This window comes from Calidris pugnax, unplaced genomic scaffold, assembly GCF_001431845.1.
Source record: "Calidris pugnax isolate Ruff unplaced genomic scaffold, ASM143184v1 scaffold268, whole genome shotgun sequence".
Classification (NCBI taxonomy): domain Eukaryota; kingdom Metazoa; phylum Chordata; class Aves; order Charadriiformes; family Scolopacidae; genus Calidris; species Calidris pugnax.
The window spans coordinates 225,360-288,962 of NW_015090983.1; the positions used below are offsets into that span (position 1 = coordinate 225,360).

General features: G+C 43.1%; 1 protein-coding gene across 1 annotated transcript; it reads left to right on the forward strand.

The window, feature by feature from the left end:
• The first annotated feature begins 38,937 nt into the window (after positions 1 to 38,937).
• Positions 38,938 to 50,092, forward strand: LIN7C (lin-7 homolog C (C. elegans)). Its single transcript, XM_014953784.1, has 5 exons — positions 38,938 to 39,001; positions 45,476 to 45,594; positions 46,718 to 46,789; positions 47,142 to 47,351; positions 49,888 to 50,092. Exons 1-5 carry the CDS (start codon positions 38,965 to 38,967, stop codon positions 50,041 to 50,043), a joined length of 594 nt encoding a protein of 197 aa, XP_014809270.1. The 5' UTR covers positions 38,938 to 38,964; the 3' UTR covers positions 50,044 to 50,092.
• Positions 50,093 to 63,603: the final 13,511 nt, after the last annotated feature.

Sequence of the window (63,603 nt, forward strand, 5' to 3'; positions counted from 1 at the left end):
TTTTATACTGACCTTCTTTAAAATCCTATATCATCAAACCCAGACAAGCTACCCCGAGCCCAGAAAGTGTGCAAGGGATGTCTCTGCTACCCATATGGATGCTGAGCTCCACCAGCATCCCACAGCTGGGTGATGGGGTGGCATCCACCTGTGTCAGGCTGGCGTGGGTGTCCTGTGGACCTTCCTGAGCCTTAGCCCAGATTGCCCCAAATGCCATGACCCCCCCACAGATGGGCATCCCACCACAGATCTTGAACTTTCTGCCTCCCATTCCACCTCTACACAGGGAGAGGCAAAACGCCCCCAACGCACTGCGTCCTCGGCAGCACAGCTGCAGGATGGGGTGGCTGCTGCAAGTAAATTCATCCCCTTTGGGGACGTTCATCCCCTTGCTCAGCTGTTGGGACCAAAGACCCGTCGAGCAGCCCCACATGGTGCTGGGGCTGGTGGGGAGGCAGGCAGGAGGGCAGCAGGGAAGAGGGGCTTCGGCACCTGCGAGCCAAATGGCTGTGGGAGAGGTTTGGCATCCAATCCAGAAGGTTAGGCACTAATTGCAGCTCAAAGGATGAAAATTAGTGTCTCGCTTGGAGACACTTGGGAGCAGCCAGCGGGAAGTCGTGCTCCCCATGAAGCGCTGCAGAGGCTGGCAGATCTCTGCGTGGTGGTTTTGGCATCAGGGAAGTTTTAGTTGTCCATCCTTCTGAAGTCTCGGGGTGGGGGTGGGGTGGGAAGAAATCAGAATGATATTTTGGAGAACTCTTCCCTTTCTAGTGGCTACCAAATGTTTCGAAGCCATTTGCGGCTTGGCTTCCCTGCAGGGAGAGACTCCTATGAGTTCAGATAACTGGTGCTGTGGTGTCTGCCTGGGTAGATGGAAATGGACTCTGTTGAACATGTATATTTGAAGGGAAAAAAAAAAAGGAGAGAGAGAAAAGCCTTTCTGCCAAAGCTGTGACTGCTGTGAGTAGTAACTATGGAGTTGCAAGAATTTATATTCAAAATACAACTTTTGAGCCGCAGAGATAAAACCCTGCCTCCTCTCCTCGCCCGGCAGGCACACTAATCCCTCTTCAGGGGCCAGCTTGGTCTACAGGGCAGCAAACCTCCTGTTATTCCTAGTGTTAATAGATCTATTATAGACATAACAAGCATACCTGGGAGAAGAATTTGGGTCATTGACACCATTTGGCTCGGGAAGTATTGCAGGGTTTGACTAAACATTGATGTGATTAGAAAAAGTGTTTCTTTCAACTGGTACCATCTACTACCACCATACTTCTGACCTACAGTTTTCTTTCTTTTGAGACAAGCAATATATTATGCCAAAACCTTTTTTTTAGTTTTAAAAAAACATTTACGAAGACTTCAGCACGTCACTGGACGCAAAACCCTATCTTTTCTATAAATACATATTGTGAAATATCTATTCACTGATGTTAAAATACCTACAATATAAATATTTTGTAATATAAATATAACTTTATATTAAATAACTAAACAACACCCATGACAGACTGTGTGAGTCACTAGTGCAGATATATGCTGTATCGATCGCCGATGCAAAGGTTCACTTTGTAGGCTGATTTTATTTATCAGGACACACGCACCGCTCCAAAACTGGAAATACTCCTACCCACAGAGTATTTAAAGGATGTTCAAAATAAAATCCCCCTCTGCAAGTATAAAACTCTGTCAAAGACTTCAGACTCCTCAAGTACACTTCAGGCTTGAAATGATGGAAAATATGGGTTCCAGACTTTTCTTTTTTTTTTTTTTGGCCTGGTAAATAACTGTTGTGACATCTCCTGGTGAGGTCCCAGGGTCAGGAACCCCTGCACAGAGCTGGGCACGGCAAACCAGCTCTTGTGCTTGGTATTTGGCTGGGTCCAGCTCAGCTGGGATCCAGCACGTCCTAATGAACCTGGGTCATCAGGGACTTGGAAAAACACCCGTCCTTTTTAATACTAGTGGATAATTAACTAGGGCAGCTTTGTGATCGTACCATCATTGGTCTCATCCCCTCGGCCCTGCTTCCCTCCTGTTGTTTCTCAAGCTCCTTGCTCGGAGGAGAACCCAGGGGGAGGACAGGCTTTCTTCATGGCCAAGGCCACTGCACAAACCTGGCCTCAGGGATTGGCCATCTCCAGGCAAAGCTGCTCTCCTGCCCCACTGAGAGATTTCTGGAGAGCCCATCCCCATGGATGAAGCAGCAGTGGGACAGCCCACAAGACATTCCGGGTGGGTGGCTGTGCAAGTTGGTGCTTCACCAAGGGGGTAAGACCTCTTAACAGCTTCCCAAGGAAGGAAAAAAAATCAGGATAAAGCCATTTCTGGTGGAGGGGATGGGATTTGTCCCAGGAAGGGAGTAGCTTCAGGGATTTCTGCAGCCTGGGAAGTGGATGGGAAGTCACCTTCCTGGCTTCTCACAGCCTGGGGGAGACGAGACTGAGATGCGACATGTGGAGGTGACTAGATGGAGCAACTGGAAAGAAAAGCCAGAGAAACCAAACCCCAGGGTAAAAGCTGGCAGCTGGGTGAGTGCGTTTGCAGGAAGGAGAAAAAGAACCGGGGGTGATGCAGCCAGCCCCGGGGGGAGGGAAACCAACCCTCGAAATTTGGCATTGAGCTGCGGGCCGGGGAAGGCTGCCGAGTGCAGAGGGTTAGGGAGAGGCTGGAGGGACCGGGGGGGACTGGGAGGCCAAACGCAGAGGCCAGGAGCTTGCCGTGGGGATTGGGACGTGAGCAGCCTCCGCTCGGGGCTTGTTCGTGCTTGCGCGCTTTCGGTGCCTGAGACGGAGCAGCCTGGCTAATGAGCAGATGTTTTCTCTGTGTGGCTGTTACGACATCCTTTAGGGTTCCTGCTAGAGATGTGTAACCAGTCCCTCCCCACCCACGCGCCGGCTCTGAATGCAAGCCGTGAGACACAGTTGTGCAACAGCGCTCGCTTCACGCCGCTTCTGACAGCCCCGGTTAGGTACAGGAACTGCCAGCTTTAAAAAGGAAAATAAATCCTGCTACGGCCATAAATGACGTTTCTGACCTTCTAAGCTACCCTACCCAGAAACCCCAATTTGGGGGGTTCCCATGTGCCAGCCACCTGCGCTGCTGGCGTGGCAGTTTCTTCTTACCTGGCTCTGGTGCTGCTTCGTCGGGGTCACCCTGACCCACACTGAGAACAGGACACACGGGGTACCACAGCTGTGGGTCCATCCATCTCCTCCAAACCGACCTGCTGTTCGCCATCACAGAGCAGCCAGCCCAGGGATGGGGGATGCTGAGGGTGTGAAAAACCATCAGGGGTAGTGTAGAGTGCTGGAGCGTGTCCAGAGGAGAGCCACCAAGCTGGTGAGGGGTCTGGTGAGGCGTCTAGAGGGTCTGTCTAGAGCTGGTGAGGGGTCTAGAGAACAAGTCCTACAAGGAGAGGCTGAGGGAACTGGGCATGTTTAGTTTGGAGAAGAGGAGGCTGAGGGGAGACCTCATTGCCCTCTACAATTACCTGAAAGGAGGGTGTAGAGAGGTGGGGGTTGGCCTCTTCTCCCAAGGGAATGATGACAGGAGCAGAGGAAATGGTCTGAAGTTGCGGCAGGGGAGGTTTAGATTAGATATTGGGAAGAATTCCTTTACTGAGAGGGTGGTCAGGCACTGGAACAGCCTGCCCAGGGAGGTGGTGGAGTCACCATCCCTGGAGATATTGAAGAAACGTGTCGACGTGGCTCTTCAGGCATGCTCTAGTGCCCGGGCTTGTTGGTTTGTGTCTATTTGTGGGGTTTTTTAGTGTGGGGTTTTTTGTTGTTGTTGTTTTTGGGGGGGCTTTTTGTGGTTGGACTCAATCTCAAAGGTCCCTTCCAACCATGAAGATTCTGCAAAGATTCTGTGAGTAACCACTGAAATGCTACTCGTGTAAACCACCAGTGCTTGCTGCTGACACGAGCGCTGCGCTGGGATATCAAAAACTTTTCAGAGGAAAACCCCCAGCCGTCTTCATGCACCTCGTCAATGCAGCAATCAATTAAAACCACTGACAGAGTTGTTTATGCCACATCCAGCTGTAAAGCAAAAAAGCAACCCTGTGGGTTTTAGGTAGTGCATACTGTAATTGATCACTTAATTATAACCTACCTGAGGCATAAGTCTGGTATCTTCCATTTTTCTGGAAAAGTCTTGTTCAGTTTCTCATTTATCACCTGAGAATTAACGTCTTGCACAGACACCACAGAGGGTGAAAGAGTAAGTATTGCTTTGGTGCTAAAAACGTTTTCATGCAAATGGAACAAATAATAATAAGTGCTTGTTTGTTTTTCCTAATGGATTAGCTGGCCTTTTAAAAGAGATTACTTTTCTTCACTAATCTCATTTTATTTAAATATGCAGTTGTGTGCTTTTCATATTTCGCTCTCTGCGTTTGAATGGTATTTCTGAACCTCCCTAATTGCTGTCGTTATTTATGCCTGAGCAGGGTGAGGAGTAAAACTCTGCTTTGATTTAAGCAGATGTGTTTGCATATCGCCTAGGTTACCATTTGCACGGAAGGGAAAAAGATCACAGCCACGGCATCCTCCGTCTTTCCTGGCTGAACCACAGCCTGTGGAAAACACTGAATGCCAAAGAGATGATCGATAAATCACAATGCTCTTCCTTGTTTGAGCAATCTATCCCAGAGAATCTTAAATTGCAGTTATTTTCAGGATACCGCTGCGACGTCTGCGGGTGTTTTATGGTTGGGTAAACTCAGCACAGAGCGTTTAAGGGATTCGCTCAACATCTCACAGCAAAGCAGTGGTAGAATCACCATATCATCTTTCCTTGGAAAGAAAATGAGGAAACCCTTCCACCTCCCTTCTCTGCGTCGCAATGAGGAAACATAGAGTTTTCAAGGGCAGGGCCTGGTTTTGGGTGCGGATGCGCTTGGCAAGGTGGTCGCCATGGGGTGAAGGCAGCGCAGGCAGCCTGGCTGGGGCCGAGCCCTCTGGGGCCACCACTTTGGGGTAGAGGGCAAGGGTAGCACTGCCGGGGGATCTGCCAGTTCCCCACCAGTAGCCATCCACCTTCTCTTCTTCCACTCTCCTTGTATTTGCCCTGTTTGAAGTCCCCGGGGGAGCAGGCGGCCTTGGGGTGGAGAGGGACCATGGGGAGGGTGACACGTGGACAATGTGCGTACGTTCTCCTGCCGGGGAAGCTTTTCTCCCGATGCCAAATTGTGTGATTTCCATCACGCAAAACGTTCAACAAAGATTATCCTCTATGCAAAGCAGCACTATCCTGTTTGCAGAGCTTGCCTCCGCTGCGGTGGCCGCTGACATTACCTTTCAAGCAGCTTGAAGTTCAAATGAGAAACACGTTCTCTTGGGGATGGGGTGGGGGAGGACCGAGGCTCAGCAAGGCGGTGACGAGGGCGAGGAGGGAAGCCAGCCTCTTCTAGCAAGCCTACAGCTTTGCCCAAAACCTTGGGATTAAAAGGCTATCGGGTGCATAAATAAGACTGTTGCAGTTAAATTAATCCTAGCTGAATAGGGTTTAATCTCTTCCGCGCTATTAAAGGGTGTTAAAGTCTAGCTATGTAACGACACCTGGAGATGGACGTCCCAAAGAGTGGCTGCTCAGGTAAAGGAGGGATGACTGAACTGTTTTCCCCCACTCTGTGTACAGCAGTGTGTTTTCCCATGCAGCTACACTGTCTGTAGTGCTCGTGGTTACAGATGCCCAAAGCGTAGAGCTGAAGCTCTATTATTTTATTTTATTTTTTTACCCGTAGGTGCTCAGGTACCTCTCATTTGCTGTAGGAGCCTTTGGAAATGACATTTTCTCTCTAGCCATCAGGGCTGGAAACCTTTATTCCACTAATAAAAGCTGAGATTTTCACATAATAACATGATTCTGGTAACTAGAGCTTTAAGAAAAAGGTCAGATAATGTGACACATGCAATAAAAGCTCAAGATTTGACAAAGCCGTATTTAGTGTAGCTCCCAGCTGAATGAGGAATTGCCATTATGCACTCGGTTTAAAGTACACTTACATTTATTCCAGGAAAGCTCTAATGCAACCTTTTCCTATTAGCTAAATAAAAGATTAAGTTAATGCTGCCACTTCTTTTAAAATTTACTGAAAGTATTGGGGGTGGGGGGGGGGGAAAGGAAGAGGTGAAGACTTTTGTAGATGAGTCGCTGTAGAAATACGCAAAGTTGGTAAAACCTTGCTTGGCGTCATTCATTAATATTCATAGTCGTTTTCACTAATTACTGTCTGGAGCAACACTTCCTCATTTTCCTTTTTTACCTTTTTGGTCATTTCACGGAATTTCTGGTGTCGTTTCATTAGTCAGCATGCGTGGGTCTCTCTTCTGGAAAGCAGGGGCAGGAGAAAGAGTTTTAGGGCACATAGTGCTCGGAGGCAGTGACGAGGGGTCATGGGGGTGTCTGCAAGCAGATGCTTTTGTTTAGATGAGTCGCTGTAGAAATACGCAAAGTTGGTAAAACCTTGCTTGGCGTCATTCATTAATATTCATAGTCGTTTTCACTAATTACTGTCTGGAGCAACACTTCCTCATTTTCCTTTTTTACCTTTTTGGTCATTTCACGGAATTTCTGGTGTCGTTTCATTAGTCAGCATGCGTGGGTCTCTCTTCTGGAAAGCAGGGGCAGGAGAAAGAGTTTTAGGGCACATAGTGCTCGGAGGCAGTGACGAGGAGTTCAAATGGGGGTGTCTGCAAGCAGATGCTTTTGTTCTTTATCCTACCAGGGGGTTGGTACCGATGCAAGGCTCTTGTGGGAATTAAGCGTCCTCCCTCCTTTCACATGGAACAATTGCTTTATGTGGGACACCTGGTATCAGGTTTTATCTTCCCAGTACTTCCAGCACAAGCATGTAAAAAGCCTACCTACTACCAATACAGATTTGGGAAAGGAACTTACCTTTTCTTTCCCTCACAGCCCAGCTCAGATTAGGAGAAGAATTTTTCCATACTTTCTAATGGCTGGCAGGCTTTTGTGACCACAGCATAGAGCATGCAGGGGACATATGGGTTAAAATTACAAAGAAATAATATCTATGTATTTATCGGATTTTTTTTTTTAGCTAAACCATGTTCTTTGCCCCAAAAGACTTTGTAAGGGTACCTATGATTCTTTCTTTAAAGAAACAGATTCCACCACGTGCTTGTTCTGAAAAAAGCAGAGGAATATGTCAAAATTGGTCCAAAATAAGATGTGCAAATAACATTCAATATTGTAAATGGGAACATGAAACAATTCGTGGTCAAATTTGTATATTTATATTCGTAAAGATTCTTTCAGAAAGGATGTTTTATTCCATTTTCCCTTATTTCACAGCTGAACAAGAAGATTTTATTGCTTCTCATATACCCATGCATGCTTTTTACCAGCACTGCTGAGGTACAAAGTGGTTTCACATATTCTTGCTGCTGTTTACCAAAATGTCTTTAAATTGTTGAATCCGGTCCTGTATTAGCCTTTTACCATGGGCTTCATTGGGTAGGCATGGCACGGGTATGGTTCATAGCCCTGCTCCTTCCTTTTCACTTGTTAATTAATCAGTTTCATACCATTGATCAAATTCTGATGGCTAATGACTGTTTTCCTGTATTCTGAAAGTACACAAAGAAACGTTGCTGTAAAGGTCTGGCTTTCAGGGAAGGAGTGATTACTGGCTCCAGCAAGCATCTAGAGTAGAGTAGCATCTACTGGAAATTAAATGAAATGACAGCTCAGAAATAAAAAGTACAATAAAACCTTGGCAGTAGAGAGGAAGTGGCTGCTTCCACTCCTCGGATGCAAACTTTCTGCAGCCCATGGGACAATGCGATTAGAGAGGACCAACCTGGATAAGTCCACGTAGTCAGGCTGTCTGGCATATTCCTCAGTTAGTTTTTTGAGGTTCCCAAGTGGAGGAGAAGCCCTCACAGTAGACAAGTCAGTGCCTGGTCCCAGCTGTCCCATCCTCTCTTCAGACCAGTGTCCCAAAAGCATCCATGGGAGAGAAAGGGATGCTGGCACAGCCCCCGCCACTGCTCCCCACTTCTCTCCCTACATTGTCCTACAGCTGGGGATTGGCACCCTCCTCTCCCAGAGCAAGGCTTTGACCAAAGATCCTCTACAGGAAAGGAGGAGGGGTTTTGCTGGAGTTGGAAGTGAAATGCTTCAGGATTTTGGCCTAGGAATTCTTTATGGGACTTACGCCCCGGAGGGAAGGAGCACCCAGCTCCTCTGTTAGCATCACTTCACGTAGGTAGCTCGAACTGTGCATCTGGAGTGAAAGGGGAAAGGTACTTTCACTAAGTGGGCTGCCATTGATTTTCATATGTTCATAGGTATTAGAGAGGAAAAAGACCTATTAAATCATCTAGTCAGTATAATCAGTGCAGAACTATTCCCTGCTGGACATTTACTGGTGGTTTGTCAACTCTAGTTCAGGAAATTGAGTTGTAGTGTTCAATATAATGGATTCTAAATTTCCATTTAATATCAGTTTTCTTTGGTTTCTGCTTTTACATTAATGCATTGATGTGCTTTATATTGATTGACTTTTCTTAGTGTAATGAGAACAAAATGCCACTTATCATTTAAGTCATTTAACTCAAACTAGCAAGCTATCAAGCTAGCTCCTCCCAGGGGAAAATCGTAATGGCTATAGCAGAGAGCCATGTCAATACACAAGTGTTGGTAAGATAGATAATTCTACAAATGTTTTAATTTATTTCAAAACAATGGCAGAGAGTTATACAGCTGAATATACCATCAAAAACTACTCAAACAATGAATTAAATCCTCAGCACAAATCTTGCCAGTCTTACTCGTCTCCCAGCTTCCTAGCAGTTTCATACATCTTACGTGCTCAGCTGCCTTTGCAAAAAATAGAGGCAATTCTTCAAAATCATGTGAAACAAGGCAAATGGAGCATTAACCTTTGAGCCAAATCCCTACTTGGTTATGACTGCTATGCCACGGAGATCTGCTTGAGAAAAACTGAAGGAAGGAGAGTAGACCCATTGCTTTTCCTCCCCTCGACTAATAAAACCTGATGCTGCTAGTAGTGGATTATTCATAAATTTGAACATTGCAGCAGACCTAGCATGAGAATGGGTGACAGAAGTAGGTTTTGATCCTTAAAAATAGGTTGCTGAAAAGACGCTGTGAATTACTGTCATATATGTCCTTAGCTAAAATGAAAAATATCATACCCCTCTAGCACCAGCCTCTTATAAACACGTTCTGATTTTTAACACCCCAAGTGTTCTGCAAAATGCTGCCAAACTGCTAGCCCCTGGAAGAGAGCTCTGGGCTTAAACATCTGCAGAGTGCAGATGCAGTGCAGGGTGAAGCGTAACCTAAAACTGCCGGAAAGCAATTAAAATCCTACCCTTCTTAGTAACACATCACTGGAATTATTTATAGTGTTAATTTTTAATAGTGGGTAACAGCCTACCCTATGCGTTGGGGAAGAAATGATCAAACTGAAGACGTTGTACTCCTGTCACGCATTCCTTGTGCCAGATTTTTATGAACTTTTAATAAATTTGGGGTAAGGAAATAAGGTAGACGATACAAAATTTTCCCTCTGCAGAGTGATGCTGCTGTCTTTAATTATGAATTCATGGGAAGGTATGAGGAGAAAAAGACATACAGATCCTTTCTTCTCTTTCCTGTGTTGTCTACTGTCATATTTACCATATTGCGGTGGTCTACATCTTGCCTAGAACGTGCAATTACTGTCAGGATTTCAGTTTTCACGTAGTATGTCTCTGAGCTGTTCCAATCCAGCCTGAAAATTAAAAGCCTTACGACCACTTCTGACTAGCAACAGATCTGTTCTCATTCCCTGCCAAAAAAAGTTAATTACAAACAAACTACTTCAAGAGAATCTGAAGTGCACTTAGACCAAGCAGACTGCTGTCGGTGATTCTCTGCAGAAGGTGAAGAATCGGAAAATTTCCCATGACTTCAGGCTGTTTCCCTGGAAAGGTGTCAAAGACTGAACCAAGAAGAAAGTTGTTGGGAGCGTAGTTAAGTCACACTCCTCATTTCCAGAACTAATTATACTACTTACATATGGCTGCCCTCCAAGGAAAACAAATCTATCCATGCTTTTTCTCCATCCATCTTACTTCATTCCAGAAGCTGCTTTTTGATTCATCCTCCACGATCTGATAAACAAATTTGTAAGGCAACATAAGGGCAGCCAGGCTGAAGGTCCCTGCAGCCCAATAGCCCACCTTCAGCAATGGCATGAGCAGGCTACGGAGATGTAAGAACACAGCAAGTAAATATCATCCTTCCCCTAAAGGTTTCCTTGAAAATGACTTTTTGCAGTTGAGGGAACTTCTTGAGTTGATATGTGCCAAGACTCCTGTTGGCCCCACAGACCGTGCATCTTCGGGCAGGGCATTCAGTGAAGAATGGTGTCTGTGTACCTTTTTCAGCTCTGGTCCTTCCTGGATCCCTTCAATTCTTCCCAGTGCTTGTAGTGGAAGGTGTGTTGTGAACATTTGACCCAGCTCTGCTCCCTCTGGTTTATCTCCTCAGTTACCATCTATCTAGATGGGAGAGTCTTACCCTACCAGCTTGTTCCTCAGAGGGAAGTTTTTGATATGTGGTCATACTCGTTGCCCCTTTTTGGCTTTTTTTTTTTTTTTACAGTTCTGCTGTAGCTTTTTGAGACCAGAGCTGCATAAGTACTGAGCACATCCACTCCATACTAACAGAGAAAGCTTATAGTAGCAACATTCACCTCAGAACTGAGATAAAACATGATTTTTCACTTCCTATTCTTTGTAAAGTGGAAACACCAGACACAAAACCAGAAGCAGCAGCTGGAGCTGTGTGCAGCCCCCCACAGCCGAGAAGCAATCATAACATGTAGTCTTGCCCATCCACCCGCTGGGCTCCTTCTTAAAATAGAAAGGATTTTCTGCTCCCATTTTCCTGCTCTTCATCCCCATTCCTGTTAAGAAGCTTTCTCACATCTTTGTCCCAATTTTGGGGTAAGAAACCTTTTATTTTTTTCCCCTTCATTTTTGGTCTAACTTAATTCATATTCAGATTATCTCTCTTGTTTTTCTTGTTATGGGTTTTTCTTTGGCTTACAGATATTTTGCATGTCCCCTCTTAGCTATACGTCGGCTAAGGCACATGAAACAGACTCTTCTACCTACTGCTTAGGATGAACCAATCCTCCTGGGACAGTTCAAAATAAATCACTAAAGCCAAGGTTCTCTCTACTAATCACGGTATCTTTGCCTTAAGCAACTCTCCTATAGGTACAGTTTACCCTCCTTTAATCAAACAGAAACCTTTAGTACCCAACTATTAATTGATACAAAATTTCAAACAAATATAAGAAGAGCTTAAACTAAACTAATTAAGTCCCCGAGCCCCTTCATGTCATGTGGGCCTGGAAGCCTTTCCCAAAACATCTAGTTTCACTTTGTGTGGTGGTGATGAATCCTTCAGCTGTGGTTGTGGTATGGATTTGATGAGAGTTACTTCAGCTGTTATATTTATTACCACCAGTGGATCGGACCCTACTGTGTGACATTATTACATGAGAAATGCAATAGCTCTGAGAGATGCAATCACTCATTTATCTATTTTATTTTCTGGTGAGTCTGTCTTAGGGGAATCAGGATGTATCTTGGAAAAACTCATTGCGAAGAAATATATTCCTATTTTGTTCCAGTTTTTTCCTCTTTGGATACGGGTCCTCCTGTTTGACTTGACTTGTCCTATATGTGTGCCACATCTATAATGTCTCAGTATTGTTTCTTACTGTGCCAAAGCTTCTTAATCTGTTGCCTTTTGTCAGGCTGGGATGTTGAATGCAGCTCTGGTTTTCATTCTGCTAGATGGTCAAATCCTTAGGAAGTAAGTGTGTCTGCAGTCTTGGAAGTGCTTATAAAGTGTGTGCAACTTGCAGCTTTGTTTCTGAGGATCTTTCCTTGCAGATATGTCAAGCGCTGTTTTTCTAACGGCAGTAACATCGGTTTTAGCCATGACAATCTTCTCAAAAGGTGATATTGAACTTTTTACACCCATGAGCGAAACCTGAAGTTGCCTTTTCTGAATATACTTGCATTTCATATTTTTAGTACCCAAAATCTGCTGCCTTGTGGTTGAGGTGCTGCTGTTCCTCCAGTAGTCTTCTTGAACCTGTCTGTGAGGAAACTGAATTCTACCTGTGATGAGAGATGGTCAGAGGGTGTCAGGGGTGGGGCTTGATCAGTTAATTTAATAGAAAATAATTAACTTATTATTAAGATTTGCACCACATGAAAAATAGCCATCATTTCCTGGTGTCTGTGGTTTGCTACCTTAGGTCCACGTTCACTGTAGCAAGGAAGGTTTGTACCATGTTCTTGTCCCATGGGGTAAGCCCTTCACCACCACCATCTACTCCACTAGTTCAGGGCTTCCTCCAGGCTAGCCAACTTCCTACAGATTTCAGAGCTTAAGTGTTTATTGCACCTCCACACTTAGCCAGGGCATGCTGTGACCCATGGCCATGCAGGAGGTACGTCACTCTGCTCACAGACTCATTTTCATAGACAATTCTCCCTCTTCTGGCCACAGAATCACATGGGGTTGGAAGGGACCTCCGGAGATCATCTAGTCCAGCCCCCCCTGCCAAAGCAGGTCCACCCAGAGCAGGTTGCACAGGAACGTGTCCAGGCAGGTTTGAAAGTCTCCAGGGACAGAGACTCCACCGCCTCTCTGGGCAGCCTATTCCAGGTCTCTGCCACCCTCAAAGTATAGAAGTTCCTCCTCACGTTTAGGTGGAACTTCTTATATTCAAGTTTGTGCCCATTTCCTGGCCATGGCATGGCATCTTTGGTACTGGAAGAAATTTGTTGCTTCTGATGGCTGCTAGGTCGAATGGCATTTATTATACTGTACTGATGCTCTCTGTGAAGCAACCTCCGAGGTGCAAATCCTACAGCTGTGCCTTGCATAAACTACAGGTGAAGCCCTTGGCTGGTGGAACATAACAGGAAAAATAAACAGAGACAACTTCCAAGCTGAAAACCTTAACCACCTCAGGAAAATCCAATAAGTGTTTATGCTCTTTCCTTTTAAGCAATTCAATCTGCTTATTTTAAAACCAGAGTTAGTATGGACACGTCCTGTAGAGCCATAAATCAGAGCGGTCTGTCCCTTTGCCAGTACAAGATGGATGCCTGCTCCGTGTTAATGACTATTCAAACTGTACTCCGGCTCCGAAGAGCAGCCTTGAAGTGCGGGGCTGTCAAGCGCAGCGCTGAGGGTGTCTCATCTGGTTCTCTTCATCCCACGGAGGGGGAATACACCAGCACCTGCCTCGGCCGTCTGGCCCCGGAGAGGCTCCCAGCCCGCTCCGGCATGGCTCCACCGCTTCTTCACTCAACACCTCTCGTCAAGCATCTGCTCCTTACTCGCCCAGTAACTATTCCTCAGTGCTTTCCCTCCAATTATCTCCATTTCCTGGATCCCGTATGATTGCTCACATAAATGATACTTTCATTATGTGGATAGCCGGGGCAAGTAGAGCCACCAGGCTGGTGAGGGCTCTAGAGAAGAAGTCATACGAGGAGAGGCTGAGGGAACTGGGCATGTTTAGTTGGGAGAAGAGGAGGCTGAGGGGAGACCTCATTGCCCTCTACAACTACCTGAAAGGAGGGTGTAGAGAGGTGGGGGTTGGTCTCTTCTCCCAAGTGAATAATGACAGGAGCAGAGGAAATGGGCTGCAGTTGCGGCAGGGGGGGGTTAGATTAGATATTGGGAAGAATTCCTTTACTGAGAGGGTGGTCAGGCACTGGAACAGCCTGCCCAGGGAGGTGGTGGAGTCACCATCTCTGGAAGTATTTAAGAAACGTGTCGACGTGGCTCTTCAGGGCATGCTCTAGTGCCCGAGATTGTTGGTTTGTCTCTGTGGGTGGGTGTGGTGTGCGGTGGTTTTGGGGGTTTTTTGTTTTTTGGGTTTTTTTTTTTTGTGGTTGGACTCAGTGGTCTCAAAGGTCCCTTCCAACAATGAATATTCTGTGATTCTGTAATTTCTGCATCTCCCCCATGTAACTGGTGTGCCCCCCTCCACCCGCATGGAAGGTTTCTGATGGGGTTTTATTGCTGGGGAGCTGCTGGAGGACGGTGAGAGCCGAGGTAGAAGGAGCACAGGAGTCCAACCATCTTCTCCCAAAACTGAGCCTTTACCTAAACGCCAGGTATGAGCTAAACTTTTCCCAGGGCTGTGAGAGTTCCCTGATAAGATCCTGCGTAACGCGCTGGATAACGATGCGGGGCGGGCTCGTTCCTCGCCTCACGGAATGAAATCAGTGGAGGTTTCACAACGTATAAAATAACAGAGAAAATACGCCAGGGGAATGGTGCTTAGTCACTGGGTATTAAGCAACGCAGGGCAAGACAAACAAGGATTACAGAACTCTTTGGGGATGCCACGTCAAGTAGCCATTTGGAGGCAAGTGGGAGCCCTCGCCTGACACACACAGGCATCTGTCGCTCCGGCCCAGGGCAGAGAGGCAAGAAAAGAGAGTTGCCCAAAGCCAAACTGGCTAAATGTGCCTCAGCAGGGTCTTGGTGCTCACCTGGGGCAGGCTATGGGAAAAGACTAGAGAAGTTTATCTTAACACGGAGCTAGAAATGCAGGTGGCTATTCCAGTAAATCCTCATTTTATTTTTGACTGTACTTTCTTAAAGACGTTATGTCTTCTCTTGAGTAAAAAAATTAATATCACGCTGATTTCCACCAATGCGGACATTAGATGATCTCTAGAGGTCCCTTCCAACTCTGACAATTCCATGATTCCGTGATTTGTGTGGGGTTATTAAACCTGATAATGGATGCCTTACTGTGAAATTTCAGCTCAGGTATTTAAACAAAATCTTTAGTATACCTTCAGGTAGATATTTTGGTTTTTTTATATTCCCTTCTGAAATATTAATATATACAAGCATGAACTGAGGATGTCTTTATCAGAAAACACTAAATGGGGTTTTTTAAACCTGATAATGGATGCTTTATTGCTAAATTTCAGCTCAGGTATTTAAACATAATCTCTAGTATACCTTCAGGTAGATATTTGGGTTTTTTTATATTCTCTTCTGAATTATTAATATATACAAGCATGAACAGAGGATGTCTTTATCAGAAAACACTAAATGCTAAAGGTATATGGTAATTAACTTGTGCCTAAAGAACCTGTTGCATAAAACTAAAATTATAGCAGCCAGAATTGCTTCAAAGTTTATTTTATTACATAAATATGCATCACCAGATCCTGACTTTTTACTCCTGTGGACAGAATTAGTCAAAATTTTAGCTAATATTTTTTACCTGTGGTTTTGGAATACCATAACGTTAGAGATGCTAGAAACAAAAGAGAGTCCTTAGTCGCCACAGAAGCCAGGCAGCAAAGAGGCTTGGGGGGAAAAAAAAGCATATTCTGAGAAACTGCAAGTGTGAGACTTGCTAACTGTCAGGCTTACGTGGAGAAAAGCACCGAGAAAGCTTCTGAAAATAAATCTGAGACAATTATAGTACAGATTTCTTCCACCTCACCCAGCCAGGCTCTGGGCTGCGTAAATAGCAATCAGAAGTGATGCCAAAATGGCCAAGGGGTCACCACCTCCCCTGCCCAAGCAACCGGCGTGCGGTGGGAGGGAAGAAGGCTCAGCATAGCAAGCTGAACAAGCTTCTCAGCAAGCTCAGCGTACTGCTCCTTCCTTACCTGTAAAATAATCACTTTTTTTAAAGCCCACAGCAATGAACACCTGACACTTTCTTAGAATGGCTTGGTCTTTTTGCCCCAATTTAACCCATTGGCTTTTTACCAGTGCCCCATACATAACTCAGGTTCTTTCTCTGCTTTGTTTTGGGTTTGTACCTTCACACACAGCTGGTCTATTTTAATTCATTGCCTTACTGAATTTATTTTTCCTTTAAAAGAGAAATATTTTGGAACACACTTTGGTAGGTGTGCCACTTCAATCTAGCCAGAAATGGTAGATCAACCTTTTCATGTAAATAAGAAAAGAACAAGTGTGTTATTGACCAAATTTGGACTGGGCTTCTTAGAAATGTGTTTACCACTGAATAAGTTGCTAGACTCCAGCAAGAATTTCTAGTCAAAACAAGAGGTAGGAGAAAGAGGGGAAAAGATGGAGCAGTTCCAGAACATGCAATATCCTCCTGATTACTTTATTCACCTGGAAAGACGTAGCTTAGGATCCCAATTTGGAACTAGAACTGGGTAGGGGCTGTAGATATTTATATGATTTCTGTAACTGACTATATACTTTTTCTCTGAATTAAGCTATTTCATTTTGCATACATACATCAATGTACATTGAGCCAGACTGAAAATTGCTGTTATTTTCACAAAAAAAAAAAAAAAAAAGAAATAAATCTGTGATTTTCACAGTTGGTTTTGACCTGTGCTGCAAATTACAAAAAGGCAATTGATAGTAGAAAAGCCTTAGAAACTACACTAGCCCCATGGCTAGTGCTGATTCAGATGTGGCACACATGAGTTTGACTCCCTGATTTGCACTCACATTAGCCACAAAATTCCTGGATATTCGGGAGTCTCCTCCTCTCATTCTGGCTTATCGTTAAAAATGTTAAGCGTCTTGGTTTCATCTTGACGCAAATGAAACCAAGTGGCAAGCCTTTGTTTGTTTGTTTTTATTTAAATTAAATACCAATTTCTCCGACACTTCTAAACGCATCAGGCTCTTGCTGGAGTGCCAGAGACAGAGTCTGGTTTTTCTGGTTTTTCCTCTTCTAGAAAATCCTTTACACTTGAAGGACCACAAACCTTTTAATCCTTCTCTTCATGTATGAAATGACTTATGTAATTTTTAATAAAAGCATGGCTAATAGAAATCCATGTAAAACTGCCCGGACTTGTGCCTGGTAGCTTGGACTGGGACTTCTCGTGGTTCTCAGCTACCAACCCATTTTATAAGTGAGGAGGTGTAGCTCGGACTCTGGGCTCTGGTAGGGTGTTCTTGGCCGTTCTCTCAGCAGAAGGGATTTGTCCTGGTTGTTTTGGGAAACAAAAGGACACAAAACAAGATAAAGTCTATCACTGAGTATTTTGGAGCTGAGCCAGGCTCCATACTGCCCTACCACATGCTGGCGGGTTGGTAAATCCAGCCACTGATGGACACTTACCCCTTCCAGATTGATCCATCATCCACCCCATAATAAACCTGTGTTGTTAATGCATATGAATGCCCTTTCGCTTCAAGGACATCATAGAATAACTTTCTTAGGATGATGACTTTGAGGGTCATTACACTTGCAGAGATGGGACATATCACCGTATTAAAGCTTCCTCTAAGTTTTAACGATAGAAGTATGTGTTCACTTTAAAAAGTATGTTCTCACTATGAGAACAAAGATAATACAATAAATCTCACCATTACAATTACGCTAATTATTAAAATTTCTTTCCTCTTCCAGCTAACTCACCTTTTCCTTTTTTCTTAAGCCAGAATTTCCACAGCATCAAGATACCTGAGCCAAAACCCAAAGTACAATACTACCAAACAGTACTGAAATCTTTTTACTTAACCTTCTCCTTCTGAAGAGTTCTCCTCGGGAGGAGAAATGCTTTTGAGAGCGGTCTCTCTGGGCACTGCAAGCAACCTGCAGAAAAGCAGGACTTCTCACATCCACTCCACTGGAGTCCCTGTGAGCTTCCGAGGTACTTTCTGTTTATGTTGTGCTTGTCAGAAAGCAAGATTTTGTCTTTCTGAGATTTCCACCTGGAAAATAGAGGGAAAACTCAATGGATAAATAAAATAGGTCTGCATTAAAAGATTCTTGCCAATTTGGCACGATGGTTCATTGGCCAGGTTGTGACGGGTTGTATTATAAAACAAGACAAAGTGAATGAGTCTGGATACGGATTGAATGCTGTAATTTAAAAACTGCTTGTGTTCTAAAAATCTATGCGGCGCTTTAATAGCACGAATTATCTTTAATGATGCCATTCCTTTCGCTGTGGAGAAATACTAGCAGCAATTCGACAAGCTTAGCTGGCCTCAGATTTTAGTCTTCTCTGGATTTCTTGTGTGGCTCAGTGCAAAATCATTTTTTATTTCTTGCTAATCAGAAATGGCAGGGCGTGGAGAAGAGGCGGCGTGTTTGCGCTCCAGAGGAGGGGAGCTGGCTGTACTCCTTTTGAACCACCATAAATTACTAGGAGCACAGGAAAGAGATGAAAGGTACTTATAGTTCTCCCTGCAAAGCTGAGAAATGGTTTTGTTGTATTTTTATTTTATTTTTATATTAGGGGCCCTAGACTTGTCACCACAAAACTCACAGCACCTGAGTAGTGGGGATAAAGCCTGAATCTCATCAGGGTTTCTACAGATAAATTCAAGTTTTCTATATGTGTGTGTGCTAATGCAATCTTAAGGACATCTTCAGGTCCAAGATCCATTCGGGATTCCAGATCAGTTAATCTGCTGGTTTTGGGGGGTTTTTTTGGTGCATTTTTATTTTCCTTTATGTTTTTAAATGAAAGCATTTTACTACCACTTGCCTCCTGACTTTTAAGTGTATATACTCAGTGTACAAAGACTTTTTAGGTGTTTTCATAAACTTTACTTTCTGTGTGAGCTAAAGCCAGACAACATGACAAGCTTGAGAGATAAATCCACATAGATCTTTCTGAAGAATATAAAATTAATTCCAATGTACTCATGTTTCGAGATCAACTTAAAGAGAGAGTAGAGACTACTTTTAAAAGGGTATTTATAACCCTTGGTTTATTGGTTTATATTGGTTTATATTGATAAGAGCATATGGAGAAATAAGAATTGTCAGACTCTTTAAATAGTCACATAATTTGCCATAGATGGTTGCACTGTACTCTGTAGAGTACAGCTAGGATTAGGTAAATCTACAACGAGACTGAGCAACCTCATGTCCATCTCCTTGCAGACAGCTCTGCCCTGATGGGAGTTTGCATTGCTGCTCTGCCATATACTTTGATGTAGTCAAGCTGAACTACTTGCGGACGAAGATAATTCCTGGTTGTTGGAAAGCTGCTAGAAGAGCTTTCTCAGAGGAAGTGATAGAAACTTGCTGGAGAACACTGGGATTGAATGTTGTCGGGGCAGCATAAGAGGCTCTAAAATCATAAAACGTAGGCTTTAAATGCAGACACCGGTCCCGAGGAGCTACCTGTTCAAGGCTTATGCAGCTTAAAAAGCAGGTGTGTTCTACTGAAAATAAACAGTACAAGGCAGAACATGGACTTACGTCTTCTGAGGAGAACAATTAGACAGTTATCTTGCAAGGAGAAAGGGAAACTGTGAGTAGAAGTAAGGCTGGTGTTTACAAGCCTTGGAGGTATTAGCTCTGAGGCCTTTTGTCAGGAAGGTAAGAAGCCAAGGGGTTAGCCTGCAACAAGCTGTCTTTCAGAAGTCTGATGGGGCTCTGGAAAGTGCTTACACTGAGCTAAAGGACACCCCTGCCTTACCATGGGAGAGGTTTCTCTCCCGAGTCACATCTAGCACCTGGGGGAGAGGGGCACAAAATACAGAAAATGAACCAATCTTCCTTCTAGAGGCAAGGTTTGAGGTGGGGGTTTTTGCCTCTTTCAGCTGCAAAGCTTCTTCAGAATCAGGTTTCTTTAATGGCAGGAAGCCTGTTGATAATCCCTAACTTTGCTACTGGTTAATCTACATCTATTTGTTGTCATCTCCCTCTGTTGCCCTCCCTCCATCCCCAGCATATATTCCCTGATCTACCTAAGGAAAGTAATCCCCTGTTCTTCTCACCCCTCCTTGTAAGGTGGCTCTCCCTTCCCCTAATCATCAGAGCAGCCTTTTCCCTGTCTGTTACAAATCACTGGTTTTAATGTGTTTGACGGGAGCAAGACAGTAGAGATTTTTTATTATTATTTTTATTTTTTAACAAAGATTGGAGGAATCTATTTTCCTTGCTGTTACGGGAACTTGTGTCTCAACTTCTGGTGTTAGAATCTGATTTTGAAGCTTTTTCATGCCGGGACTCTTCAAATGGGTGCTCCCCAGAAGGCCAGGGATGTCATGCAGAAATATTTTCACTGAATTGCAAGGCTAAAACCTATGGGGCGTTCATCACTGAAACCACAGAACAGACAGGACGAAGGGAACACAGTCCCAGGCTGTAAACACTAGTGCACTGCTCTGATTAAAGTATTTCTTCTCAAAGGTGCATAAAAACATGTTAAAAAGTGGCTAAGTCGCCAAATCTCAGTGTCTTGCAGCCAGACTTAGGTTCTTCCATCATTTCTTTGATTTTGGTATTACATGAAGTTCTAAATTTCACAAATTTACAAGCTGCCATGGAAATTCATTTTGTCATAGGCTGAAAATAAGTAGCAGTTGCATATACTCATAAACTCCTTTTATTGGCTTCCTACACAAATTTAATTTCAGTCCTTCAGCTGAAATGTAAAACACATGGAAGCACACTTTCAGAAAACTAAATGCCCGTTTTTAAAATATGCAAATGCAAACAAATAAATGTGTTTCAAATTTCATTCTGTACTGATCACTAAAATGTAGCTTGACAAATCATATTACGAATTGAATTGCTGCTTCCATTTTTTAGCCAAAAAAAATTTTAAAATGTCAGATCAGTTGCAATCCGTTATTCTTTGAGCACAGAGAACACGTTTAGCACCAAACTACCAAATATTTTCCCATGTGCATCATGCTTCCCATATGTGTAACTACGAAACAGATCAGAAAGAAACAGGAAAAAAATAAAATCAGACAAATAAGACGTATTTCTCCCTTCAAAACATAATCCTAAATGCAGAATCTGGAATAATTAGCAGCCCCTAAACAATTTTAATATAAATTATATTGTAACCTGGGGCCCAAGTCTACAAACATTAAAGAATATGAGGTTACTTTATGCATGTGAGTAATTCCTCTTGAGAATATCTGCAAGATTAGAAACCAGAGTAATGTGATGAAGTAGTATGGAAGGAGATTGTATTGCATCCGTACAGGCTGTACCAGTCAGATACCACTAACGGAGTCTATTCAATATTTGTCAAACTCACAGGCTTCAGAAAGATGACAAGATCAGGTATTTTAACAAAATAAAACTAATCTACCTCTAGCACTATCAGGTTGGTGCCTTCGACGAGGAAAGTCTAGCTAAGGACTCCACTTTGGGAAACAATCACTATATATTTTTCAATATAGATAAAGTAAGCTCTGAAAATCCTTACTGATGTGGAGAAAATGTATTAATGGTATATACCGCACGGTACACACAAAAAGGTAGCATACCTAACTGTTAGCTGTTCAGAGTGGTCATCCAGCCCTAGTGCTATCGCAATTAACAGCAATTAACAGCAAATTGGGGCCATAGGAACTAAACCCTGCCCACGTTGTCATTCCAGCTAAAGGACACCCGGGAGCCGGAGACTTGGAGAGAGCAGGGCTCCGTGCATCTGCATCAGCGAGTGATCGGGCCCTATGCAAGTCTACTATATTTTATTACTCCAATATTTAAAAAGGAAATTTCATATATACACTTAAAGTGCTTTTCTCTGAGTTTTAAAAGTGCAGGGGTGTGCAACAGAACGCTTCCGGAGCTCGTTAAACTTCCGTGATATTACTAAAAACTTAATGTCTTTGAAACTTACATTCCGCTCTGTACGAGAGGACCTCATTATGTGGAGATGGAGAATCTGCTGGGGACCCTAAAGAGCGGATGCATTTTTGTAAGCGTAAACAGTTTGACAGTAATTTCACTTTAATGTTATGTTAGCAGTTTGTATCCGTCTTGTTACAATCAGACCTTTGAGAAATGGTATGTACCATTTGGCCAAAAACACGGAGGAAAAAACGTGTCTTTACAAAGCCAGAAATGTGTTACCCATCATACAGCCAAGTCCATCTGCTCTTCCGTCGTAAATCCTAAATATATACCTTAATTGTATTCAAATTTTCTCACTTGGACCAGAGGAGAGCAAGAGCCACCTTGCTGAACTAGAATGGTCTTCTGGGGCTTGGTCCAACTCCCACTTAGGTCAATAGCATGCATTTAATCTGCTTAAGTCATTAGACAGAATAACTTCAGATTTTAGGAGTCAAACCAGCACTTCCTCAAGACTTTTCTGATTCCAGTGAGATTTCTTTTGAGATAGCTCATCTGAAGGTACACACAGTTCATTGCAGAAGGACAAGCCAAGGAACGCTGGAGTCAGTGAAAGACTCAAATGCAGCCTGAGACAGCAGAGAAATTACCACAATGTAGGGAAAAAAGCCAAAAGGTGAAATTAAATTCCAGTCCAAACACTCACAAGGTCCTGACCAGCACAGATGCTTATTCTGTAGCGTGACCCTTGCTGATCGTAACAGCTCATCTGCACGGGAGAGCTATTCTCAAAAGAGGTGACAGAGCAAACTTTGTATTGCCTGATGAAGACATACAACGTAAGATTTCATACAACTCTTGAGTTTTGCTTCCTGCGCAGTTGTTTTCTTCTGCAAAGAGGAAAATCTCTCATACATAGAAAGAATATACTAAGTCTGGCTAATATAAAGTCTGCTCTGTGTTATAAAACACTGAAATCATTGCATATAGCCAGCGGTTGTCTAATATGAAGTAAAAATATTTTCCTGCAATTACTTTTGTAGTGGGTTTCTTTTGCGTGCATGTAGTAATCGAGATCTGGAAATTTTCCTTGTCTCTTTATGAAAGGCTTTGTGGATATTTGTATTATATTTTAGGAGGAAACATTCTCTCTGTACAAATCACTGCCTTGTAGTGCGCTCTAAATTCAACAAAAGCTGATCTTTGGAATTCACTGCTAACTCACGCCTGTATTTGTGCAGGACACGCACTGAATTTGCAACTTCCACCCCCTTCCTCCTCAGAAAGCCCTGCTGAGCTAAAGCGGGAAGAAGAACACACTGCAGAAGCAGAGTTTCTTCTTCTGACCACCCTTCCCAGAGGCTGAGGCCACACGTTGCTTCCAGCGATGAAGGCAGAGGGAGACTCAGCATGTTTATATTCTTCTATCAAAAAGCTATTCCACCAAATCTATTTTGGGTACCTTTAGTTCAGCATTCTAAAGTAAACTCAAACCTTTAAGGGGTCAAATAACTTTTCATTAAGTAAAATGAGATTTTCTTTTAATGTTGCCATCTCTTTGCCCACCACTTTGTCTTGTAAGCTATTTTCAAAGGACATTAAGCGAAGCACTTGCAAGGCAGGCAAATGTTGCTAATGCAATCCTATCTCTGTGACTGTACAGAAAAGACACAACTTAATAGCATGCTTTTCAAAAGCATCCCTGTCCCATTCCAGGTGAAAATAAACATCCTGGTTTTCTTCTAAAATACACCAGTTAACACAATTTCATTCCCTGAATGATTTAAATTGCATACTCAGGAAAACGTGCTTAGAGGTGAGAACTGTGCCAGGTAAATTAGTATATTATGACCATGTGCATATGGGAAGTGGCAAATTCTGTCATTCAGGTTTTGGTTCTGTTAAGAATACTATGCTATATAATAATACTACTAATATATAATAATATATTATTACTAATATATAATTAGACCATTACTATTAATATAGAATAATACTATTCCATCTTTTAAACAGATGTTTGCTATCCTTCAAAGCGCAATGGTGAAGAGGTTCCTGTGAAGCTGTACTACAGAGTATGTGCTTACTACACCGTAGTAAGGTGAGTCCCTGTCATCTTTTTGAGGCCTTTCATAGATATTGTACATTTTAATAAAAAGGATCGCTGGCAAGATCAAGCGTTTTCCTCTGGAACAAAAGCAGATGCATTTAATTATTTCTGAGTATTAATTATAATTAGCATTTAGATGCATCGCTGACTTTCCAGTTTGACTTTGCTTCCTCTGTCTGCCTTGTCATCAGTAAACAACATTTCCATCTATAGAGAAGGCCAGAGGGGTGATAATTACAAGATTTAAAAAAAAAAACCCTGAGTAACAGGCCTGCTACATGCTCCCACATTCACTAGGAGTGACTAGAAAATTTCAGAGACAACTCACATAGTCCAATTTTATGTGGAAAAAATAATTGGCATGGACATTAGGTGGCACATACCAAAACACTCGACCCTTTCTACATGCTAATCAGTGTGTGAGAGCTTAATTGAAATGCATATTCTGCAACATGTAACAAAGCAAAAATCCCTTCTGTCATATGAAGACAGAAAAAAATTGCTATTAAGTGCATGACCAAAAAAAGTACCAAGTTCTTCGACAAGTATAAAAGCCTGGATTTTTGACAGGGACAATAGCAATCAATCACAGTGTGTGGCAGAGCATGAAACTTGCTCTGGACTAGGCCAATGAATCAAAGTATTGCTGAAATTGCAAATACTAATGCAACTGTCAAAGATTTAAAGTGATTAAATTCGGCAGTATTAAAGTAATAAAATTCTACCAACATGGTAGTCCTGAGGCAAAGGGACATCTTAATAACCTAAAAATTGAATTTGCGCACTCTTCTCTGCCCTGAATCATAAATAAAAGTCCTATCATGGTTAATTTGGCCTTTCAGGTTTCCAGGACAGGCATTGTTCCATGTGGACAACAGAGATTCCTCTGCAATTTTTATAAGCATATATTGAGTCCTGATATGCATTTTTTAGCCATTTTTTTTCCTCCACATCGGTGTACTGTGTTACATGATTGCCATTTTCCCCCTTAAAGGTAACTGGATGCATACATAACTTCTACTAATTATTTAAGTAAAATTCCTTTCAGTTTGGGCTTAACATTTGCCATTAAAACCACTTTGAGGTCATTCTTGACCATTTGATATATTTATGCATGTGAAAATGCTGTGGGTGTGTGGTTTATAGTATCTGTGCATTAAAATAATGTACTAATAGCACTGTTACATTTCTAAAGATGTTATTGGGACTATGAAATTTTAGGAAGCTGTGTTCCAATGTTTTCTGTAACATCTAAAGAATCTTACAGTCCCTCCTTGTGACTAAATTCATGTCAGCTGGATGTGAAGGAAAATACTACCCAGCTACAAGCCCAGTGTGGACTGGTCCTGTTATCACAAGCACACCTGTGACACACGTAATTTTCACATAAAACTAAGACGTCAGTTTACACACTAAGAGAATTGTAAGGAGACAAAGCCAGGCACAATCCTTGTGCATTTTCTTATTCTTCTGATGGGTTTTAGGGTTTAGCACGGCCAGTAACAATGTATTTAAGCTAAATCAAAACAAGCTATTCTTGTAAAACAAACAAGTCCTTGCGAGAGAGGTTTATGAGAAGGACTGCTTGCACGGTTGTAAACAGTGTCTCTTTTTCTCGTGAAGCTTGAGCCCAAACCTTGCACTCCAGCAGTAGCCCAAAGGAAAGTGAACAAAGTGTCTTGAACCACTCTTTTTCCTGCATCTTGCCCAGCTGATCACAGCGTATACCCTGTCATATTTGCATTCCCTCCACCTGTGTCTAATGTCTAGAATAAGAGAGCCCCATGTTTGGCTACCTGCTAAGGCACTATCATAAAAATATTAAGACCTTACTAACTAATCTATAAAGCAAGCTCATCCTCTTACTCAGTTCTGGATTAACTTCTCACACACTAAGACCTCTCCCCTAAAACAAACTGTCCTTTCATCTGAAGTTTGCTTACACTGGAGACTGATTTCCATTTTCTCTTGGACTGGTAACGGCAACTATTTTCCAATAAAGACACAGGCTGTATCACTTGACTATTGATAATCCTTCAAAAATAAAGCTCGAGTGTCATCCCGCACATAAAAACTTGCAGGATGTGGTTGCTCCCAGAAGTCCTTCTGACATACACTACAGCACACAGCATTGATATTTCATGTGGCATTAAAGCGCAGCTGGTAACACCTAGGCTAATTCATCAATGAAGATAGAAGTAAAGCAACCCTGGTAAAAATGTCACAAGCTTGAGTGACACAGAGAAATGTGTCTAAACTAGTAATTTCATTATAGTTAGCAAAATACATCAATTGAAGCTGAATGCTTAGATCTTTCATGCTTCTCAGCCACTACGGTGGAAATACATTTATCTAGTCATTCAGGAGAAGCAGCCCCCACTCTTTGGGAATCACTTCTGGGACCTGTTTTCCTTCAAACGCTTACCAAGACAGGGATTTCCTGACTAGGATGGCACAAAAAGTTTGTCATGTTAATGCTGAACCTGTCAGTATCCACCTCTGCTTTGAATTCTTCTTGAGAAAAATACAACGTGCTGTAGCAGTTCATTCCTTTTGAGTGGGACTGAATTAGACTTCTGACTTACACAGTGGCTATTTCTTTAATTCAAGTATACTTTCTTATTTTCTTATTTCAAATATACTTTCCTATTCTTACAATGTCATTGACCAGTTCACTGAGTCTGCAGGAAAGTTAAAGCAGCTGCTTTAACTTCTGAATCTTTAAACTTTACTGGAGTCAGAATAATGCTACTTTAAGAGTATGTTTAAACATGTATTCTTATCACATCTTTTGGAAAAATCTTAAGATTTATGAAATATTGCTGACCACTCATTTTTCTCCATAGGCTCATCTGTCCAAAGTCAAAGCAGGCTATTTAAATTTTCAATCATTTCTAACAGAATGGCAGTTCCTGCACCCCTGCGATATAAACATCTGGATTTTATTCCAGAAACATTCTGTGGTTCCAGCTGCTAAAACACTTCTTTTCGCTAGAAACTACTCTGTGAGGATTTAATTTTGTTCACCTGCAAAATTCCATTCATATGACCTTTTCATTGAAACGTGCACGCAGCATCCTTCAAACTGAGAGGAACTGGCATTAAAATGAATCACAGAAAGGAGAGAGTACATCACTGTCACATTAGCAGACACTTTGAGCCCTGTTGAGAACTATTCTCTTTGAAAGCAAAAAACACTAAATGCGGACAAAATCAAAGCTAAACACTAAGGGTTATACCCTTAGAATAAATTAAGACTATATAAGTAGATATGCTGATTTTTTTTCCCAGAAAAAACACATGAGCATGTCGTACTGATGTTGATTTAATAAAGCAGGTGAACACAATGCATTAGTCCCATACACAGATTAAATTATCATAGAATCATAGAATGGTTGGAGCTGGAAGGGACCTTGAAAGATCATCAAGTTCCAAACCCCCCTGCCCTGGGCAGGGACATCTCTCACTAGAGCAGTTGCTCAAAGCCTCATCCAGCTTAGTCTGGAACCCCTCCAGGGATGGGGCATCCACAGCTTCTCTGGGCAACCTATTCCAGTGTCTCACCACCCTCATGGTAAAGAATTTCTTCCTGCTATCTAATCTCAATCTCCTCTCATCCAATTTAAAACCATTAACCCCTGTCCTGTCACTCCACTCCCTGACAGAGTCCCTCCCCAGCTCTCCTGTAGCTCCCTTCAGGTATAGGAAGGCTGCTACAAGGTGTCCCCGGAGCCTTCTCTTCACCAGGCTGAGATGATGCCAAGAAGACACATGAAGCACAGGCTTTGCCTCTCACACAGGCAGAACACCTGTATGGCTGTATTCCATCTCCAGGGGCACTTGGGGAACAGATGATGGTACACACTCCCTTGGTGGTTCTTTTACAGTGTAAAGAGTGTTAATGAGGGGAAGGGAAGGGAGAGGCACAAACTCAAAAAGGAGAGGGCATTTTTTAGTGAACCTGCCATAATTTTGGCTGGCCTCTGGGGAACACACGGCCAAGAGAAGCCTGTCCCATGGCACGGGCAGGCCGCTGCCGGCCTCTGCAGGGCCCCGCTGTGGCTCTGCGCTATCCCTGCCCCTCCGCACACCCGAGGCGAACGCTGCAGTGGCTCCTACACCACTCACAAAGACAACTCTAGACCGCTACAACCCGCCGTCAGGCCCACGGCCGCCATCTCGCCCCCTTGTCAGGGCCAGCCCCGCCTCCCCTCTGCCGCCCTTCCGGTAGCGCTGCGTCACTTCCCGTGCGGGCCGCGGCGAGGAGAAGATGGCGGCGCTGGGCGAGCCGGTGCGGCTGGAGCGAGGTGAGCGCAACGGCAACGGCGGAGAAGAAGGAGGAGGAGGGACGGGTGGGCGCTCCTCGCCGCTTCTCTGTCGCTGGGGCGGCGGAGCTGCTGCCCCAGCCTGGCCCCGGGGAGCGTTGCTGGGGCCCTGAGCCCCTGGGGCGGCCTTCCCCGTACCCCGGCTTGAGGCCTCGGGGAGCGGCGCCCTGTCCTGCTGAGGCCGCGGAGGCGGTGAGAGCGGGCTGCGGTGGCGGTGGTCCGGCCCTCTCCGGTACCAGAGCGGCTCCTTCCCCCGGGGCCAACCGGAGAGCAGCCGTGAGGTAGCCGCTAGGAAAACGTTTTCCGTTGCTTCTGGTTGTTTTCCTGGTGTCGGTGGGACTCGGTGCTTGGGCCGTTCTTCATGCGGCCCCTGAAGGTTTTTCTGGTGTTTCGGGTTGTGGCTGGCATTCCGCGGGTGGCCTCGCCCCGGCCCTTCTGTAGATGGGTCTGCTGTGCCTGCCCTGGTGTCAGTGCTTCGGCCAGCTTTGAACTCAGCCTGCTAACTCCCTGTTTCTGTTCCTCTCCTGGGAAAACTTACTCTTGAACACAGCTGAATTCTTAGCCTTAAGTTCACTCTGATAGGCTGAGTCTTAGCAATAATAATATATGTGTTTTTTATAAAATCATAGGACAGTTTGGATTGGAAGGGACCTTAAAGGGCAGGGACACCTCCCACTAGAGCAGGTTGCTCAAAGTACTATCCAGCTTGACCTTGAACATCTTCAGGGCTGGGGCATCTGCAGCTGCTCTGGGCAACTTGTTCCAGTGTCTCACCACCCTCACAGTAAAGAATTTATTCCTAAGATCTAATCTAAATCTGCTGGCTTTCAGTTTAAAAACGTTACGCTTTGTCCTATTTCTCCACTCCCTAATAAAGAGTCTATGCCCATCTTTTCTGTAGGCCCCTTTAGGTACTAGAAGGGGCTATAGTGCCCATCTTTTCTGTAGGCCGCTTTAGGTACTAGAAGGGGCTATAAGGTCTCCCTGGAGCCTTCTCCAGCCTGAACAAACCCAAATCTCTCAGCCTGTTTTCATAGCAGAGGTGCTCAAGCCCTCTGATCATCTTGATGGCCCTCCTCTAGTATCCAGCCTGACCTTGAACATCTCCAGGGCTGGGGCATCTGCAGCTGCTCTGGGCAGCTTGTTCCAGTGTCTCACCACCCTCGCGTTGCAACAGATCCATGTCCTTCCTGTGCTGAGGACTCCAGAGCTCGACACAGTACTCCAGGTGGGGTCTCACCAGAGCAGAAGGGTAGAGTCATCTCCCTGCACCTACTGGCCACACTTCTTTTGATGTAGCCCAAATGACCCACGTGCAGGACCTTGCACTTGGTCTGGTTGAACTACATGAGGTTTGCATGGGCCCGCTCTCAAGCTTGTCTACGTTCCTTTGGATGACATCCCTACCCTGAAGCATGTTGACCACACCACACAGCTTGGTTCATCAGCAAACTTGTTGAAGGTGCACTCGATCCCTCTTTCCATGTCTCCAACAAAGATTCTCCGTGGACCTAGTGGCCACACTTCTTTTGATGTAGCCCAGGATGTGGTTGGCTTTCGGGGCTGCCAGTGCACTTTGCCAGCTCATGTTTTGCTTCTCGTCTGCCAGCACCCCCAGGTCCTTCTCAGGGCTGCTCTCAATCCATTCTCCACCCAACCTGTATTTGTGCCTGAGATTGCAATGACCCACGTGCAGGACCTTGCACTTGGTCTGGTTGAACTTCATGAGGTTCACACAGGCCCACCTGTCGATCCTGTCCAGCTCCCTGTGGATGGTATCCTTTCCCTCCAGCGTGTCAACTGCACCACACAGCTTGGTGTCATTGGCAAACTTGCTGAGGGTGCACTCTATCCCACTCTCCATGTCTCCAAGCAAGTTGTTAAACAGCACTGGTCACAGTGCTGACCCCTGGGGAACACCACTCGTCACTGGCTTCCACTTAGACATTGAGCCATTGACCGGTTACAGTCTTTGAGTGCTGCCAGTTCCTTGTCCACTGAGTGGTCCATCTGTCAAATCCATGCCTTTCCAATTTAGAGACCAGGATGGCATGTGGGACAGTGTCAAATGCTCAAGTCCAGGTAGATGACATCTGTTGCTCTCCCCTGTCTACCAGTGCTGTAGAAACATTGTAGAAAGCCACCGAATTTGTCAGGTATGGCTTGGCCTTGGTGAAACCATGTTGGCTGTCACCAATAACCTCCTTAATTTGTATTGTTAATACTGTGCAGTATGTAACTATAATTTGTAGGGAAAGAGATAAAATACAGAACTTGTTTGTTTGTTGTTGTTGTTTTTCTATAGTAAAAAACCTGTATTTTTGGTCTTTTATCCAGAGCTTTTAAGAAACAATGAACATTGTAGAAAGCCACCGAATTTGTCAGGTATGGCTTGGCCTTGGTGAAACCATGTTGGCTGTCACCGCAAGTTGTTAAACAGCACTGGTCACAGTGCTGACCCCTGGGGAACACCACTCGTCACTGGCTTCCACTTAGACATTGAGCCATTGACCGGTTACAGTCTTTGAGTGCTGCCAGTTCCTTGTCCACTGAGTGGTCCATCTGTCAAATCCATGCCTTTCCAATTTAGAGACCAGGATGGCATGTGGGACAGTGTCAAATGCTCAAGTCCAGGTAGATGACATCTGTTGCTCTCCCCTGTCTACCAGTGCTGTAGAAACATTGTAGAAAGCCACCAAATTTGTCAGGTATGGCTTGGCCTTGGTGAAACCATGTTGGCTGTCACCAATAACCTCCTTAATTTGTATTGTTAATACTGTGCAGTATGTAACTATAATTTGTAGGGAAAGAGATAAAATACAGAACTTGTTTGTTTGTTGTTGTTGTTTTTCTATAGTAAAAAACCTGTATTTTTGGTCTTTTATCCAGAGCTTTTAAGAAACAATGATAACCTTCCTTCAGCGTGGTTCTTCAGAACTGTGCAAGTGCACGGTAGCTCAGTGAGCAACACATGCTTGTATGACAGTATATATGATTGGTTTATTAGTGTGTATTTGAGAAAATAGAGATGGGAAAATGGAATTTATATGAGAAAAGAATACTGATAGTGAGAAATCCTCTTTTGAAAGGGAAGGCAATTAAGTGGAGTGTAGGTGATGGGATGAATCCACTGTTTGCCCACTGGAGTTCCCCAAAGGTGGGGACAGCCACCTTTGCTCACAGTGCTAGGTGCTTTATTGTGGATGTATAACACACTGTGTACACCCACTTTATTGTGTTTGGTACTATCACCTGTTACCTACCATAGAATTGACTTTTTCTGTTCGCCTGACCCTCCTCCCCATTCCACAAGTGAACCATTTGTAATGTGTGAGAGAAGGCCTGTAAATAGTGATTTATGTAAGGACTTTGCTTCCCACTCCGCAGCTCATCTACCCTCCCTACTCCCAAGCTTGTTAATTAGGGCAGCTGCTTTGGCAGTGGATTAGTTGCTCTTGGTAAGTCTGCAGAGTTAAACCTCGGGCAGCATCCTCCTCCACCTCATTACCCTGCCATTATGCTCTGTCCCTGAAAACAAACAAATGTGCAGAGTTACTTAGGGATCGGTGGAACAAAGGAGCTATTTAGTCTTCTGATACATTGGTCTTTTTAAGAAAAGAAGAAAAAGGGAGCAGAGTATAATGGACCTACAAAAGCAAGAGCTTTATTTACGGAAATAAATAACCTCGCTTTATTGTACGGGGTTGACTGCAGATAACCTGATTGTGAATCATCATCAGCTTGAAAATGAACATCACTAATGTTGGCATATAGCATAAGAAAAGAGAGAATAGTGTAGAAAATGAGCTGATTTAAAATGATTACCATATGCTTACAATGAGGGCAATTGAAAATTCTCCCCGTCTGTTCGCTCCTTCAAGCTACAGTGCAAACATCACCACCCAAATTCACTGGAGGGCAGGGATGAAACAACATTTAAGATTTGGAAGTTATTCTTATGGTTCGGTGGTGATGTGTGATAACTACATACACCTTAGGAATCCAGACTATTTGAACATAAGCAGCAGAGGTGGTTAATCAGGAGTATCTATGAGGACGCTGCAGTTTTCCATTTTCTGTGTTTTGTTCACACATATGCTTGGAGTGGTGGCATTGTGATGGCTTTTTTTTCCACATTCTTTTAGTTTCAATGTATCTTTTTCAGGACTTCAGTCTAGTAGCCTGTGATCACAAAAAATGATTTGTGAGGAACAGACAACTGATATAAAAAGGATGAAAAGGTTAAAAGAAAATCCATTTCTTAAGTTATGTGTGGATTCCTTTTCACAATGAGTTTTATGGGGGTTTTCTTAATCACATACTTCTGGAGTTATTTCTACATTGATCCTTGTTGAAAGCCATTGCTGAAACAATTCTGTAGTGTTCATGTCAGTCTCTGGTGCTGAACAGTTTGCTGAACTATAGTGGAAGACAGTTTTCAGGTGATCATATCCCAAGCAGTAGTTCAGGAAGAAGCAAACTACATCAGCAGAGCAGTCAACAATCTTTTGAAAATTAACGAAGGTGTGTTTTGCCACTTCGTCCCAGCCAAACTAGTTCCTTTCCAGAGCAGTATTGCTGACAGAGATTGAACCTTCAGCTTTTGACTAATACTGCCTGAGGCAGTTCAATCAGAAAGTTATGCTCATTTCACTTTCAGGCTGGTGTAAGGGGGTTCTGTCAACAGGATAAAACAAAACAACTGCTGGGGGAAAAGTGTCCAAGTAATGGGATCCAGTGCCAGGCTGGATGGGGCTTTGAGCAACCTGGTCTAGTGGCAGGTGTCCCTGCTCACAGCAGGGGAGTTGGAACTTGCTGATCTTTCAGGTTGCTTCCAACCCAAACCATTCTATCTATGGTTCTATCAACCTGAGTGGTGTGATAAAAGGAGATCTGTGGAGTGCTGAGAACCCAACTTTCATGCTTTGTTTCTCTGCTTTGGGTTTTTACTTTACAGCAGCAGCTTGGTCCTTTGATCTGAAAGCCCTTTTTTATTAAAGTGCATCTTCTGCTTTAGTTTAATCTAAAAGGAATCCAGTTCAGTGTATCGCAGTCGCTTTCCGACAAGCTGATTCTGTGCTCTTACTCTGCACTTTATGAAAGACATAGCTGGTTAACAAACTAGCCAATTTTACCTTAGGGTATAAAATGCTCTGTGGTTAAACATCTAGTTTGTTAGGAGATCCAGGTAGGAAATGTATCTAGTTTATTGAGGAAACATGAAGGTCAAAAAAAAAGAGTAGAAATTGGCAAATGGAGTTCTGGAGCCTTGATTTCTGCAGCTACTCCTCGGATCAGTAGATGGCTGTGGCTCTTCAAAGTTTCTTGCAGGATCCTAATCAAACTGTTGGGCAACGAGTTCATGCCCCGTACAGCTTAACAAGGGCCATGGACCACAGCCTCCAGAACGGCTGCGTGGAACTGTGCTGTTTGTCTGCATGAAGTAGTCGTTTGTCTGCAAACATCTGCAAGTATTTAAATGAGATCTGCATTGTAATTTACATACTTACTAGACTCTTTTTTTTTTTTTTCATGAATATATGGAGTGTTGTAGGATTGGAAGTGCTGCTATTACCATTTGTTGATCGTTCTACTTCAAGCTGTTCAGTGTGAGACTTCATGAAGTTAAGATGATTTGTGCTGCGGTTGCTGAACACAAGGATTACTAAGAATGCTGTGATTTTGCATCGTAAAAAGATTGAAAGATGAATAAGCAATCACATCTAGCATCTTTATTTTCACCAACGATTTTGTATGTTAAATGAAATACAAAATGTGTGTTAGGAAATTAAAAGCTTTAGAAGCATTTTTTTCATTTTGTAATTGTAGAAATAGCAAATATGCGTGCCTGTTTGAAATGAGTTCTCTGTAGACTTGGGATTAGTAATAGCTAAAATTTTGGTTTTGATATTTCTTTGCATTAGATAACAGACTCAGCATGTTTATATTCTTCTATCAAAAAGCTATTCCACCAAATCTATTTTGGGTACCTTTAGTTCAGCATTCTAAAGTAAACTCAAACCTTTAAGGGGTCAAATAACTTTTCATTAAGTAAAATGAGATTTTCTTTTAATGTTGCCATCTCTTTGCCCACCACTTTGTCTTGTAAGCTATTTTCAAAGGACATTAAGCGAAGCACTTGCAAGGCAGGCAAATGTTGCTAATGCAATCCTATCTCTGTGACTGTACAGAAAAGACACAACTTAATAGCATGCTTTTCAAAAGCATCCCTGTCCCATTCCAGGTGAAAATAAACATCCTGGTTTTCTTCTAAAATACACCAGTTAACACAATTTCATTCCCTGAATGATTTAAATTGCATACTCAGGAAAACGTGCTTAGAGGTGAGAACTGTGCCAGGTAAATTAGTATATTATGACCATGTGCATATGGGAAGTGGCAAATTCTGTCATTCAGGTTTTGGTTCTGTTAAGAATACTATGCTATATAATAATACTACTAATATATAATAATATATTATTACTAATATATAATTAGACCATTACTATTAATATAGAATAATACTATTCCATCTTTTAAACAGATGTTTGCTATCCTTCAAAGCGCAATGGTGAAGAGGTTCCTGTGAAGCTGTACTACAGAGTATGTGCTTACTACACCGTAGTAAGGTGAGTCCCTGTCATCTTTTTGAGGCCTTTCATAGATATTGTACATTTTAATAAAAAGGATCGCTGGCAAGATCAAGCGTTTTCCTCTGGAACAAAAGCAGATGCATTTAATTATTTCTGAGTATTAATTATAATTAGCATTTAGATGCATCGCTGACTTTCCAGTTTGACTTTGCTTCCTCTGTCTGCCTTGTCATCAGTAAACAACATTTCCATCTATAGAGAAGGCCAGAGGGGTGATAATTACAAGATTTAAAAAAAAAAACCCTGAGTAACAGGCCTGCTACATGCTCCCACATTCACTAGGAGTGACTAGAAAATTTCAGAGACAACTCACATAGTCCAATTTTATGTGGAAAAAATAATTGGCATGGACATTAGGTGGCACATACCAAAACACTCGACCCTTTCTACATGCTAATCAGTGTGTGAGAGCTTAATTGAAATGCATATTCTGCAACATGTAACAAAGCAAAAATCCCTTCTGTCATATGAAGACAGAAAAAAATTGCTATTAAGTGCATGACCAAAAAAAGTACCAAGTTCTTCGACAAGTATAAAAGCCTGGATTTTTGACAGGGACAATAGCAATCAATCACAGTGTGTGGCAGAGCATGAAACTTGCTCTGGACTAGGCCAATGAATCAAAGTATTGCTGAAATTGCAAATACTAATGCAACTGTCAAAGATTTAAAGTGATTAAATTCGGCAGTATTAAAGTAATAAAATTCTACCAACATGGTAGTCCTGAGGCAAAGGGACATCTTAATAACCTAAAAATTGAATTTGCGCACTCTTCTCTGCCCTGAATCATAAATAAAAGTCCTATCATGGTTAATTTGGCCTTTCAGGTTTCCAGGACAGGCATTGTTCCATGTGGACAACAGAGATTCCTCTGCAATTTTTATAAGCATATATTGAGTCCTGATATGCATTTTTTAGCCATTTTTTTTCCTCCACATCGGTGTACTGTGTTACATGATTGCCATTTTCCCCCTTAAAGGTAACTGGATGCATACATAACTTCTACTAATTATTTAAGTAAAATTCCTTTCAGTTTGGGCTTAACATTTGCCATTAAAACCACTTTGAGGTCATTCTTGACCATTTGATATATTTATGCATGTGAAAATGCTGTGGGTGTGTGGTTTATAGTATCTGTGCATTAAAATAATGTACTAATAGCACTGTTACATTTCTAAAGATGTTATTGGGACTATGAAATTTTAGGAAGCTGTGTTCCAATGTTTTCTGTAACATCTAAAGAATCTTACAGTCCCTCCTTGTGACTAAATTCATGTCAGCTGGATGTGAAGGAAAATACTACCCAGCTACAAGCCCAGTGTGGACTGGTCCTGTTATCACAAGCACACCTGTGACACACGTAATTTTCACATAAAACTAAGACGTCAGTTTACACACTAAGAGAATTGTAAGGAGACAAAGCCAGGCACAATCCTTGTGCATTTTCTTATTCTTCTGATGGGTTTTAGGGTTTAGCACGGCCAGTAACAATGTATTTAAGCTAAATCAAAACAAGCTATTCTTGTAAAACAAACAAGTCCTTGCGAGAGAGGTTTATGAGAAGGACTGCTTGCACGGTTGTAAACAGTGTCTCTTTTTCTCGTGAAGCTTGAGCCCAAACCTTGCACTCCAGCAGTAGCCCAAAGGAAAGTGAACAAAGTGTCTTGAACCACTCTTTTTCCTGCATCTTGCCCAGCTGATCACAGCGTATACCCTGTCATATTTGCATTCCCTCCACCTGTGTCTAATGTCTAGAATAAGAGAGCCCCATGTTTGGCTACCTGCTAAGGCACTATCATAAAAATATTAAGACCTTACTAACTAATCTATAAAGCAAGCTCATCCTCTTACTCAGTTCTGGATTAACTTCTCACACACTAAGACCTCTCCCCTAAAACAAACTGTCCTTTCATCTGAAGTTTGCTTACACTGGAGACTGATTTCCATTTTCTCTTGGACTGGTAACGGCAACTATTTTCCAATAAAGACACAGGCTGTATCACTTGACTATTGATAATCCTTCAAAAATAAAGCTCGAGTGTCATCCCGCACATAAAAACTTGCAGGATGTGGTTGCTCCCAGAAGTCCTTCTGACATACACTACAGCACACAGCATTGATATTTCATGTGGCATTAAAGCGCAGCTGGTAACACCTAGGCTAATTCATCAATGAAGATAGAAGTAAAGCAACCCTGGTAAAAATGTCACAAGCTTGAGTGACACAGAGAAATGTGTCTAAACTAGTAATTTCATTATAGTTAGCAAAATACATCAATTGAAGCTGAATGCTTAGATCTTTCATGCTTCTCAGCCACTACGGTGGAAATACATTTATCTAGTCATTCAGGAGAAGCAGCCCCCACTCTTTGGGAATCACTTCTGGGACCTGTTTTCCTTCAAACGCTTACCAAGACAGGGATTTCCTGACTAGGATGGCACAAACAGTTTGTCATGTTAATGCTGAACCTGTCAGTATCCACCTCTGCTTTGAATTCTTCTTGAGAAAAATACAACGTGCTGTAGCAGTTCATTCCTTTTGAGTGGGACTGAATTAGACTTCTGACTTACACAGTGGCTATTTCTTTAATTCAAGTATACTTTCTTATTTTCTTATTTCAAATATACTTTCCTATTCTTACAATGTCATTGACCAGTTCACTGAGTCTGCAGGAAAGTTAAAGCAGCTGCTTTAACTTCTGAATCTTTAAACTTTACTGGAGTCAGAATAATGCTACTTTAAGAGTATGTTTAAACATGTATTCTTATCACATCTTTTGGAAAAATCTTAAGATTTATGAAATATTGCTGACCACTCATTTTTCTCCATAGGCTCATCTGTCCAAAGTCAAAGCAGGCTATTTAAATTTTCAATCATTTCTAACAGAATGGCAGTTCCTGCACCCCTGCGATATAAACATCTGGATTTTATTCCAGAAACATTCTGTGGTTCCAGCTGCTAAAACACTTCTTTTCGCTAGAAACTACTCTGTGAGGATTTAATTTTGTTCACCTGCAAAATTCCATTCATATGACCTTTTCATTGAAACGTGCACGCAGCATCCTTCAAACTGAGAGGAACTGGCATTAAAATGAATCACAGAAAGGAGAGAGTACATCACTGTCACATTAGCAGACACTTTGAGCCCTGTTGAGAACTATTCTCTTTGAAAGCAAAAAACACTAAATGCGGACAAAATCAAAGCTAAACACTAAGGGTTATACCCTTAGAATAAATTAAGACTATATAAGTAGATATGCTGATTTTTTTTCCCAGAAAAAACACATGAGCATGTCGTGCTGATGTTGATTTAATAAAGCAGGTGAACACAATGCATTAGTCCCATACACAGATTAAATTATCATAGAATCATAGAATGGTTGGAGCTGGAAGGGACCTTGAAAGATCATCAAGTTCCAAACCCCCCTGCCCTGGGCAGGGACATCTCTCACTAGAGCAGTTGCTCAAAGCCTCATCCAGCTTAGTCTGGAACCCCTCCAGGGATGGGGCATCCACAGCTTCTCTGGGCAACCTATTCCAGTGTCTCACCACCCTCATGGTAAAGAATTTCTTCCTGATATCTAATCTCAATCTCCTCTCTTCCAATTTAAAACCATTACCCCCTGTCCTGTCACTCCACTCCCTGACAAAGAGTCCCTCCCCAGCTCTCCTGTAGCTCCCTTCAGGTATAGGAAGGCTGCTACAAGGTGTCCCCGGAGCCTTCTCTTCACCAGGCTGAGATGATGCCAAGAAGACACATGAAGCACAGGCTTTGCCTCTCACACAGGCAGAACACCTGTATGGCTGTATTCCATCTCCAGGGGCACTTGGGGAACAGATGATGGTACACACTCCCTTGGTGGTTCTTTTACAGTGTAAAGAGTGTTAATGAGGGGAAGGGAAGGGAGAGGCACAAACTCAAAAAGGAGAGGGCATTTTTTAGTGAACCTGCCATAATTTTGGCTGGCCTCTGGGGAACACACGGCCAAGAGAAGCCTGTCCCATGGCACGGGCAGGCCGCTGCCGGCCTCTGCAGGGCCCCGCTGTGGCTCTGCGCTATCCCTGCCCCTCCGCACACCCGAGGCGAACGCTGCAGTGGCTCCTACACCACTCACAAAGACAACTCTAGACCGCTACAACCCGCCGTCAGGCCCACGGCCGCCATCTCGCCCCCTTGTCAGGGCCAGCCCCGCCTCCCCTCTGCCGCCCTTCCGGTAGCGCTGCGTCACTTCCCGTGCGGGCCGCGGCGAGGAGAAGATGGCGGCGCTGGGCGAGCCGGTGCGGCTGGAGCGAGGTGAGCGCAACGGCAACGGCGGAGAAGAAGGAGGAGGAGGGACGGGTGGGCGCTCCTCGCCGCTTCTCTGTCGCTGGGGCGGCGGAGCTGCTGCCCCAGCCTGGCCCCGGGGAGCGTTGCTGGGGCCCTGAGCCCCTGGGGCGGCCTTCCCCGTACCCCGGCTTGAGGCCTCGGGGAGCGGCGCCCTGTCCTGCTGAGGCCGCGGAGGCGGTGAGAGCGGGCTGCGGTGGCGGTGGTCCGGCCCTCTCCGGTACCAGAGCGGCTCCTTCCCCCGGGGCCAACCGGAGAGCAGCCGTGAGGTAGCCGCTAGGAAAACGTTTTCCGTTGCTTCTGGTTGTTTTCCTGGTGTCGGTGGGACTCGGTGCTTGGGCCGTTCTTCATGCGGCCCCCGAAGGTTTTTCTGGCGTTTCGGGTTGTGGCTGGGATTCCGCGGGTGGCCTCACCCCGGCCTTTCTGTAGATGGGTCTGCTGTGCCTGCCCTGGTGTCAGCGCTTCGGCCAGCTTTGAGCTCAGCCTGCTAACTCCTTGTTTCTGTTCCTCTCCTGGGAAATCTTACTCTTGAACACAGCTGAATTCTTAGCCTTAAGTTCACTCTGATAGGCTGAGTCTTAGCAATAATAATATATGTGTTTTTTATAAAATCATAGAACGGTTTGGGTTGGAAGGGACCTTAAAGGGCAGGGACACCTCCCACTGGAGCAGGTTGCTCAAAGTACTATCCAGCCTGACCTTGAACATCTCCAGGGCTGGGGCATCTGCAGCTGCTCTGGGCAGCTTGTTCCAGTGTCTCACCACCCTCACAGTAAAGAATTTATTCCTAAGATCTAATCTAAATCTGCTCACTTTCAGTTTAAAAACGTTACGCCTTGTCCTATTTCTCCACTCCCTAATAAAGAGTCTATGCCCATCTTTTCTGTAGGCCCCTTTAGGTACTGGAAGGGGCTATAAGGTCTCCCTGGAGCCTTCTCTTCTCCAGGCTGAACAACCCCAAATCTCTCAGCCTGTTTTCATAGCAGAGGTGCTCCAGCCCTCTGATCATCTTGATGGCCCTCCTCTAGGCCCGTTCCAACAGATCCATGTCCTTCCTGTGCTGAGGACTCCAGAACTCGACACAGTACTCCAGGTGGGGTCTCACCAGAGCAGAAGGGTAGAGTCATCTCCGTGGACCTAGTGGCCACACTTCTTTTGATGTAGCCCAGGATGTGGTTGGCTTTCGGGGCTGCCAGTGCACTTTGCCAGCTCATGTTTTGCTTCTCGTCTGCCAGCACCCCCAGGTCCTTCTCAGGGCTGCTCTCAATCCATTCTCCACCCAACCTGTATTTGTGCCTGAGATTGCAATGACCCACGTGCAGGACCTTGCACTTGGTCTGGTTGAACTTCATGAGGTTCACACAGGCCCACCTGTCGATCCTGTCCAGCTCCCTGTGGATGGTATCCTTTCCCTCCAGCGTGTCAACTGCACCACACAGCTTGGTGTCATTGGCAAACTTGCTGAGGGTGCACTCTATCCCACTCTCCATGTCTCCAAGCAAGTTGTTAAACAGCACTGGTCACAGTGCTGACCCCTGGGGAACACCACTCGTCACTGGCTTCCACTTAGACATTGAGCCATTGACCGGTTACAGTCTTTGAGTGCTGCCAGTTCCTTGTCCACTGAGTGGTCCATCTGTCAAATCCATGCCTTTCCAATTTAGAGACCAGGATGGCATGTGGGACAGTGTCAAATGCTCAAGTCCAGGTAGATGACATCTGTTGCTCTCCCCTGTCTACCAGTGCTGTAGAAACATTGTAGAAAGCCACCAAATTTGTCAGGTATGGCTTGGCCTTGGTGAAACCATGTTGGCTGTCACCAATCACCTTCTTAATTTGTATTGTTAATACTGTGCAGTAAGTAAGTATTATTTGGTTGGGTTTTTTTTTTTCCTATAGTAAAAAACCTATATTTTTTGTCTTTTATCCAGAGCTTTTAAGAAACAATGATAACCTTCCTTCAGCGTGGTTCTTCAGAACTGTGCAAGTGCACGGTAGCTCAGTGAGCAACACATGCTTGTATGACAGTATATATGATTGGTTTATTAGTGTGTATTTGAGAAAATAGAGATGGGAAAATGGAATTTATATGAGAAAAGAATACTGATAGTGAGAAATCCTCTTTTGAAAGGGAAGGCAATTAAGTGGAGTGTAGGTGATGGGATGAATCCACTGTTTGCCCACTGGAGTTCCCCAAAGGTGGGGACAGCCACCTTTGCTCACAGTGCTAGGTGCTTTATTGTGGATGTATAACACACTGTGTACACCCACTTTATTGTGTTTGGTACTATCACCTGTTACCTACCATAGAATTGACTTTTTCTGTTCGCCTGACCCTCCTCCCCATTCCACAAGTGAACCATTTGTAATGTGTGAGAGAAGGCCTGTAAATAGTGATTTATGTAAGGACTTTGCTTCCCACTCCGCAGCTCATCTACCCTCCCTACTCCCAAGCTTGTTAATTAGGGCAGCTGCTTTGGCAGTGGATTAGTTGCTCTTGGTAAGTCTGCAGAGTTAAACCTCGGGCAGCATCCTCCTCCACCTCATTACCCTGCCATTATGCTCTGTCCCTGAAAACAAACAAATGTGCAGAGTTACTTAGGGATCGGTGGAACAAAGGAGCTATTTAGTCTTCTGATACATTGGTCTTTTTAAGAAAAGAAGAAAAAGGGAGCAGAGTATAATGGACCTACAAAAGCAAGAGCTTTATTTACGAAAATAAATAACCTCGCTTTATTGTACGGGGTTGACTGCAGATAACCTGATTGTGAATCATCATCAGCTTGAAAGTGAACATCACTAATGTTGGCATATAGCATAAGAAAAGAGAGAATAGTGTAGAAAATGAGCTGATTTAAAATGATTACCATATGCTTACAATGAGGGCAATTGAAAATTCTCCCCGTCTGTTCGCTCCTTCAAGCTACAGTGCAAACATCACCACCCAAATTCACTGGAGGGCAGGGATGAAACAACATTTAAGATTTGGAAGTTATTCTTATGGTTCGGTGGTGATGTGTGATAACTACATACACCTTAGGAATCCAGACTATTTGAACATAAGCAGCAGAGGTGGTTAATCAGGAGTATCTATGAGGACGCTGCAGTTTTCCATTTTCTGTGTTTTGTTCACACATATGCTTGGAGTGGTGGCATTGTGATGGCTTTTTTTTCCACATTCTTTTAGTTTCAATGTATCTTTTTCAGGACTTCAGTCTAGTAGCCTGTGATCACAAAAAATGATTTGTGAGGAACAGACAACTGATATAAAAAGGATGAAAAGGTTAAAAGAAAATCCATTTCTTAAGTTATGTGTGGATTCCTTTTCACAATGAGTTTTATGGGGGTTTTCTTAATCACATACTTCTGGAGTTATTTCTACATTGATCCTTGTTGAAAGCCATTGCTGAAACAATTCTGTAGTGTTCATGTCAGTCTCTGGTGCTGAACAGTTTGCTGAACTATAGTGGAAGACAGTTTTCAGGTGATCATATCCCAAGCAGTAGTTCAGGAAGAAGCAAACTACATCAGCAGAGCAGTCAACAATCTTTTGAAAATTAACGAAGGTGTGTTTTGCCACTTCGTCCCAGCCAAACTAGTTCCTTTCCAGAGCAGTATTGCTGACAGAGATTGAACCTTCAGCTTTTGACTAATACTGCCTGAGGCAGTTCAATCAGAAAGTTATGCTCATTTCACTTTCAGGCTGGTGTAAGGGGGTTCTGTCAACAGGATAAAACAAAACAACTGCTGGGGGAAAAGTGTCCAAGTAATGGGATCCAGTGCCAGGCTGGATGGGGCTTTGAGCAACCTGGTCTAGTGGCAGGTGTCCCTGCTCACAGCAGGGGAGTTGGAACTTGCTGATCTTTCAGGTTGCTTCCAACCCAAACCATTCTATCTATGGTTCTATCAACCTGAGTGGTGTGATAAAAGGAGATCTGTGGAGTGCTGAGAACCCAACTTTCATGCTTTGTTTCTCTGCTTTGGGTTTTTACTTTACAGCAGCAGCTTGGTCCTTTGATCTGAAAGCCCTTTTTTATTAAAGTGCATCTTCTGCTTTAGTTTAATCTAAAAGGAATCCAGTTCAGTGTATCGCAGTCGCTTTCCGACAAGCTGATTCTGTGCTCTTACTCTGCACTTTATGAAAGACATAGCTGGTTAACAAACTAGCCAATTTTACCTTAGGGTATAAAATGCTCTGTGGTTAAACATCTAGTTTGTTAGGAGATCCAGGTAGGAAATGTATCTAGTTTATTGAGGAAACATGAAGGTCAAAAAAAAAGAGTAGAAATTGGCAAATGGAGTTCTGGAGCCTTGATTTCTGCAGCTACTCCTCGGATCAGTAGATGGCTGTGGCTCTTCAAAGTTTCTTGCAGGATCCTAATCAAACTGTTGGGCAACGAGTTCATGCCCCGTACAGCTTAACAAGGGCCATGGACCACAGCCTCCAGAACGGCTGCGTGGAACTGTGCTGTTTGTCTGCATGAAGTAGTCGTTTGTCTGCAAACATCTGCAAGTATTTAAATGAGATCTGCATTGTAATTTACATACTTACTAGACTCTTTTTTTTTTTTTCATGAATATATGGAGTGTTGTAGGATTGGAAGTGCTGCTATTACCATTTGTTGATCGTTCTACTTCAAGCTGTTCAGTGTGAGACTTCATGAAGTTAAGATGATTTGTGCTGCGGTTGCTGAACACAAGGATTACTAAGAATGCTGTGATTTTGCATCGTAAAAAGATTGAAAGATGAATAAGCAATCACATCTAGCATCTTTATTTTCACCAACGATTTTGTATGTTAAATGAAATACAAAATGTGTGTTAGGAAATTAAAAGCTTTAGAAGCATTTTTTTCATTTTGTAATTGTAGAAATAGCAAATATGCGTGCCTGTTTGAAATGAGTTCTCTGTAGACTTGGGATTAGTAATAGCTAAAATTTTGGTTTTGATATTTCTTTGCATTAGATAACAAATGCCTGTAAAGGTAGGAAACGCTTTCCAGAAACCACCAAGTTCTTATGGCACGTAGAAACCCTAACTCTCTTCTGAAATAATTTGTGTCTTATGGCTCTAGCAATAATAGTTGGATGTTTTTCCATGAAGGATTTACTTCCAGTCCGTGAGGTTAAGTTGTACCTTGTTTAATTGACCTCACCCCCTGATCTCAGTGTAGCAGTCGGTAAGATGTGTCTGACTGATAATTCACAGGAGTGGGCAGAACGCTGTGGGTTGTCTCCTGTCTCTTGACCTCAGTTCCAGAACATACACCCTGCTGTCTTTTCATCCTGTTACGTAAATCCTCTCTCCTCACTCTTGGTCTTTAGGAGAAGTTTGGGGCTATTTCACGTCTTCTGTGCTGACGTGACGCCATTGAGTAGACGTGTGTTCACATGAAAAATGATTGCCTAAAGGTTAATTACAGAAAAAAGGAAGTAATGCATTTGGGATACAGCAGTGTCCCAGACTTCATCCTTTTCTAAAATAATACTGTGCCTTATTTATATAGTAGATTAATCACTGCTTCTTTGCCTTTGTGATAATGAAGGTAATCCTTTCTGTCTGCCTTTCTGAGACACTGTTCTACTTCTGTTCCAGGACTTGCGTGATTCAGAGTCATCACTAATGTAACACTTCGGAAATACGAGTGAGGGATATGAATGTATTTTATTCTTGTAGAGCTGCCAGGCCCATGTCACACAGCGTTTGATGCCTGTCTTGAGTTGTACTGGTCTGGCATCAAATCCTTCACAGGGAGCTCAGTTTCACAAAGCAGCACCTGCATTTGTATGCGCAACGCGAATTCTTAGGAACAAATTTCTAGGAAGTGGAACAAAGGTTTGGGGTTGAGGATTCTGGACTACGGAGATATTCTCTCTCAACTGAGAATATCAAAAGGAGTTTGGTTGTTTCTCTAAGCGCTTTGCGGGGAGGTGGAAAGTACATCAGGTAGTTCTTAGCCCTGTTGTCGGGAAAGTATTGAGTGTGCTCTTGTTGAACTACTCTTTTCAAAGTAAAAGGAATGCTAGGTAGCATATTTAACCACATTCTAGGTGGTTTTAACAAAATGTTGTCTGTGCAGTAGGTAAGCTCTAAAGTAATCTTACGAAATGTTGATAGTGTGTATATCAGTGAAATATTTCAGTCTTATTTAAACTTCAAGGAAAAATCAGATTGGCTCTGTAATATACACATGGCAGTGATACCTCCAGATGTTTTACAGGGTTGGGTTGCTGTGGCTGACTTAAACAGTCTGAAAGTACAGTGTTTTATTGTAACATTTTATAGATACATCGTTTTATGGGAGAAATGAAACTAATACATAGTTTAAAGGTGTATACAAGTGCACACACACACACTGACTGTTCCCTTAATTAAACAAACAAACAAAACCAAACTTGATTTTCCACAGGCATTTCTCATTAACAGTGCTTTATTTTTCTGTAGACATCTGCAGAGCAATTGAGTTGCTGGAAAAATTGCAGAGAAGTGGAGAAGTGCCACCACAAAAGCTACAGGCATTGCAAAGGGTGCTTCAAAGCGAATTCTGTAATGCTGTAAGGGAGGTAAGTTAACTTGATGTAAGCAGTTGCCTTGAGTTAAAAAACATTATGTTTTACTTTTTGCTTTTTGTGCTTAGTGCTGATTTTCTTTCTAAAAGATTTTCTGATAGAACAAGACTTATTTTTAAAAGTTCAGGAGAAAATAATGTGGGATAACACAGGTGTATTAAATAATGGCTCAGGAGCAGATAATTTCTTAGAGGTTATTTTGAGAGTCTGTCCTTACTGGCAGCTAGCAGGCTGTTATCTTCTTGGAATGTAAGAATGGACAAAGTACCAATTCCCTCTCTTTCTGTTAAGCCAAGTCCACATCACCTTGTACACCACCTTGAGGTGGAGCCTTGCAGGAACCACCTCATCTTTGTTCCAGATACTCTTTCAGAGATTTTTAGGTGATTGGGTATGCCTTGCCATTGCTGTTGGTGCTACCTCTGATGATAACACCTGAGATCTGTTAGATCTATTTGTAGACACAGGTGGCATCTTAATGTTTTCATCCTGTTGAGGACAGTGTTTTTATTGCATAGGAAGTCCAAATGATTGGCAGGTAGGTGTGAGGATGTGGGTTATCCCTCAGAGTAAGCACCTCCTTAGCATTCTTATTCTTATTGCCTCTTTGTTTTCAATACTTTTTTTTTTTTCCTTAAGATATTCAACTAATTGCATCAGTTGAAGGAAAATTTGGGGCTTTGCAGGGAGGGATGGGGCATCAGGAGAGATTTGAAGGGCTGTCCTTAATTGATTTTTGCACGCATCCTTATTGAAGAGCTCCAGCTTGAATCAAACAAGAGAAGGTAGTCATCCATGTCTCCAGTCAGGGGTGTTAGACTAGCCATAAACTTTCCTAAATTCATGGTGATGTCTGAATGCTGTGGAAGGAGGGAAGATTTAGGTTGAGACCTAGATATTCGTGGGTTAACTGAGCAATAAAGCTGCCAAGAGAGTTGTTTTATCGTAGTATGGTAAATTGTCACTTAATACCTTACAGTGAATCAGGGAGTAACTTCTTATTAAAGGTCTGTACTTTTTAGTTTACACGTTTTTGCATTGTACCTGATATTTTGTTGTATTATCCAAGCAGAAAAGTACCTGTTTTCCCCATACTTAAACTGTTTTGTCTCCAAAGGTATATGAACATGTATATGAAACTGTGGATATCAGCAGTAGCCCAGAAGTTAGAGCTAATGCAACAGCAAAGGTAAAAGCCAAACTGTAACTTGTGTAAAATACAGTAGTTTGTTACTTTAAAAGTAGAAGAAGATTATTTAAAATTCAGAAGGAAATTATCTAGATGTCTGATAAAATGGATAAGCTTAATGAGTTATTAAAAGGTATAACAAAAGACTTGTTATTTTTAAGTTTCTTCTGTTTTAATTTTGTTCTGGGAGTCCTAAATTTTTCATGCTAGTGTTGGTATCTAGAGAATTAATCTCATTTGTCTTAATATTTAAGGACTTGGAGATAAAAATACCTTTTCAGCCTGCTCACTGTGTCTAGCTAAGGGGTCTATATTTAATTTCTTATAAATAGAAAAATCTTGTTTCTTACAGGCCACCGTCGCCGCATTTGCTGCTAGTGAAGGTCATTCCCATCCCAGAGTGGTTGAACTACCCAAAACCGAGGAAGGTCTTGGATTCAACATTATGGGAGGCAAAGAACAAAACTCTCCCATCTACATCTCTCGAATTATCCCCGGGGGTATAGCTGACAGACACGGAGGCCTGAAACGGGGAGACCAGCTGCTTTCTGTAAACGGCGTGGTAGGAATCGGTTCTCACTTTACGTAGCAGTAACTGCTTGTTTCCACGCGGGGGCACACGGAGAATACAGATGGCACAAGCTCCATATCATCTTTTCATCTTGGCACAGTAGTTTGTTTTTGTCCTTGCAAGAGCAACTTGCTTGGGTTTCTGTAGGATGGTGTGCACTGAGAGTTACAGGATTATGCTTTCTTTGTCTCAGCCGGGAACGGGACTGTTTATGTCAGTATTTCAGATGCTGAGGGGTTGTATAAATTTAGTCAAGGTATTGTTTGTGAAATAGTAACTGCTGCTGTGGCTTCCTCTTTCATCCAAGTTTCACGATGCAGATTTTAATTAATATAGTTTTCTGCACCTGCTAAGGTAAGTAGTTAATTATGCTATGTTGCATTAGACTGACCAGATTCTTCTTATCCCAATAAAAATGCTATTGCATAATGAAAGCAAATAAGACAAAACTACAAGGTGTTGTTTTCTTCAGTTCTTCAGTAATTTTTTTCCTTCCACTTAGGCATACTGAGCTTCAAAAACAGAGGCTTTCTAGGATATTTTAAGAAATATATGTCTAAAGTGCTGTTGCGGGTATTTTCTTCTATTAAGTATCCCCTTCTGAAGAGTTAAAATGCAAAAAGCAAAACACAGGGTGACTGGAAGGAGGAGGCTATGGACAGGCTTTGACTTATGGCAGCTGCTAGTCAAATGCATGTAAATATCTCTCAAACCATTGCTTTTATTTACAGAGAAGTTGTATGCTTAATGTTTTCATCGTTACATCTGCAAACCCAATTTTGTTTTAAGACTGAGGGTCAAACTAAATCCCATGCTCTTTAGCCCGAGCGGGTTGTTTTTGACCCATGAAAGGAGTAGGACTCGGTGGGTGTCTGTACTCTGGGAAGTCCCTGCTAGCACAAATCCCTGGTGTGCCCAAATCTCCCACTGTTACCTGGGACTCCAACTGTCCTTTTCAGGAGTCATAAGAGAAATCATGGCTGGAATGATGCGACAGTCCTTGGCCTAGCCTTCCTGTCATTTTGAAGCATTGAGGGACAGGTGTAGAACTGTCTTCAGATGAGGCCTTCCTCACCCACAGACCCTCTTAAAGAAAACAAACCCACCATCCCACCCAAAACTGAACCTGGTCATCAGACAGTTGGTACAGCTAACAATGACTGCGTGTGTGTGCATGCACATGTATAAATATATATAGCCATTGTAAGAATACAGTGAGTGCATGAAGCACTGGTGAGAATACTAATGTGGTCTCAGAAGATTCATCTTCTTCTGATGTTTACAGATGGAATCGTGTCATCTTAATTCATATGACAGGCATTTTCTTGTAATTGTAATTTCTAATGTAATTTAAAAAAAAAAAAAATTGCCACTGCCAAGACTGCAGTGAATGTGCCTTAAAACAAGTTGGGTTTTTTTCAGCTGGGAGGTTTTGAGTGTGCTCCAGAATTTTAGGTGTTTGGATGTAACTAAACATAGAACGTTACAAACCTTTTATTACCAGTTATAAACAGAACAGCCTACACATCCACTTGAATAACAAAAAAGAACATATTCAAATGTATGTGTTGTCTAAGTCTGATAGAAGAGAAATAACTTGGGTTTTTTTAACTGTTGTCTTTCTTTCTGTAAGTAACTTTATAGTAACGGGGAAACCCTCCAATCAACAGGTACATCACCTGCCTTCTAGCTTCTAATAGCACCAGTGGGAGGTAGGCTTGGGGTAGTCCCATCGTTGTGTTTAATAAGTTTGGGAGAAATAAGTTTTGCTGATAAAATGTATGCTGTCCAGGAATGTCTATTTGGATGCAGTTGTTGAGAACTGTTGTTTAAAATCTGAAATTAGATGACTCTAATATAACCCTAGTAAATTCTGAGAGTTGTTTTAGGGAAGTATTTTTATATTGTTCTTACTGAGCTGGGTTAGGCTATTCTTAATCAGTTTAGAGGAAATTAACTTGACTACCTTGCATTTACGGGGAGCCATGAGGAGCACCGAGATAAGCAACACGCTGCATGTTGGCTGCTGTGTTGCAGGTGCCCAGTGTGCACTGTTTGGCCGTGTTGTGACACACAACAACATCAAGAAGTCAGCTGTCTTGCAACTTATTAGGCAAATTGAAGGTGACAGCTGAATTTAAGATGCATGCCAAAAGAAGAAAAACAATTTTGAATTTTAAATTAGCATCCTCGTGAAGTTGTTGATTTTTAAGTGTAATTTCATAATTACCACTGTTACCCTTATTTTACTTACTGTATGTGAATACAGAATTTGATTGTTCAGCATAAGCTTACCCAAAAGTTTTACACTAATCTTTTGTTAATACTAATTAGTATACTTATCATCACCTCTTATTTATTTGCTGAAGAATAAATCCTCAACTTGGGTTAAGTTATCCTTGTGCAGTCTTCAAACTAGAATACCTCAATATTTCGTTATATAGAAGTTGTACAAAACATGAAAAAAAAAATCTGTTTTCAGTGTGTGTCTTTACTAACACTATGCTTAATGATTTGTGCTTTGCAGAGCGTCGAAGGTGAACACCATGAAAAAGCAGTAGAACTGCTGAAGGCAGCTCAAGGAAAGGTTAAATTAGTTGTGCGATACACACCAAAGGTCCTGGAAGAAATGGAGTCGAGATTTGAAAAAATGAGATCAGCAAAACGCAGGCAGCAAAATTAACATTGTATGCAATAATTTAAAGAGAAATATATTCCATTTACGTTTTATAGTTTGCTTTGTGACTCAGTTGATCCAGTGTCTGGGCTACAAAAGACCCTGTCCTTTTCATAGAATCACAGAATGATTGATGTTGGAGGGACTCCTGGAGATCATCTAGTGTGACCCCCCTGCTCAGAGGAGGGTTAGCTAGAGCAGGTTGCTCAGGACTGTGACAAGCTGGGGTTTTAAGCATCTCCAAAGGTGGAGACTCCAGAAGACCTCTGGGCAACCTGTTCTAGCGTTTTGATCTCCCTCATACTACGAAGGTCCATTCTTATGTTTAAATGGAGATTCCTGTATTTCCATTTGGGCACATTGCCTCTTGTCCAGTCACTGGATGTTCCTGGGAAGAGTCTGACTCTTCTTTTACTTCTCCCTATCAGGCATTTACACATGTTGATGAGATCACCCCTGAGCCTTCTCTTGTCCAGGCTAGACAATCCCAGTTCTCTCAGCTTCTCCTTGTCTGTCAGGTGCTTCAATCACTTAAGGACCTTTGTGGCCCTTCGCTGGACTCGCTCTTCTATGCCCATGTCTGTACTGAACTGGGGAGCCCGTATGCCCATGTCTGTACTGAACTGGGGAGCCCAAAACTGGACCCAGCACTGAGTTGCATCTCACCAGGGCTGAGCAGAGGAGAATTACCTCCCTCAGCTTCCTGGCAGTGCTCTTCCTAGTGCGGACCAGGAGACTGCTGGGCTGCTTTGCCACAAGGGCACAGGGTGGCTCACAGTCAGGTGGGGATCCTTCTCTGCTTTGCAGCTGGTCACCCCCCAGCCTGTACTGGTGCGTGGGGTTATTTATTCCCCTCCAGGTGTAGGACTTTGCACTTTCCCCTTGCTGAACTTCCTTCTTCTTTGCCCATTTCTCCAGCCTGCTGAGGCCCCTCTGAAGGGCTGGCTGCGTGCTGTGTCCCATCGCCCTCGTTATTAATGCAAATGTCAGAGAAGGGACCCCGGTGCCGACGGCTGGGCTGTGCCAGCAGTGACTGCCATCCAGCAGGGCTCTGTGCCACTGGTCACAACAGCCCTCGGCACTTCCACCGCTTGTAGAATGTGTTCAGTCCCCGTGTGTTTCACAGTTTAAGAGGAATGTCTGCTTTTAAAATGGCCTAAGATACCCTGAAAAAGCATATATGTTGATATTTCTATCGATATTTTTTTTAAAATAAGTCTCTTTCGTGTCAGACCCTTAAGTGTGAAAGTGAATCGACAGATTTTTTTCAAAGGCATTTAATAAGACGTACTTGTACAATCAGCATCCCTTTTTTCCTGTTTTCTTTTTGGCATTACTTAACATAGAATCTGCAGGGTTTTTTTGCTGAATGATTTTGGAAAAAAAGATTCTTATGTAGCAGTATTTTGGCACTTTTCTTAAGAATATGTTGTATATCAACTACAAAACCTAATCATGATCCACTGTGTAGCTGATAATGATACCAGATTTTGTAATGTTTTGGTGAGTACATGATTTTTACAGTTCTGCTAAATTGTAATTCGTTACTCTGGAAATTGTATTACCTCACCTGTAAATAATTTACAGTTGGTGTTCTCATATAATGGTTTTGTAATAGCTGACATTTACAAATTTGAAACAATCATTCCTGTAACTTATATTATTTTGTACTAATCTTGAAGCAGTTAAGGGGAAAAATGTAATTGTGTGTGCGGTTCTAGATTGACTCTCTAGATGTATTTTTTTATTAAAAAACAGAAGATATATTAATGCAGTGCAAAAGAATTCCAGATGTTTCCCTGACTTTCTGCTGTTTAAAAGAAATATTCATCTTAATTGTCATACCTCTCTTGTGTTTTTAGTGTGTTCTACGTAGTCTTATCTACAGACTGATGGTCTTGGAGTAGTTAGGACCTAAATTATTGATTACTACATTGATAAGAGTAACATGTTTTGAGGCTTATATGCCAGGTTACCCCAACATGAACTGTCTGGGGCTTTATTGCTGACTGCTTCTGACTTGGAGGGTAGTTTATCCTACGGAAGTGCTCCGTCACCGGCGCTATAAAACTTTATGTGGAACGGTGCTGTGGTGGCAATAAGGAAATCTCCAGGTATAAAAGATCAATGTCTTATCTCACGTGTAGTTGAGGGTGGCACGGTTTTTGTGTGCTTGAAGAAGCTTTCTGGACGGAGGTCCACTTCTTGGAATCGACCAGGTTTGAGGCTGTACTTGGGTAGTTTAGGTTTCAGGTTATTTTTTCTTTTCTTTTTTTTTTTTTTTAAAGCTTCAGCTTTTGTTATATATCAAGAATTAACTTGATTGTCTACTGGGTGTCTGCTCACTCGTATGGCAGCTATGAGTGCATCCTAATTGACTGTTAGTAATTTGATTCTTAGAGGCTTAAACAGAAAAGTGCAGTTCTTACTATGTGGCTAATCCCTAGTCTTTTCACATGGAGCGGTATGATCCATTGTGAAATAATTCAGTATGTGAAAGAAAGGAAAAGGTTAGAGATCTAAAATGACAGCATGAAGTTTGTGCTTTGTCAGTTCATCTATTGAAAAAAAAACAAATGTGATTGCTACAGGCAAGTGAGAAATGTGATTGCTTTCTGCATGTTTGTGAGCATGGTAAGCCTGCGAAGAGAAATTTGGGTTTTAAAGATACTGATAGTTGGAAAATGCAGTATAAATATTTATCAGTTAGATGACATTGAGCACTGAATTGCATGGTTGATTGTGTCACAGGGCTCTTTCAAAATGCCTCATGTGACTGATGCAACCATGTTGTTGAGTTGTATATTTTTATGGAACAACTAATGTTTAAAGTATTGAGACCAAAATCACTAGTTAGACCAATTGTGGGTGTGTTTTAATTTAATTGTAAAATAGTAGAGATTTGGTTTAGAGCTATATATAAATATATATATTAAAGAAAGGTATGATACGAGATAGAAATGTGCATTTTAAAACCTGTATCCCTTGTGTTACTGAACAAAGAGGTGTGTTTTGTTACTCTAGAGAAATATTTACTGTAGTGCAGCCAGAGCTGCTAAATACAGTAGCATTTTCATTCTGAATTGTAGCATTTGGATACAGTTTGTCAACTACTACAACATGTGGGGAGAGATATCTGGGCATATAAATTGTATGTGTAGAATTTAATAAAAAGGTTTTAAATTGCTACAACAAAAAAAAATAATGATCCAATAAACAGGCAACTCGTTAACTTCTTTAATACGATGAAAACCCTGTATGTTATTAAGGAAAGGATGGATTAAAATATGCCAAGAAACTTGATCTCTGTGACTACTGACCAGTGCCTGTACTGTGTTACTGTGCAGCCCCTCCACACTTGGCGTGCTTGGGTACGCCAACAGGTCAAGAAGAGGTGTCATTTCTGCAGAGAACTTCTGCATCTGTTGCTGCTGTGAGGAGGGATCTTTGGGTTTTATCAACACAATAATAAAAGTTAAATTTCACGTGCGTGGTGTTTGTGTGGGCTTTTTTCCGCCTTTCCGTTTTGAGTACTGTTTTCAGATTGCTGCAAGGGAGTGTTTATAATCTCTAGGACACAACGTAAACAGCCTGTGTGCACGTGGGTGTCGGGAGAGAAAAACTTTCAGTCTGTTTCTGCTCTGTTCTCCTGACTGCTTACGGATCTTCCCTTTTCCATCCCGATGTTCTGTGATGTGTTGGAGATGAAAATCAGAGTGCTATAAAGGATAATACCTTGGACCCTCTGCATTTTTAAGACCTGCTTCATCTCAGCTGCATAAACTTTACATTATGCATATCGTTCTCAGGCAGATACTGTCTTTTTATTGTTTGAAGCAAGCATCTCAAGCAATGAGATGCTGAATTTCTGCAATTCCTTCCTTAATGACCTTGTAAGGTTGTCAGCTCCTCAGAAAAATGCGCCTGGAGTTATGAACTGAGATAAAGGTAGGAGAAAATGCTTCAGTTCTGAATGTCAAAAGACTTCTTTCAATGTAGGTAGGCTGGACAGCAAATTGAGAATGTACACAAGAATACTTACGGGAATATATTTGATGTGTAGAGGGTTGATAACACATGAACTGCAAATGAAAACACATTTTCAATTTTATTTTAAAATTGAATAATTTCCATGATCTGGCTTACACACCAGCTATCGCTGTTCTGCTAAATATGGTTCAGATTTATAGAGAAACTCCAAATTTTGACTTAACACTGAACCAAAGACTGAAGTTAATGCAATTTAATAACTTTAAAAACCTAGAGTTTATCTACCTCGTGTTTTTTCATTCCAACTACAGGATTAACTGATTTTAAAACTACTGAAAAAGTTGGTGGAATGTACTTTTTTTCTGACTTCTGATTTCAGCCTGTGATCCAGCAGGCAGTAGCCAAACAAGCTTGGAAGGGTGTTGTGTCCAAGCTCATATCCCACCTTAAACACGCACGGAGGGAGAGAACCAGACTTATTTATAAACTAAACAATAGAAGCAACTTCAGTAGTTTACTGCAAACTTATTTTCTTCTCTTCCAATCATTTTTTCGTGTTTTCATCTTAATTTAAAACCAAAAGTGCTAATTTGGAAGAGCAAAACTGCTATGTTTTTGAGGCTGCCTACATACTGGCATAATCTGATGGAAGCTGGCGCTCCTGTCACCCTCTCGTCCTCAATCGTGAGTGCTGCTGCTGGTGTTTGCTGGTTTTGGACCACATATGGAGCCGTTTCAGTCCAGTGAGCCAGCAAAAAACCAGTAAATTGTGTTGTCAGGGTTTTTGAGTCGATTTCCGTTGCCTTAAGTGAACTCGAAAAGCAAAGTGCAAGGTCAAAGGAATTGCGCTGGTGATTGGAATTACAGGGAAGCCCAAGATAGGGAGCAGTGTGGGTTTCTGTGATCCTGTGGCTTGTCAAATCCTGATTAGAAGCTGGTTTTAGAGGGAAGCCTGCGCTGCAGTGCTCACTTTTATAGGGAAGTGTTCCTTTGCCTGGAGACTCTGAGGCTAAGACAGCACGTTCAACAGAAGACATCTGAAATTCAGAAGTGTCCCTCAGGATAAGATCGGTAACTAGTTCTAATATTAAAAAAAAAAAAACAACAAAACAAACAAAAAAACCCCCCAAACAACCAGAAAATGGCACCAAAAGTTCCAGGGAAGCCTCTGAAAATTAAGTTAGCATTGAATTTGAAGTGCTGATATACCACTATTTCTTCTTGTTTTAGAAACCCATCTTAGATCTGGAGTGACAAGATCATGAAAAGTAAAGCAAACTCTTTGCATCCCACACCTTTGTTTGTTGGGGTGTGTTAGGGTTTTTGTTTGTGGGTTGTAGGGGTTTTTTTTAAGTAAATTGGGTATTTTATTAGTAACAAAGGCTTAAAAAGGCTTAACTAAAGTCTTAGACGTGCTAGTAATTTCTTCCCCACTCCTCAAAGAAAATGAAGGAGCTTTGTCGCACATTGCAAGACTTTGGAAACTGGATCTATTAATTGCAAACTGAACAATTCTTAGATACCTGTGTGACCTTTGTATCTGTTTAATTGCATAGTTTGATGCATTGATAAGTCTGGCCTATATAGAAAGTCTTCTGTTAATATAAAAGCTGGAGTGAGATGGAAACATTCCAATATTGCTGCATGTTCAATCTTACAAAACCTTACATTGAAATTATGTGTCCTGTTGAGAAATGGTGATATTTAAACAGTTGTTTTCTCCCTCTAAAGTAAATTTTCCACCCTTCCCTCTTCACCAGTATTTTTAAAATAACGTATTTTCCTGGCTGGTTAATCTGATTTGATAGCATAGAAGGTAAACACGGCTATCTAAGAGTTACCCAGGATTTTGCATGAAGTTACTAAGGGGGTTTTTTCATCCTATCATCTGTTTTAAGCACTCGGACATACATTCTTCCAAATTTCTTTCTGATTTCTCCTTGGCTACCTAGAAAATAGATCTGTAGAGGGAGGAAAAAAAAAAAAAACCCAAACCCAACAAACCAAATACCCCACCACCATCACCCAAAAAGTTTTTCTCCCCCAAACAGCACGAGACTTTGGAGTTGTGTACTTCCAAAGGTAAGTAAAAGCACCTGTAGGGAACTCTTATCTAATCACAGCCCCGCTTCTCTGCCCGAGCAGTACAGGAGCATTGTCTGAATAAAATCTAATCTCTGCTGGAGACTGCATGGCTAACAGCAGGGAAATAAGTCATCGGGCCTTTCACCTACTCCAAGTGGCTGTAAGTAAAAGGCAAAAGTTGGTGATTTATTGTATTACTGGCATTGCCGTAGCGCCTAGAAGTCCGGGCTTTGACTCGGGATCCTATTGTATTTTGCAGTGTACAAACACAGAAGGAATAGTTTGGCTCCAGAGAGCCTCAATCTATTGCTAAGAAATTGTAGGTTTTGTGGCCGGTATTGTAAGATAAGTGTTTCTGAGAAGTGGAAAAAAAAAAAGAACAAACCAGTAGAAAACTAAATAAGACTTTTTGCAGTTTCCTCTGCAATTTCGTTTGGGGGAATTTTCTTTTTTTCTTTTTTTTTTTTTTTGTTTTAAGGAGTACAAAAGTGTGCCTGTCCCTCAGGTTTGAGATGCAAATACCTGCTCTGGCATAGGAATTAAAACTTGCTAATTTTTTGGCAGGCTCCTGACTGCAATCTACCGAAGCCGAGAGCCTGCAGTAGCCGTGCTTTTTTTCAGTCATCTCCACGATAAGCGTGGAGTCCCGAAAGAAATTGTATTTGCGTTGCTATTTCATGGAAGTAGTCCATGTGTATAATGTGTCTGTCCCAGCTGCTGCTGGAGTTGGACGTGGGTCACGCTGCAATGTGACCATGTCCAGCAACAACTTCAGATAAATGTGAGGACGTATTCAAATGAAATAGCAAGAGTAATTCTAATTAGACAAGCAAAATGCCACCATGCAAGTAAAAAAATAAAAAAAAAGGATCATGATGATAAAAAATTGCGGTTACTTATGAAAAATGGTGGTTGTGTCTTTGAAGTTTTTGTCATCTATTAAGCATTGCCAGATAGGTTTGTTGCTTTGTCCTAGGTGTCCCTCAAAGTTTTCACATAAATTTCCATGTCCTGTCTGGCATGTTAGGGATTAATATCGTGTTGTTAGGTCATTTTTGGTATGGTGACCAGTAGATGTACGTCCCATGTAGCGATTCATCAGTGGCTGGGACGTTTGATACATCCCCTCCACCAAAAGTATATTTGAAAAGCACTCAGCCCCCTTGGGGAGCATCAGTGTCAGCCTGTGTCAGTCCTTCGGTCAGATAAAATAGGATAAAACAAGCCTAAAATGAATAATGTATGCTTATGCCCCAATTTTTTGGAGATGGCATATATCTGATAGCTCAACTCGATGATAAATCTTAATCACTTAGGAGTTTGCTTCCCTTCCTCCCCTTAAGATACAAACTACTTAAAATGAAGCTGGGGTTCCTCAGCCCCTGGTAATAAGGGCTCTGCCGAAGCCTGTCCAGTCAGTTGCCTTGTAACTAAGAGTTTTTCAAAACGACAATCTGAAGTTAATCCTACAGAAGCTCGGGCACCCACAGGTTGCTAACGTGAAATAAAACATGAATAAAAATAAACCTTTTGCTCCGCTGCAGCGTTTGAGTGAGGGACAAAGAACAATGGAGCCGAGGCGTTGGGGAGCGATGAACAATCACATGCTATAACAAAAAAAATATCCCAGCACTTCTGTTTATCTGCAAGGCTCCAGGTCCAGAAAGAAACTGGTCCCCTGCAGTGACCTGGTCATTTCAGGGAACGTGCCAAAATGAGGTATCTGGCCTGTGCACAACATGATTTACATCAACACATTGCATCAGGAATGTTATTGGGTTAATTTATACTAATAGAAAATTCAACTTGAAACCTCCAGGGACCGCATCCCCTCAGTCTTCATCGGGGTTATTCTGATAGCTATGACTTAAATATAAATCATTTCATTTGTTAGCACTGCAGAATTTTTGATAATGAAAATTGTTCACTAACATTAAATTATGTTATGCACATAATTGCTCCCTTATAAGATCATTTCCCCATGTGCATTTTTTTTTTCCAGAGCTATTCTGTGGGGATGATAGGTACTGCAGCAAATCAAGTTTTCTTTGATAAAGAACTTAAACAAAAGGATTTTTTTTCACTTTAACACAGGAGCTTTATTTTGCTAAATGCTTTAGAATCACAGGCATGTTCTGGGAATAATCTATCATCGAAGTGAAGTTTACTCCCTTACATTACTTGGGCTCCACTATAATTCTACAAAATAGGGTTTAAGTAGGATTTAAAGCTACATAATCCTTAAGCTAGTCCTCTGCAAAGGCAGATTTCACCCTTAAAGCACTGCTTTTTTAGGTTTTATAATTCCTAGTATAACGTCTTGCCTTATATTTTATACTGGTCAGCGCTTCAGTGGCTTATGGAAAAAGTTAAAAGCAGGCTGTGTGACTTAAAAAACACAATTTTTTGTTCTTTCCTAGGGAGGATCTTGGGCAAAGGGGTCTTCCCCACTAGATGCTGCCGGAGAGCTGCTGCCGGGGCTGGCTGGGATCCCTGCCTGCTCCTGCCTGCCCTTCTCACCTAAAGTGCTCCTCTTGCCACTTCTCCGTTGGCCCTGTATCACGAAATATGGCCAAATGCTTAAAATATGTGCCAGTGGATATGGAGGGTGCCTTTTCAGGAGCTGAACTAGCAGGTACGCTTGGCTTCGAGCTATTAGTTTCTCTGCTCAGCTCTTAATAACAGTGGCTCTGCCTTCGCTGAATTGGGTGTACTTCTTCCTAATCCCTTCCCTGTGAGGTGGTGTTGTCTTGTCACGGGCTGATTTCACTTTGGCTGTCATTTGGTTTGTTTGAATGTTAAGAGTATTTCTCAGCAATCCGGGGCTCAAATAGAGGATGGAATGGGTCACAATGCAAGACCAATGGTGTCCTCCCTCTGCCAGACATCTTGCCCCCTTCAGATCGATAGTACCATTAACCATTTGCATAATTCCATCTTAAACTAGTGCTGCTTTCATGGCATAAATTGGCAAAAGCAATGCTGGAGAAGAAAAGCCTGAGGATGGTGTTGCTCATCCAGTGCTGGTGGGCCACCTGTTTTATAAAGCCTAATCATTTCTTAAAGCAAAATAATTTTTTTATGGTCACTATGAGCTTTACCTTCTCCTCCACCTGCCACCCTCCCACGGCACAGCTCCAGCCTCCAGGAGCTCTGCTGCTCCAGACAGATTTCAGATTGGGTTTATTTTCGTATCATCTGTGCTTCGGGTCTTAATCAGCGTGCTCTTTCTCATCGAGCTCCCAGCAAATCCAAATGAATTCATGTCCTCAAAGTGCTGCTAGACAGTTTTGTGGCAATAGCAGAAATCCAAAAAATCCAGTGTCCAGGTTTTTTGTAATTTTTCCCTGTCTCTCAAGCTTTCCTAATGCCTTGTCAGTGAACGCCTGACCAAAGTTTCACAAACACCTGCCTATACATTGGGCTTTAAATCCTGAAGATCTTCTGCAGAGATAAACCGGTTTATGGTGCTTTCCAGTTTCCCAGAAAAAGAGCAGAGCATAGTTTCTCCACAGCTCAACTGAAGCAAATCTTTAATTATTTTTTTTTTTTTTTACTTGGTTGTTAGATCCTCATCTCCTTCACCTGGTTTAAAGCACACCTTGGGATTTTTCTCTCTTTTAAAGGTTGGGGTTTTTTTCTATTAAGCTGATTGCTGCCTTATGCTCTATTTCGGAAGATGCTTCTTGGAATTTGTGGCATTGAGGATTGTTTCAGACTAGATTTTTAAACTATGATAATTTCAGAGTCCACAGGTACTCTTTTTAGTTACATATGTCATTTAATAAAATGAACCCATTCTTTTTTCAGCTTAAAATACTTTAACATGTAGATCTTTATTACATAAATAATACAGCTTTTCAGTAAACATTAGGGGTTTCCTTATAAAGGAAAATAAAACCATTAAGTGCCTGCAAATGGGGTAGTTGCACAAGAAGAGAGAGAACTGTGGGCCGTTGATGGAGAAGAGAGAGAAGTGCTCCAACAGAGCTAGCAAGAGCAAGGCAGAGGTTGAAAAAATAAGGAAAAAATTGAATTTGATTTGCCAGAATGAGTTACGGACTAACTGGCAGCAGCAAAGCAATATTATCTGAATGGAAAGGACAAGTGGATGGCTCCTAGAACAGGAGTTTGGAAGGTGGAGATTTGAGACAGCTCCACCAAGGAAGAAACACCTGAAGAGGTGCTGGGAAAAGAAACTGAAAGATTGAAACCAGGCACGGATTGAGAGTAAAAGCTCATCTATTCCAGGGTTTCAAAGGGTGAAAAAAAAGTGCTTTGTTCTTCCGCTTTCACTAGAAATCTTTTGTCCTTTTTTTTTTTTTCCAGAAGAGAAGTTCTGCGGGCGTTGCAAGTGGCCAGTACTGCAGAACAAAGTATGCTTCCTCCTACTATTTGTCTTCTGAACGCCGTGCGGGCACCGGGGGCTGCTTCTGCTCCCATTATTTTTGGTTAGTGAAGTGAGACTATTTGCAGAGTGAGTATCAGCACTTTGCTATTTTTCTTTGCCAGTTGGGAAGAAAAGGTTGCTTTTCCTTGACTGGATTGGTTTGGGTCTGTTTTGTCAAAGTATATCTAGAAAATTATTCCTTTTATTCCCCAACCCCCTCCCCGGCTATTCCAATTCCTGCTCCTCCATTGCAAAGCTTTATCATATGTCAGTAAATTCTTTGGGGAGAACTTTGTACTGTATAGGGCCAAGCACTCAGCAAATTATTAAAATGACCGTATTTTTGCAGCAATTAATTATGAAGTTCATACAAAATCAGTGCATCAGGAACAGGATACCCAATATGGAAGAGAATAATATTTTTAGTAATTAGGTAAAATACTGTTAACATTTTTAGAAGGGAATTAACAGTTGAAAAAATGATGGGGAGAAACATAGGAGGTGGAAGCAGTTGCTGGAAGATCTGTATTTTTAGGGTCCTCAGCGTGTACTCTACCTTCTTGAGCGCAGATGATTTTAAATCTTCAGTTCTCCACTATCTACATGCTTGATTTTTAAACTTTCACCAAATGACTGCTTTTAGGCTGACAGTTTTCTCCTTTGCCCCCACCTCAGCCAGTGTGAGGAAGGTGTGATCAGCCCAGACCTCAGCCTGGTGTGAAGAATGTCCTCCGTGATGTCCATGTCGGTAAGGGTGGCCCTTGGCAAGGTATGGTGTGAGGTATGGTCCCCTCAACTCCTGACCTCCCTGCACGTGCGTTGGAGCTCAGGTGCTGGGCCAGGGTTGCTGTGAACGCTGCCTCTTCACTGTGTGTCTGCAGGGAGCAGGTTTGCCTCATCCCTAAAGCGTTGGACTCGCTGTGCGTGTGCAGGTATTTGGGATTTTTTGGATGTGACTGCAGCAGCTTGAAGTCAGTGCCACCGCGTTGTGTGAAACCCTTGTGTGGTTGCTCTTGCATTGGACTGAGGGTTCAGTCACCATTGCAAATGCCCCCCTGGCCTCAGGGAAGTCAGAGGAACTTGGTGTGGTCCGTCCCATCTCCCTGCTGCAGCGGAGGCAGGTCATGGAATCATGGAATTGTTGGAGTTGGAAGGGACCTTCTAGAGACCATCTAGTCCAATTCACCTGCCAAAGCAGGGTTGCCCAGAGCACATCACTCAGGATGCATCCAGGCGGGGCTTGAAGGTCTCCAGAGAAGGAGATCTCCACACGCTCCCTGGGCAGCCTGTTCCCGGGCTCTGGCACCCTCACCCTAAAGAAGTTCTTCTTCATCTTTCAGTGTAACTTCCCATGTTCCAGCTTGTGCCCTCATCCTGTCACTGGGAACCACTGGAAAGAGTCCGGCTCCATCCTCCTTCAACCCACCCTTTAGATACTTGGAAGCATTAATAAGGTCTCCCCTCAGCCTTCTCTTCTCCAGGCTAAAGAGTCCCAGCTCTCTCAGCCTTTCCTCATCAGGGAGATGCTCCAATCCCTCCATCATCTTTGTTGCCCTACGCTGGACTCTCTCCAGCAGTTCCCTGTCTCTCTTCAACTGGGGAGCCCAGAACTGGAGGCAGGATTCCAGTTGTGGCCTCCCCAGTGCAGAGCAGAAGGGGAGAATGACCTCCCTCCACCCACTGGCCACACTCTTCCCTACTTAGCCCAGGATCCCACTGGCCCTCTTGGCCACAAGGGCACGTTGCTGGCTTGAGAAGTCGTCAGTAACTTACCTGGTTCTGTGCTCCTCCATCATCCATCCCCAAAATGAGCAGAAGGATACCTACCTACCGCCCCATGCAGCGGCAGAAGGGCTTAGGAAAGCCCCAACCTTGCAGATGACCCTCTGGGTCTCAGTTGTGCTGCACAGGCACCCACACGGGTGTGATTCTGGGGGCAGCTGGGGGCTGTGCCAACGGTGGAGCCCGGGAGGCAACTCCCCGGATGGGTTCGGAGCATCCAAACGAGCCATGTAAAACAGCTGGTGTGAGTGTTTGCCACCAGGGCAGGCTCCGGCGCCTTCGCTTCAGCCAGGTCTGTCTGCCCAGAGCCTGTTATGGGGTCTAGGCCAGAGGGACCCCACAGTGAGAGGTGCCAACCGGTGCCACCCAAGTGCTACCATGGCATCCCCAGTAAGGCCCAGTGGTTCCACAGAGCACAGGGCAGGATGAGCTGAGCAGAACAGGGAGCAGGCTCATTCCAGGTGGCTGCAGCTTAGAAGCCTCCAAAGGAAAGCATATGAAAGAAAAATAAAAAATTAAAGAGAATAGCAGCACACACATGGTGATGGAGGGTCCTAACCACGAGGGCACACGGGCATTCAGTTTTGTTTATTACTTTCTCCAGGCAGTGAGGAACAGAGGACACGGAGCAGCTGCCGGCACAAGTTTGGTTACGGTGTGTGGGTTTTACAAAAGCCAGACATCGCCCCGTGGGGCAGGGAAACAGTTTTTTTTAAATCACGTCGGTTTTGAGAAGCACCTGGTGCGGTGACACCCGCTCTGCTAACGGGACAGCGGGGCGCTTAAGGTCTCCCACCTCCCGCTCCGGGGGATGGACGGGCCGTGCCAGTTGGACTCTCCGGTGCTGGACCCTCCCGGGGGCACAGGACCCCCCTGTTGCCTTCGCCCCCCCTCCCTGCGGGCCCGGGGCTTTCCTCACACTCTCGTCCTTGGCGGCTGCGGTGCGGGGACTGAGGGTCTGGGTGCGGGGCCGGGTCCCGCCGCTGCAGAGGGGGACGTGGGGACCCTGGGTGGCCGGAACCCGGCGTTTCCCTCCCTCACAGCGCCGACCCCCCGCCTTCTCCGCTCGCCCAGTCCCGGTTCTGTGCCCAGGGGACCCCGGCGGCCACCCCAACGGGGCACCGGGCGGTCCCGGCGGGGCGGTGCCGCCCCCCTCCCCGGCCGCCCGCCTCCCCCGCTCCCATTGGCTCCAACCGCGCCGTGTTTTGCATAGCGCCCCGCCCCGCGCCTGCTCTGCGCCAATCGAGGCGCGGGGGCGGCCGCCTCATTAGCATACGCACCTCGGCGCTGGGCGCAGAGCAGCCGGCGCCGCCGCTCGC

Coding starts and splice junctions, on each gene's coding strand:
- LIN7C (XM_014953784.1), top strand. CDS start 38,965: ATGGCGGCGCTGGGCGAGCCGGTGCGGCTGGAGCGAG. Junction 39,002..45,475: donor GCCGGTGCGGCTGGAGCGAG/GTGAGCGCAACG, acceptor ATTTTTCTGTAG/ACATCTGCAGAGCAATTGAG. Junction 47,352..49,887: donor TGCTTTCTGTAAACGGCGTG/GTAGGAATCGGT, acceptor TGTGCTTTGCAG/AGCGTCGAAGGTGAACACCA.